The sequence below is a fragment of the Populus alba genome, chromosome 13, assembly GCF_005239225.2.
Source record: "Populus alba chromosome 13, ASM523922v2, whole genome shotgun sequence".
Lineage (NCBI taxonomy): Eukaryota > Viridiplantae > Streptophyta > Magnoliopsida > Malpighiales > Salicaceae > Populus > Populus alba.
In genome coordinates, this window is record NC_133296.1 from 10,195,710 (window position 1) to 10,267,798 (window position 72,089).

At 31.5% G+C, this 72,089-nt stretch overlaps 4 protein-coding genes across 5 annotated transcripts; 1 reads left to right on the forward strand and 3 right to left on the reverse strand.

Moving 5' to 3' along the window:
- The first annotated feature begins 7,579 nt into the window (after positions 1–7,579).
- Positions 7,580–10,693, forward strand: LOC118034451 (uncharacterized). 2 transcript variants are annotated; one of them, XM_035039745.2, is made up of 8 exons: positions 7,580–7,946; positions 8,566–8,614; positions 8,722–8,824; positions 8,929–9,024; positions 9,112–9,186; positions 9,563–9,632; positions 10,272–10,382; positions 10,418–10,693. In XM_035039745.2, the coding sequence occupies exons 1-7, from the start codon at positions 7,614–7,616 to the stop codon at positions 10,344–10,346; spliced, it is 801 nt and encodes a 266-aa protein (XP_034895636.1). In that variant the 5' UTR covers positions 7,580–7,613; the 3' UTR covers positions 10,347–10,382; positions 10,418–10,693. The 2 variants fall into 2 exon arrangements, with proteins under 2 accessions (XP_034895636.1, XP_034895635.1); XM_035039744.2 differs by having other exon boundaries at positions 10,272–10,693.
- A 3,611-nt stretch (positions 10,694–14,304) lies between these two features.
- LOC118034433 (uncharacterized) lies at positions 14,305–17,897 on the reverse strand. Its single transcript, XM_035039723.2, has 6 exons — positions 17,664–17,897; positions 17,026–17,518; positions 16,080–16,419; positions 15,401–15,499; positions 15,162–15,282; positions 14,305–14,729 (listed from the first exon to the last, which is right to left on the reverse strand). The coding sequence occupies exons 1-6, from the start codon at positions 17,866–17,868 to the stop codon at positions 14,509–14,511; spliced, it is 1,479 nt and encodes a 492-aa protein (XP_034895614.1). The 5' UTR covers positions 17,869–17,897; the 3' UTR covers positions 14,305–14,508.
- Positions 17,898–21,974: 4,077 nt separating this feature from the next.
- LOC140954404 (uncharacterized) lies at positions 21,975–28,525 on the reverse strand. Its single transcript, XM_073403825.1, has 4 exons — positions 27,242–28,525; positions 24,649–27,191; positions 23,855–24,562; positions 21,975–22,302 (listed from the first exon to the last, which is right to left on the reverse strand). The coding sequence occupies exons 1-4, from the start codon at positions 28,523–28,525 to the stop codon at positions 21,975–21,977; spliced, it is 4,863 nt and encodes a 1,620-aa protein (XP_073259926.1).
- Positions 28,526–29,133: 608 nt separating this feature from the next.
- On the reverse strand, positions 29,134–30,285 carry LOC118034446 (putative F-box protein At1g50870). The gene has a single exon (XM_035039739.2). It carries the CDS (start codon positions 30,283–30,285, stop codon positions 29,134–29,136), a length of 1,152 nt encoding a protein of 383 aa, XP_034895630.1.
- Between the last annotated feature and the right edge of the window lie 41,804 nt (positions 30,286–72,089).

Below are 72,089 nucleotides of genomic sequence, written 5' to 3' on the forward strand. Positions count from 1 at the left end.
GGTTTATGATGGGTTTATATATATATAAAAGGCTATAAATAAGTTTATCAAGTTTTTTATGATGTTTTCTAAGAGTTTTAAGTAAACAAATAGGTTAAAAATTCAATTTTTTGATTGAAAAAACCATGAATCTTAGTTTTTTGGCCACCATAACGATCACAAACTGAGCAATATAGATAAAATATTGTCTATTTTTTTTATATAAAAAAACACCTTAGGGATTGTCATTCATCCCATATGTGAAAAAAAGGGTCATCAACACAAGATTGTCCTAGTAGGCCCACATGCAAACCTTTATTTTCTTTTCCTTTAAAAATTATTATTTTTTATTTTTTAATTAATGTTTTTTTAATTATTTTTTTTATTTATATTTAGATTAATACTCTTTATCTCTTTTATTTTGTTTGGAGAGCCTTTTTTAAATGATAATTATTTTTTGGTTATTTTGTATATATTTAATTTTTTAAGATGTTTTCTTGATTCATTTATAAATTATTTTTATTTTTTATATAGATGAATTTTATTTTTAAAATAAAAAAAAATATTTTTAGATAATATTTCTAATATGTGTTGTTTTTTTATTCAATCAATTTAATATGTGTATCTGTTTCTATTATTATTATTTGATTGAATAAAAAAAATATTTTTATAAATAAATTTAGCATACACAATCAAGTAAATGTCTTGTCTTATGATATTAAATATCTTAATCGACACATTTCTCTTGATTTTTCTTGTTTTATTTCTAGTTATCATTTAAGGATTTTTTTTTTCATTTATTAACATACATAGTTCTCGATTTATTTTATTATATATATGCATAAACGTTTTTATTTCCATTTAGAATTTCTTTTCAATATAAAAACGTGTCAAAAAAGCCGCGTATAAATTTGTTTTTATTGGAAAAATTTTATCTTCAATTAGACCCTCAATTGACAAAAGTGGACTCTCAAACTTTGTAATATTGTTCATATTGGTCATCAAATTTTTAATGTGTAATCACGACTATTTTTTATTTTTTCTTAATGCTCCTTCAATAAGACTCTAAATTGTCTATCTAGATGGTGTCCTAACTAACTGAGAGTCAATTTATTGCCTGTTTATGACCAAAAAAATATTTTTTTTTTAATGAAAATCTTGATTTTTCTTGGATTTATTATTTTTTATGAAGGAAAATGTTTTTGGAAAATTAGAGAAAAAAAAAACTTTAGGGATTTAAAATTGGGTTATGAGAGGTTGTTTGCTTTGTTTTTCTGCTCTTATACATTGTTTGTATTTTATTACCATTGTTTAGAAATTGTTCTTGTTTTTTTATTAATTTTCTTTCTTTCACTCTTCACCTTGATGTTATTTTCTCTTTGTCTGTTTATAGGTTTTATTTTAATGTTTAGTTTCTTGGATATGCTATTGCATGTTCTGGTTATTTAGCTTATTTTCCCTTGTCAGATATGATTAACCCAAATCTCATCCATTAGTGTTTTTTATTATTATTATTATTATTATTATTATTTCTTTGTTTGCTTTTAGTGTTTGTTGTTTCTATTGTATAATCGCTACCTTTCTTTGCTTAAAATATTACTTTTTGGTGGTGCTCGATGTTGCTAATGGTTGTAATTGTTTTTTTTTTTTTTAGGGTTCTCCATTGTTTTTCTACCACATGTTTGTTTTTTATAAAAAAAAAAAGACCTAGAATTTTAGCAGGGTCATCTACATGTTGTTTGTTATGTTGGTAGTTATATTACTTTTTTTTTCTTATAAAATTTTTTTTCCCTTTATAATTGTTTTTTCTTTCTTGTTTGAAATTTGTTTCCCATTACAGCTTTTACTCTCTCTCTTTTGACCTTCTTTTTTTTTTTGTCTATTTAGCTTTTTTCATTTATCCTACTATATGTATTCATTATCTTAGTTTCTTCTAAACTATTAGTCCCACCCTTTTTTTATTTATGTTGCATTTATCATGGAATTTGATTATATGCTTAATTGTCTTTATGCATGCTAATGGTGGTCCCACTTGCACATTTGCATTATTGTTGCTCTCTGTTTTGATCTAGCCCATTCTTTGTTTTTTATTAGAGAAAACAAAAGATGTACATCATTGGTTATGTCATAAAGAAGGCTTAGCCTTTCAAATGCAATGACAACCTTAATTTCTAGAATTTGATTATGAATGAGCAATTTGATTTCGTTAAATTTTATATGTTCTAATAATGTTTGAATCTTACAATGCATGAATAACCATAAAAGTTAAACACCAAAAATTATGTTATATGTGATCTTAGATATTGTGGCCTTGATTGGTCCAACTTAGAATTTGTTTCCATAAAAGGAATGAATATCTTCTGCAATGCATACAGGAAAATGGAACCTTGTTAAATTTTGATATTAGAGACCAATTTTTTTTTCCTTTAAATAATTACACGTTGACATGTCGAGACTATAATTTACATTTTCTTTAATGTTGTAAAATAATCTTTCATTTTGTTTTTTCATTATGAAAATAATTGATATAGTGGAAAAATCTCAAATACCAAACCAATTGGTAAGTAGCAAGATATAAAAGATAAGCACAATCAATCACATAAAAGCACATATAAATTTTATATGATTTGGTAACTTAGACCTACTTCACGAGCGAGAAGATTAGTTAAATTCACTACGAGAAAGTAGAAGATTATAAGTTGTCACATAAACTTTCTCTCATCTAAATTCTTGAAGTAACCCAAAAATAATTTTCTCTCCCCTTTCTCTAGCCACTAAAGTGTAGAGAATGAAACACTTGCAAAAAAATCTTACCTTCAAATATGACAAGTTTTAGGTTTTTATATGAACTACATACATGAGTATTTATTCTCACATAAGCCTATAATTTAGAACAAACTCAACAAATCTCAACCTTCACTTAAATTGAGCCAACATAGAAAACTTGAACTCCTTTTTGATCACCTCCACCAAGCACCTTTAAAATAATACAAAAACCAATCAAGTTCAAGGAATACTTGAACTTGACTCTAGAGGTAGGCTTCATCAATATATATAAAAGGTTCTTAGCTATAATAATCTTTCTTATTAACACAACACCCTGTGATATGATATTTAAAATAAAGTGATATGATATCAATATGTTTGGTCCTTTCATGATACATTCAGTTCTTGGTTAGATGAATAGCCTTCTAGTTAGTGTAATGATAAAAATAAACTCATGTAACAAACAAAGATTACGAACCAAAACTCTTAGTTATAAGACTTTTGTCAATTCTATATACTTAATCTCTATTTTAGACAAGGCAATAATGGATTGCAAAATTGATTTTCAACTAATGACATACCCTAAGAGAGTGAAAACATAACCTCTTAATGACTTCTTCTTATCTTAATCACAAGTACAATATGAATCTATAAAGCCTTTAACAGTATCTATAGTGCTACTATCCTTGTGATATACCAAACGAACATCTATAGTACCTATAAGATAAAAAAGTATCAATTTCACGGCCTAGTATCTAACTTTACTAGAATTTCTTATAAACCTACCAATTATATTAATAACATATTAAATTTCTAAACGCGTGTAGTATATAACATACATCATTAGCATATAGAACACCTAACATATGTAGTTTTTCCTTCTTATTTTCTACTTATAAAGCTAAATATAACTTGAAATGGGTTGCAAGTGAAGTGCTCATTAACTTGTAATCTTGTATACCAAAACACTCGAGTACCTTCTTAAGATACTTTCTTTGTGAAAAGTATAACTTGTCAGTATTTTGATCTCTTTGTATTTTTAAATATATAATCTTTTTTACTATACCCGAATCCTTCATCTCTAACTCACCACTCAATTGATCCTTTAAACTATTAATCTTAGATATATTCTTATAGGTAATTAACATATCATCAAATTACAATAATAAGTACATAAATAAATCATTTAAAAGATTTCTAAAATAAACACAATTATCATAATCACTCCTAAAGCAACCATGTCTAAGCATAAAAGTTTTAAACCTTTTATACCATTGCCTTAATGACTACTTTAAGTCATACAATAACTTCTTCAATAAGCACACATGGTCTTCTTAATCTTGAGAAACAAAATCCTTTGACTGATACATATGAATCATCTTCTCTAAGTCATCATATAGACAAAATATTTTGATATCCATATACTCAAGCTTTAATTCGAACAAAGAAATCATAATAAGTAATACCTGGATGAAATTTTGTTTTTCACAACTATAAAGAACACTTTATTGAAGTCAACAACTTCTTTTTGTGTAAAGCTATTAGCAACTAAGTTTGCTTTAAATCTTGTATCTTTAATCTTTAGGACTCTATCTTTCTTTTTATAAACTTATTTGCAACCAATAATCTTCTAGCCATATGGTAGTTTAATAAGCTCTTATGTTTGGTTCTTATAAAGAGACTAAATATTTTTATTCATAATAAGTATCAATTGAGAAGATTATTTACAAGAAATTTTCTCTTTATAAGAACAAAGCTCAAGATCATTAAAATTCTCTATAATATTCAATGTAAATTTTACTAAATCAACATAAGCATAATTAACTTGTGCTTCTATCTGTCTTATTTGTCTTTCTTTTGCAATACTGTAATGTTGTTTTTTAGGTGCATTTTTATCATCTATATCTTACACAACTTCTTTAATAGGCTTAACTAAAGCATCTTTTTTTATTGTCTCTTAATTTCTAACCTCAAACTCCACCTTTTTACTGGTACCTTATTCCATCTCAAGATCAATAATGGTTGGCTTTTTTTCCTTACAAAACATAGCAGACCAATCAAAGGTCACATCCATACTAGTAATAAACTTAGGTCACTTGAGATCAACACACTACAATTGATATCTTTTCACCCTAAATGCATAGCATAAGAAAATATATTTCCTCGTTCTTTGCCAAGTTTATCTTTCTTAATATGATCATAAAAAGACAACTAAATACTCTTAGTTTAGAGTAATCAATAGGAAAACTAGACTATACTTCAGACGAAGTCTTCAACTCTAAAATTATTAATGAAGATCTATTCACAAGATAACAAGGTATTTTAACTGCTTCATCCTAAAACATTTTTGACAATCCATTTTGTGAAAGCATACAATGAACTCTTTCTAAAAGTGTTCTATTTCCTCACAATACAATGTTTAATAGTTCCTTCATTATTACATATCTTATTAAACTCAATTGAGAATAATTCCATACCATTATCCGTTCTTAAATGCTTGATCTTCTTATCATTCTACTTCTCAATTACGGCTTTTCACTACTTGAAGGTGACAAACATATCACTTTTTTTCTTTAGAAAATACACATGGACTTTTCTAAAATAGTCATAAATAAATATCAACACACACACACACACACACACACACACACACATATATCATGCTTTATCTTTTAACATAATAGAAGAAGGACCCTGAATGCCAGAATAAATATAATGCACAGTACCATCGGTACAATGAATAGTCATAAGAAATTTCACCCTTACACTATTTACCATAAACATAATGTTCAAATAAATCTAAATTACTTGTTTTCTAACCACATAATAAATCTTGTTTGCTTAATTTATCATTCCTATCTCATTTATATGTCATAGTTGCATACGCTTTAATTGAGTAGAAACACTATTTAAATAAATAAAAGATGATACACTAGTTCAATCAATAACTGTTGAATCTTGAAGGTGGTAGAAACCATTAACCAATTTTCTTTTCATCATAATAAGAGCACATTTACAAACCCTCAGAACTTTACGTTTAACATAATAATCATAACATTGGGAATCAAGAAAACTCAAAGAAATTAAGTCTTTTCTTTATCTTTAGAATATGTTGAACCTTTAATGTCCTAACAATGCCTTCGTACATCATAATTCAAATTGTACCCTTACCAACAACAACTCTTTTGTTGTCTATTAACAAATGAGTACCATTGACAAACTTATAAGTGTCAAACGAGCTTTTATTAAGAAAAATATGATATGTGTAAGTTGAATAAAGAATTCACCCATCACCTAAACTACTAACAAACACAATCAAAACAATTTCAACGTCATAAATTTTTTCCCCTTCACTAGCAATATTTATAGCATTAAAGGTTTTCTCCTTTTCTCCTTTATGTTTTTGTTTAGGACAGTTCTTTCTAAAATGCTCTATTTCATGACTTAGATTTTGATCTAGACTTGGTTTTACTACCTAGACCCTTATTATTTGTTTTACCCATCACAATCAAGCTCTTTGCATGATCATCATTATGATCTCTTTGACACATGGTTTTTTAACTCCTTGAAGTTTAAAGATGATTTGAAATCTTCTAAACTAATATTATCTCATCCATATAATAAAGTATCAACATAATAATCATAAAAAAGAGGTAACAAGCAAAATAAAATCAAAGCCTCACACTCATCTCCAACCTTAAAATCAACATTTTACAAATATGAAAGTACTCTATTGAATTCACCAAAATCATCTTTAATGGGCATACCTTATTTCATTTGGATAGTATACAACTAATGTTTCAAATACAATCGATTCATCAAGAATTTAGTCATGTAAAGAGTTTTCATCTTTGTCCATGATCCAATAGTTGTAGTCTCCTTAACAACCTCTCTCAAAACCTCATTAGACAAACAAAGTTGAATATAACTTCATGTCCATTTCATGACATTTTTTCCCCTCATTATCCATCCTTTTAGACAAATTGTCTATACCTTTTAGTACCTTAAATAGATGTTGTTAAACTTACAAGGCACACATATTAAGATGCCATAAATTGAAATCATTCCTATCATTAAATTTCTCCACATTTAATGTAAAGGATCAATGCAATCCATAGTGTTTTATCTCTAGGTAAACAATGTCCATGGTTTAATGAAAAACCCAAAAATTTTATTTCATAATATAATATAATAATAAATTCATCGATTAATTAATTCATTAGAGAAATTTCTCAAAGTTGTAACCAAGTGGGTACAGAATATTGCTTGCGAACAAAAAAGCCCTTATAGGAACAATTCTTGTTTTTTCCACCACCAACACAATTAGTAATAACATCTCCCTAACAATATTAGTCATAGCATCTCGATTGGAAGATATTTTTTAAAAAAAATCAAATTGGTAATATAATTTTTTAAATATTATAAATATGATTTTTTTTGTTTTTGCATATTTCAATGGTAAAATTTTTTTAAAAAGGTCAATCATATTTTAATATATTTGATATATAATTATTTTAATAACTTAATACAACCAGATTGATTTAACGGGTTTAAAAACAACCTAAAAGATTTACAACTAAAACAGTATTAAAAAACAAAATTAAAAAAAAATCAATCTAAATGAATATACCAAACTCATAATAAAGATTATGATACTAAAATAATTTCATATAAAATAAAAACAATTATAGAGTTAAAAAAAATCAAATTTAAAAAAACAAGTGAAATAAAAATGCTATTGTGATAAATAATATTTTATAAGGTTTTGATATTTTTAAAAGATATATAAAAATAATATTTTAATATTTTATTTACTCAAATCCCCTCAAAAGCTCAAGAAGAAGACGAAAATAGAAAAAAGCACCAGAATGATTGGGGCGGCCAGAGCACCCATACTAGGAGGACTTAGAGGAAGTCTAGCAACATCCCTCGTTTCTAACTACTCTCCACTACCTCGTATTAACAGGACTCTCTCCTACCCTAATAACAAGAACAAAAAACATTTCCTCTTCGAACCTCCCTTGACATCATCATCTCTGATGGACACTTTAGGTGGTGCTTTCGTTTCTGCAGCTGGGGTTTCCACCTTGCCATGTGATAATGGAGGAAACACCAATGTTTTTGCCTTGTCTCCTTGTCTTGTCAAAATTAACAAAGGAGACATCACCAAGTGGTCTGTTGATGGCTCCTCTGATGCTATTGTAAGCTGTAAACCCTTCATTTTTATTTCCTGGGTTTTGTTCTTTCTTGATTCGTTTTAGCTTGATGCTACGAGTGTTGTTATCTTAATATTTTCATGCTACGAAAATTCATGATTGTTTGTTTTACATGTGAAAATGGGGTTTCCTAAAATTTTATAATTATTTGTCTTCCCCAATCCCCACTAGCCAATTAGCGTAACTGCACCAGTTGATAAGTACTTCTTGCAAGTCAATTTGATTTGATTTTATTCTCTCTTTTTTTTTTTGTTATATTTTTGTGCTGAAAACAGGCCAGAGTCAATTTAGAACCATTACCATGCCTTCTGAGTTCTAATTTCACTAGCTATGAGAAAAATGTAATGCATAATGTTTCCATAGATTCCTAGACCCGAGTCAGTTTGGTGATGGGTTTAATTTTTCCTTCATGGGTTTATTGAAGTGACATGTAATGCATAATGTGCTAATCCATGTCAATGGGTGCATCATGCAAGTTCTTATATATTGTATAAACACACACACACACACACACACACACACACACACACACACACACACACACACACTCTTCTTATTTTTTATTGCATGCATTTATATTAAATTCAATTATCATCTTCTGCAGGTTAATCCAGCAAATGAAAGAATGCTTGGAGGTGGGGGTGCAGATGGAGGTATTCTTATTTAATCTTTGTTTCCTTTTCAATCTACTCAAAAAATCATTTGTAATAGTTTTCTGACAAAGCTTGTAACAATTTGGAATTCCAATTCATTCTGTCAGCCATTCATAGAGCTGCTGGACCGCAACTACGAGATGCATGCTATACTGTCCCTGAAGTCCGACCTGGAGTTCGATGCCCCACCGGAGAAGCAAGAATTACTCCGTATAATCTTCTTGCTTGACTTTTTTTTTTTGTCATCATGGAGTTTATTTTTCCATCCTTGAACATATTTATCATTATATTAATGACATGTTGAATATATGCAGAGGTTTCAATCTGCCTGCATTTCGCGTGATTCACACTGTTGGCCCCATCTATGATGTTGATGGTAACCCTGAAGCCTCACTTAGGAATGCATACAGGTATATCATAACCTTAATAGCATAATTTCTCATTAGTTTAATTTATCATTCTAAACAACATCTCTTGTTTGCCTACAATGGTTTCAGGAACAGCTTGATTTTGGCTAAAGACAACAACATTAAGTACATTGCATTTCCTGCCATATCTTGTGGTGTTTATGGGTAAGTAGCTGTTGACCAAAGGGAACCACCTGGGCTTTTTACTGCCTGAAATTTTATATACATAGATTTGCATGGTCAAGGGTAAAACCCTAATAGCAATTGTACAATTTCCTTGTCAATAGATGGAAAACTTTACTTTTTAATGGTTTTAGCTCTTGATTTTTATGCCTGAGTTAGGATGATTTGATTGGGAAACGAATTTTCATATTGATTGCTTGTTTTGTGACAATGGCCTTCCATAAGGGTCGAATCTCAAGCTTTCGAGTACTGGATTGAATACCAGATTTTGAAATTTTCATGGTTTGGTGTTTGTGAAAACCGTGTGACAGTATCATCAATCTCTCACAATTTTTCTTTTCTTAATTTTTCTTTTCAGTTATCCTTATGAGGATGCTGCCAAAGTTGCTATATCAACAGTTAAAGAATTTGCTTATGACTTGAAAGAGGTATGTATTATGTTATTCTCATCAAACATCATCATATGGGAATCCAATATCACTCCAACTTGCAAATTGGATCTGGCTTTTTTACATTGTTTGATTATCTGACCATTGCAGAATTTCCTTAAGCAAATTGTTACTGTTATGATCTGGAATAAACACTATATAGAATCCTAGGATAGAACAAAACTATAGATTGTCATTATATCTCTATGGAACTCTTCTGCTAATGTTGTTGGTTCCTCGCATGTATTCTGTGCATAGAATCACTTTTAATATTCTTGTTGGGATATTCTAGAAAAAAAACAAAAACATTTGAGGTGGGATTATTCATATCAATCACTCCAAGTAACTAAAGAAGATTAAGCTTTTATGGAATTTGTTGTGCTTATAACTGGACTTGTTAATTCAACATTTTAACACCATCATATAGCAATGAAAACCTCCATCTCCATCAACACTTGTGCAGTGGATGCAGTAGCTTGCAAGTATCAAGCAAAAAACCTGAGTTTTGATACCAGGCTAATTTATCATGTCTTCCCTAGATGTTTCTGTGATTTGATAGCAGAAACGTACCAATAATATATGGACCAATTATTGTAGCCTTGAAATCTTATTGGTTCTGTTTTAAATTGCTCTTTGTAGGTGCATTTTGTTCTGTTCTCGGATGAAATTTACAATGTTTGGTTGGAGAAGGCAAAAGAGCTGCTCCAGGCTTAGTTTGTACTGAAGCTGGATTTAAGGAGGATGCAGAAGGTAATGGTTTGCGTTGATGTTATAAGCCAATGAAGGTAATGGTTTGCGTTGATGTTATAAGCCAATGCATGTATAAATTTTGTGGATTGTCTTATATACGGTGACCTTGTATGAGATTAGATGAATACTGGCCGCCATAGTGAAGTTATATGCAAGCTATACAGTGTGGACACTCTTGAAGCTGTTTTGGAATTTTAGATCTGGAACCCCTCTGCTAGATCTTATGCGAATGTATTCGACTCTTGTCAGCTAATTAAGCTCTGGCTCAGCCTTGTCAGCTAATTAAGCTCTGGCTCAGCCTTTGTTCTAAAGTTCCTCTGTACATTTTATCAAGGTTAACAAATCAAGTGGCATGCACTTTACCGCCATAGATGTCTTAGAATTGACGACAGAAGATAACCTGACTAACTGAGCTTCAAAACTTCATCTATTCATTACATTACAACGATAACTAAATCTCGAGGTTTTACTGTTCACCTTTTTATTGTTTACCTAGTCACGGTGAAAGGATTGGAGCGGTGTAATGATGAAATTGTTATTGCTAAAAAAACTTGCTAAGCATGCAGTTGGGGGCTTCTCTGTCTCTTCGTTTTCTTTGAAATAGTTCAAATACTTGCTGAAGTAGTTGTGGTTGAAGCGTGCTAGGCACATGCCAACAGTGGTGCATGTGGCCCCAAAACAAAACCGAGAGTTGCCTTATAAGGCGTCTTTTGATGCTCCTTCCACCCAGGCATAGTGGCAAGCGCCAGTGCCAAACAGGTCCATAGAAGAGCTCCGAGAGGGGTTTTTTCCTCTCTTCCTAAAAAATCGTGTTGCTAATTAAAAAAAAAACATGGGCCATGCATGATTTCAATGTTAAAAAAAGCAGGCCAAGCATTGGGTCTTGCATATTCACTAGATCCAATGCTTGTGGATTTGGTTTGGCCGCCAGATTTAAAATCCTATAAAAAAATAAATAAAAAAAAATAATTAGAATTTTTGTTTAAGATATTTAAATAATTTTAATAAAAAATAAAGAATTTAATTAAGATTTTTGTTTAGAATATTTTAATGGTAGTTTAAATAGTTTTTTTTAAAAACTAAAATTAAATTTATAAAAAAATATTAATTAAGCATGACCGATAGGTCCAATACTATCTTGACAATACAAGTTTTAGGATTTACTTCTTTTAAATCTGGTATAGGCCATTAAATTTTTGAGATTTATGTTATTCTATATTAAAGCACTTAAAAAATTTTCCGTATTTTTAATATTTTTAAATAGTTTTTTTAAAAATTGATATTAACGATGCATCGGCCATTATACTAGTGCAAGCTAATGTGCTTGCTCTGTTAACAGCAGCGAGGACAGAAGAGTGGCAGCTCAATTTCAGCGACAAGAAATGGTCTCAGTAATTGAAGCAGTGAAGGAGATGATTTCAAAAGAATCTTATGCTCAGCAGCCTGTCATTCTGTGAAATTATATGCCAGAATGAAGAAAGAGTAGTAGCTGGGTGCCAGATACAGACCACCACCCGTCAATTAAATCAATTAAATTTTAGATTATAGTTTAATTGATTAAATTTTATATTTATTTTTTAAAAAAATTACTAATTCAACTTTCATAGACTAAAAATTACTAGAAATTTACAATGGTTGTTTAAAAATATAATTCCAAGTCCCGACTGGTCTGTTTTTTTGCTCAGAAAATAAACAGTACATTAATTAGAAATGGTTTCAGAAATGAAACAAAAGGGAGAAGAAATTAAAGCATACTTGTTTATCGTCACAGCTAGGTTGGCTGGAACAAACAACCTAACAATCAAGATCAGCAAGACAGCAGAACAATTATTATGAATGGTACGTAATCCAATCCAGATCGCTCAAATATGAACCATGATATTGTTGCAACAATAATGACACCAAAAGAAACATGCTGCCACTTCCACGGTAGTGCATCAGCAGCTATAAAAGAAAGAACAAGAAATTTAGTAAAACAACATCGGCAAACACAAAAAAAGATGGAATGAAGTCAAATGCAGGAGTTCTTGGGTTCCTGATTATTATACACACAATAAAAATAATAAAACAAAAATTTTCAAGACTCTAGAATCCTAGTAGACCAATCTAGAATTGTTTAGGGATTTATTACTTGAATCTTCGTCTTTGAATAATTCTTTAAATGTTGAGTTGTTGCAAACAACAAGCCGTCTAATTATTCGACCTCCAACAGCAATCTACGTGAACAACTAGTGATAAATCTTCTAAATCACTATTTAGAAGAGATGGATTGCTATGCCTCAAGTGCTAGCTCTCTATTATGTGACTTACGTAGTTTTTTTGTTTGATAAATAATCATACAAAAGTAAGAGGCATACCTTACTATTTATAGAAAAATTTAAAACACATTATAAATTGGTAAAATATTAACTTGCCTCTTCAATAATATTCATATATTAATTTAGGACAATTTTATAAATTAACTTAATCAAGTCTTTACTTGATTTTTCTAGATTTAGAAATATAATCTTTGCATTAATTATATTTTAGAGCTTAATTTTTAAAATATATTTTAATCAAGTCATACTTAATTAAATCATCATAGTTTAATTGTTGAGGGCGAGTGTACTATGCTTGTTGTTAGCTTATCATAACTTAAAAAAACACAACCAAATTTTAAATGACCCTAAAATTTGTTATATTAACACCTCACTTGGATTAAACGATACCCAAATCAGAGAAAACAATGAGAGGTGGTGGGATTAGGCTCAAAACAACAATATTTAGTGAGGTTAAAATTCATAATCATTCTTAAATTTTAACGTCTTTTCATTGTTATTCCTCTTGAACTTTCAATTATGTAATTAGAGATAAAATTAAGAACAAACCAATAAATTCTCTCAATTAGATCCTTAGTCAAAATTAAATTGACCTCTTAAGCTCTTTGTTTTTTAATATGGTCTCTTTATCTTCAAGTCTCTTCAATTATAATTAAAATTAGTTATAAAATTGAAAATTTATTCAATTAGGCCCTTGATTGAATTAATAGGACCTTCAAAGGCATGCTAATTTGACAATTCAATCCTTGGTCCTTTAATTCTTTTAATTATAACAAATACTTCTTAAATTGTAGCCTTTAGACTACTCAAATAATTTTAAAAAATTTTTCTTGACCAATTTAAAACTGAGAAATTTTGAAGAGCTTGAAAATATATATTTTTCTTTTTGTGGAAAATATTTTTGAAATGGATAGGTTAAAAATTGGATTATAGCAAGATCCACGCAAATGAAAATGAAAAAGTCAACTTATGATCCACACAAATAAAAATGAAAAGAACAACTTGAGATCCACAAGTAAAAATAAAAGGATCAACATAAGATCCATTTATATGAAAATAAAAGGATCAACTTGGAACCATCAAAATAAAATAATCAACTTAAGATCCGTCTAATGTAAAAAAAAATGAATTTAAAGGATCAACTTGGAATCTACATAAATAAAAATAAAATGATCAATTTGGGATGCATATAACAAAAAAAAAAAAAAAAATAGTCCTTTCTATCCATTAAAATAAAAGGAAAGGATCAACTTGGGATGCATATAACAAAAAAATCCTCCTTTCTAATAGAAGGGGATCCTGTAATCTCGTGTGCAATGCTACAAGAATTTGATCCTGGAGAAGAAAACAAGAAAGTTTTCATTCATTTCTAGAACTAACGATGATAGCCTGCTGTAGCCATGCACATAACTGGAAGCTTCTGGTAAACCCCCACTTGATTAGATGTGCCTCAAGAGACAATAACAGCAGCTGTCCTTTTATAAACAACATACATCTGAATATCATTGAAACGAAACCCAGCAGCAGTACATGTAATATGAGAAAGAATTTCAAGCCACCAGGAGGGAGAAGGGGCGAAAGAACAAAAGCAAGGAATCACCATGTAGTAGTAAGAATATCACTCCTCGTCATTGTTTCTCTGAGTTGAGCAATTGAATACTTTTTCCAAGTCCAATACTATTTCATCAAATCAACAGAAAATCATAGTTCAGACATATCAGAAAGCTACTTTTACACAATTCACAAGGTGTTCTCATCTGATCTACTAACACCTGCTCCAGAGAAGGATGCAAGTCGGGGGTCATAATTTAAACTACTGCTCCTGCTTGCATAGATAATTCCTTCTGATCACCAAAAGCTCCGTGCAGAAACTTGTAAACAATTGAAACAAATTCTTCAACTTTTTCTTCGTGTGGCAAATGGCCACAGTTCTTAATTACCTCCAGACAAGAACCAGGTATAGCTTGTGAAAGTCCCTTGGCATTCCAAGATGGAACAATTTTATCATTATCTCCCGTGATGATCAAAACTGGTAGTCCATTATCCATCAACAAAAACACAAGAATCAGCATTTCATTTAACCAGTTAATTACAATAATTAAGGTGGCATAGCAGATGGTATTTTCATGACTCCAAAGAATGATGCTAAACCAAGAATTTCTATCTATGTAGAGAAATTCTCATAGAGAAAAGGTCCTTCGTTGAACCATATATTAAAACTCCATGCCCCCTCCTCATCCCACTCGTCCTAAAACATTCAGATTAGAGACGGGGTGGGGGCCACATTAGTTTGACTATTACAATTACTATGAACCAAAAAATAGCACCAATCCACCCAAATGCCTTTCATCTCACTGTCTTCATTTCTAAATCTTTACTTCCTAATAGATATTTTTCAAGATAAGCAGTTTTCCCGAGTGAAACATCTTTGGAAGACTGGATGTAAAGTTAGTGCAAGTACCAGGACATGAGATTTCATTAAGTCTTTTTGACATTGATGGCTTTGATTCAGACTCGGCATTTGTGAGTGTTGCTGCAGTGAACTCTGCAAGAGCCTTGTCCCAACCCTTGGCCCTTAAAGGCTGCATTTATAAATAACTTCAAGGTAAGAAGTACGCAGTTAACAAAAAATGAAGAACATCAAATATTTCATTCTAATATTTTCAAAGCTAATAAGACACAAGGACAGAGCTAAGTTACCTTTGTATAGCCATTTAGAACATGTTCAGTCACTTGATTTGGATCATGCCAAGCAATCCTCACTGCTGCTCTACCAAACTTATCGATTATCATCCTTATCTGAGAATCAAGTAGTGAAATCATTGTTATGGCACTTACATATTGCAGATAGAGCTCATTGTTAAACACGCCCGCCAAACACACACACACCCCCCCCCCCCAAAAAAAAAAAAGAACAAAGAGAGAAGAAAAGGCACTTTCTAAAAAAAAAAAAAAAAAAGAACAAAGAGAGAAGAAAAGGCACTTTCTAAAATCTGCATTAATAATATGGGCTATATCATGTAAATGAGTTTGCAGCTCAATTAGCACCCATGTTCCTCTTCCCCGAGAGGTCTTGGGTTCGAAAATCTCCTTTGTAATAAAAAATGTTGGCTATATACTGTTCATAAAAACAAGCATTGGGCATGTGTGAGAAGAACGCTATTTCTAAGGAAATCAATTTTTTTGTTATAATTGCTACACATATAAAACAATTTACTCTGCTGGTGTCTGCTGAAATTGGTATGATAACACCAGAAACATTTCTGCATGCAAGTAGTCTTTAATATTTTAGTTTTAACAGTTCTCAACAATCAATCGAATCAGCAAGATCTAGAAACATTGCAAAGAAAATATTTAGATCATCCACAAAGAAAAATACCAGCATTACACCAAAGGCAGAGCGCAAAATAGTAGTCAATGCTTTCTTATATATTGAGTTAAGCATATCTGTCATCCCCTTTGCCATCTGCACTATTGCTTGAGTAATGCCTGTAATAAACTTAAATAAAATATCAAAAATCTTGATAAATGGCTTTGCTAACATATTTGAATTTGATATGTCCCCTTCAGTCTGGTTTTCTCTTCCAACTTTATCTTGTCCCGCAAGCTTTTGAACTGCACGTGGAGCAAGTATTGCTGGGGCAATGAGAATTAGAGCTGCAATGCATTCGGGAGCCTCGAAATATGAATCAATTGCTACAAGAGAGCCAGCTGAGTGCCTAGCATGTAAAATTTTTAAACAAGTTCAGAGAGTCGCAAGATTTCACAAAAGTGACATGGAAGAAGAGAAGGCAATTTGCAGCAAGATATTGATGATGAGGGTAAAAGTATAGACCATTTTTAATGATTTATCCAAAACTTAAAACCAAAAACAAGAGACTTTCCACAAGAATAGTTTAGTCTATTTTTCTATGGTGCACTTATGCCCCTATTTTCTAGTCCTGGTACCACTTATCCTACCCCATTTACTGGCAAACATTAAACAAACTTCTGGCGAATAGATATACCAAACTAATTAAAAGGATTATCAAAGCCATAAGAATGAACGATATAATTTCTCCTTGAGCACACAAACAGGATTATCGAAGCAATAATTCACATAACAACAGTAGATGCTGGCCACGCACACACACACAATTAGTATCATTAATGCTCTCTAATCATCATTAGGCAAAATGTCTCTGATGCATGTGTTTTTCATGAGACCAGAAGATCGCTATCCTCTCCCATCCTCACAAGCCCAGAAATTAAATGTGACAACAAATCATTGAATCATGAAAAAGCCTGCAGTGAACACACCAATATAACATGAGAAATGAGCATACCCCACAAGAACTATCTTCTCAGCTGCCAGGAAATCAACGAAGTACAAGGTAGCAAGCACTGAAAATGACAAGGAGTATGGATTCAATGGTTTTGCATCGTTGGTACCAGTTGATAAATGCGTGGAAGCATCCACCCTGGATGTCAATCCAAAAGCTGGTCTGTCAAAGGCAAGAACTTTGGAGCCAGTGAGCTCAGCCAAAGGCTTCATAGCTCGACTCCATGAGTAGACAGAAGCTCCAAAACCATGTAACAAGATCATAGGAAGACCAAGCTTCCAAGAATTATTACGAGCAACTTGAGAAAGAGTGTGGCTTTGAGATGAATTATTTGCCTGTGATTCTGCATCATATACCTTATGGTGTATCTGTACCCCTCTAAACTCACAAAAACAACTATCTGGATCAGCTAAAAGTGAAGGGTCTAATAATTCATCTTGATCTATACCAGCAATTTTCTCTCTTTTCTGCTTTGTTCTAGCATCCAGCCACTGCTCTGGAGATCGAAAACCAAAAACAATAAAAATTAATAAAACCCTCACAAGTCACAAACTAGCAGAACAAGATCTCAAAAACAAGCGTGAAGTGATGATGTCTACAAAAGTAAGAAACAGAAATTACATGGTGTTAGAACTGGTTACCAGAATATTGGGCACCACCAGAGCCACTGACTGTAGCATGTGGAGATAACTTGACAAATTTTGGACAAGAAGCGGCATATCCATGTTGCAAATTAGGAAAGCTCACTCTTTGCCCCTTAATTCTTGGAACTGAACAGCATTTCCCATCATTGTAATGATGGGAAAGAAACACCAACTGCTGCTGGTGAAACACTATCCCACTCATGACTAACCCTTCACCACAGACTAAAGACTTAAACTTTATTGTATCGATAAAAAGTAGTCATTTAATATAATTGTTTTTTTTTTAAAAAAAATTATGAGGTATGCAGAATGGTTTAATATATTTTTTTATATAAAAAAATTTCAAATATAAATTAAAAATAAAAAATAAAGACCTGATTGTATTTATTAAATGTATTTATTTAAATAAATAAAAGATAAATTTACATCTTTTAAAAAACTCATGATGAAACTGATTGAATAAACATAATATTATGCAAGGCTAAACATATCAATAATATAATTTAAAAATAAATATTTTTATTTTAAAAAATAAACTTTATTTGTGTGTGTAGATGAATTAAAATAATACCTTGAATGAAATAGAAATAGAAAAACTAAAAAAAACTTATATTTAAAAAAAGACATGCAAAAATTATGATTTACGTCATGAGACCGGGATAAATATAGAAAAATTTTGAAGATAATCAAAAAATCAATATTAAAAAAAAAACAAATGCAGAAATAATAAGATCGTAAAAATTGAATTCCCAACAAATTAAATGTTGAAAAATGAAACTAGAAAAAACATTAATTACACAAAAGAATCCAAAAAATAAGGGTGAGAATAAACATTAATTAGAGGGATGAAAAATTTCAATTAGAGGGTTTAATTCAATTGAAAAATAACTTTAATAAAAAAAAAATTGAAAGAATGAAGGTTAAATTAAAAAATAAAATAAAACAACAAAAGTTTTTATTGAATTGTGAAATTGAAAGAAAAAACTTCTATAAATGAAAAGGGAACAAAATAAAAAAAAAGTAATAGAATTGGAACTGAAATTGAAAAGTAAGAAAAAAAAGGGGAAAAAATCAAATGACTACTAGCAACAATCCAACCACCGTTAGCTGCCACATGCCACTTCAAATGGAAAGGATACAACGACACATTTAGAGAGATAACAAAATGTCAGTTACGTCCACCAGGTGATGTCACATGCATTGCCTAAATAACATGAACACCGTCCATGTGCTAGGGTGTGTCAAGCACGCTCTAGCATCTTTAAGTATTAAAAAGATTCAGTTAAAATATGAAAATACCAAAATGCCCCCTCGACCATGACACTTACACAAAATATTCATATGAAAGTATAAAAATACTCTTAAATGCTAAGCTTATGTTTTGTCTCTTACAATATTAAAGATGTAATTGCACTATACATTATCTAGTAGCACAATAATTTTTTGATTATAGGGAAAATAAATAATTTTTACTATTAAGAAGCTCATGCAAAGTCAAGAAAAGCCGTTTGATCAACAGTTTTATATCTTGTTGACTTTGGGGCGAAAAAGCATGTATAATGTGTAAATTGTTTTTGAAAAAGATATCAACACCCCTACATAAAAAGCTTAATTATTTTAGACCCAAAGGCACAAAGATAATTTTACTATAGTCCAACACATTTTATGGTGAATTGGGCTACAATAAAACACTCATGCTTTTTAATTTTTTAGATAACTAGTTATTTGACTTGCGAATACAAAAAAATAATTTTTTCCAGGAAAAAAAAAATTATAATGGCTTGGTATTTGTAATTTTAGCAAATGAAAATGATTTTGTTAGGCTTATGTTTTTTTTTTTTTTTTTTTTTTTTATAGCGAACACAAACAAATTGATGGGTAAACTAAAAATAAAAAATTTCATTTAAAAAAAATAAAAAATGAGTGTTAAATTAATCGGGGTTAACCAATCAAATTAGTGATCCAGGTCTTGAATTCCATTTTATATAACAATTGTTTTTATATAAAAAAATCATTTTTCATCTAAACACATGGCTACTAGATGCATGAAATTTGTTTTATATCCAAATAACAATTTACTTATTTGGAAAAAAAAATAGAGATGATTCACGATCCTTAAACAAAACAAAAGCTATAATTTTTTTTGAAAGTATCATAAAAAAAAAGAGAGGATTTTTTGCCCAATTAAAAAAAACCTTTAAAAACAAAAATACGATGACATAATTAATTGATTTTTTTTAATTTTTAAAGGGATGAAAAAGAATCAAATTAAGAAAATAAAAAAAAAATATGCTATGCACACTAAATTAAATAATACTTCTAATATAGAAACACTATAAACAAAGCTAACAAAAATATTCAATAAAAAAAATTAAAAGATAAAAAAAAGAAGGCACAATTTTTTTTTTTACTTTTTCCCTCAACATTTAAGTTCATTTGATTTTTTGTTTTAATTTTGGTCCTCGTTCTTTCGATTACTAATTTTTCCTTTTCGTAGTTTTGTTTTCAATTTAACCCCTAATTATTTTCTTTCATTTTGTTTTTATACCACATGTACATGTAGTCTGCATTGTTTGGATTTTAAATTGTCTTACGGTTGAATATTTTAGTTTGTTATTTTTTGTTATAATTGCCTTCCACTAAGGTAATCCTAGCCTCAAGCCCAATTTAAAGTTCATCTTTTTTTTAGGGTCCTTTATTGAAAATTGATTTTTTTTCAAAGTCATCATTTGAAATTTGGTTATTAGGATTCCAATAGGGCAATCCTAGCCTTGTAACCGAGCCCAATTTAAGTTCATCCTTTTTTTAGGGTCCTTTATTGAAAATTGATTTTTTTTTTCAAAGTCATCATTTGAAATTCAGTTATTAGGATATTAGCTTCATTGTTTGTTCCATTTTTGTTTTTTTCTTGAGTTATCCTGATTTTATATTCTAGGTAATAGATTAGTTAAGTTAACCATGGTTGACTCGAATTTAATTTTCTCAATGTTTTTTTTATGAAATTCATTTTTTATATAATTTCATCATTTGGCGTTAAATTATTGATCATTGAGCTATTTTATTTTTTCAGTTTTATTTCTGTTAGGTTATCCTGAGTGCGAGTTAGTCAAGTTAACTCGAGTTATCTTGCATTTTCTTTCTCAATGTTTTTTTATTAGATCTTTTTTATAGTAGGCCTTAAGGTAAGCCATCTCTTTGTTTTCCATCCGTTTACGAAGCTAGTATTGTAGACTTTAACAAAGGACCTATATTTTGAATAACCGCCAAGCACATTCCATAATTCAAAAATATAAATGCATATGGATGTATGATTATGCATGATGATGTATGTTGGATATGAATTAGCTATACTCCGGGTTGATATATTGTCATCATTCCTTTATAAATGAGTAGGGTTCCAATCATTTTGTAAGTTGTTAAAAGAATTTAATTTGAGCCAATAGTTAATAAGAATACATTAATCATAAAGAAATATTGCTCAAAAGGTTGGGTCTAAGCCCTTTTCATTAATACTTGATGAAATCTTTTATATTTGAAAGCTATTTTGCTCATCATTATCATTTACAAGGAGAAAGGCAAAGCCTTTATTTTCAATGTTTTTAAGAAAAACATTAGTCTTAGTAATATTTTGTTGATATCGGTAGACATCCTTTCTATTTTGCTAAGAATTATAGTGGATTCTTTGGGCATAAACAAAGGCTCAGTCAATGTTCATCCATTTTTATTATCTTCTCCAAGAGGAACATGTTGTTCCTATTCAATTAATTGTTGTTGGTGCTAAACATCTGGTCGTGGCGCTTAAGCAGTCTGTTTTTTTTTTCCTTCCAAATGCTTTGCCTTGGCATTTTATTTGTCGAGCTTCTCTTCAAACAAGTTGATTACATCTCTTATTTTATCTAAATCAGTTTTGAAGGCCCAAGCTACCTTTCCTTTGGCTTTTGCTTCAACCAGCTCACTTTCCAGCATCACATACTTCTTGTATAGCCTTTCATACTACTGATCTGACTTTCTAATTATACTTGGGTCTTTGAAGACATATCAACCCTTTCTTGACAATCGTTGAAATTGGTTATCAAAGCCTTTAGCTCAATATTGGTTTGCATCCAATGTATTCCAAATTATTCTCGCTCCTCCTCAGCTAGGTTTTTAATTTCCTTTTCTTCTTCTAGTTACTTTTCTGAAGACATGATTTTCTCGTCCTTTTTCTTCAATTGTTGCTCTATAAACTTTCTCAATTTCTTTTCATTGAGGAGTTGCTCTTTGAGGAATATCTTAGGGGCTTTGTGCCTACCTCCATTTGGAGCTTTTCTAGTTGTTCTCTAACTCTTCCTTGTTGCCAATCCTCTTTGTTTTAGTCGATTCAACAGCTTGTGAAGTCCTGACTTTAAATCCAAGAGTCATGGGGATGGTGACTAGTGATAAATTTCTTAACCGTAGATACTTTTCACTAGTAATTAAATCTATTAAACCATTTGATTCTTTCTTGATCAATACTAGAAGCTTCCAGTCTTGTTTGATGCTCTCCATAACTTCCAAAGCAGATTGGTCCTTGAACACCCAAAGAATTGGGATACCCCAGCCATCCTTGGCACATACTATGCCTCCAAGTTTCCTCACAACCAAAGTGGGTGCATAACTGACATATCCAGTCACTCCCATCAGAGGCATCCATTGTGTTTGCCCATAATTTATCAAGAAATATGTTACTCTTATCTTTGAGGCTTTCCACTTCACTTCTTTTTGCTAGATTCCTTGCAATTTTACTTTCTATTTTTCCTTGCTCAAGTCCTTCCATTCATCTTTTTTAACCATCTCCAATGATCTTTAACTAAACTACCATAATTTGTTAAATATCGGCTTCTTGATTTCTATATGGCTAATCAGCCATATGTACAACAATTATTCATAACATCTTATTGATCCCTTTCTAACCCTTCTATAATGGTTGAGTGTTAAGATAGTTTTTGCTAGTAATATCGTAGTGATATTTATTGAGTGTTTTCATATGAAACAAAAGTTGTTGCCGCCTCTAAACTGATTAGTTTAGTGAGGTTTGGAAATAACACAAACCTGAAAATTCCTAAAGCAAGTATTCTTTCATTTTCTTTAAAATCTAGAGTCATTCTTCCTCTTTTCAAATACCTCTTCAATCATGTTCCACTTTAGGCCAATAACACTTTTCTTCAATATCTAATGGAGATGTGAAACTTTGATCAATTTAGCCAATTCAATTAGCATTTTGTCGCATCTTTAATGGAAGTAGACTTTGTATAAAATTCAAGGGAATTCTGTCAGTAAACCATATTCTTTCAAAGTAGGACACATGTCTACATTTCTAAAAGTAAAGCACTAGTAGTAGACATCCCAAAAATGCATCAAGGCATCAATTGCTAAATATTACACGAACACCTTCATGGTTCCCACGATTCTCCTATATTGCTTTAAAAACCCATCCTCGTAGATTTGAACTTCCAATGAATATTTGATTAATTGTTTTTAGTGCTCTCCTGATGAACTTTCTGTGAATATTTCTGTAATAATAGCGATGTTGGCAGCAATTACATAAATCAAAACTGTCAAGTCTGGATCTTAGAATGCAGGTTTTGAAGCTTGACGATTGTGAAGTAAAGATACATGCTGTTGCAAGCTGAATTCTGAGGGAACCAATGGGAAGGGAGCAAAAGGGCGTTGCTAGGATAGTTGGTGTATTTCCAGTTAGCATGAAGGCATTTTCCAGTAACCAGAGGATAGAAGAATTTGAGAGAGAAAGAGAGAAGGCCGAGAGGAGAATAGAACACGTTGATTGTATATTATTTTTCTTGTTGTGTTCGTTACATGCACGTTTACAGATATAGGAATTGATTTGTAATCTAGAATGCCACATGAGGCTTGTTATGAATTAACAACTAACAAACTTACTAACAGAAGAATAACCGAATGAAATAACAGAATGAAATACTGAATGAAAGCCGTTGTTGATATTTGTCCTTCGTGCCACCTCAGCCTGAGTTTCTGGTTTATTTAAACGGTGCGTATAAGCTGGGAAGTTGTTCAAGAAACGACACCGTAGCTTCAACCATCTTTTAATTTGAAAGTCTTCATATTCTTCACGCCACTGTTCTTCCCGCTTCATAACAATATTGCCCCCTTAAAAATGTTCCTTGTCCTCAAGGAAAAATTGTGGATACCTCAGACGAAGATCCTCAGCAAATTTCCAGGTGGCCTCAGATGGGGAGAGGGTCTTCCAGTGAATCAAAACCTGAGTGGCTGCTTGCCTATGATGTCGAACCATTCTTCTGTCGAGGATGGCTTGGGGTTGCAGTGCAGGTTCTTTGGGTAAGGTAGGTAACTGGTCATGGACGATTTTGTGTCCCACATGTTGCTTTAATTGGGACACATGAAAAACGGGGTGTATTGCACTGGAACTGGGAAGTTGTAACCGATATGCTACGGTTCCTATGCATGCTGTAACTTGATAAGGGCCATAATATTTAGCTGCCAATTTATGTGAGGCTCGCCTACTCACGGTGTGCTGTCTGTAGGGCTGCAACTTGAGATAAACCCAATCTCCCATGGTGAAGGTGTGTTCACTACATTTTTTGTTAGCCAGTTGGACCATGCGGTGTTGAGCTAGCTGTAGGTTAGCTTTAATAGTGTTGAACATGTCTTCACGAAGAGTCAACTGTTGATCTACAGCTTCGATACTGGAGTCCTTAGGGAAGTAAGGTATGTGGACTGGAGGAATGTGGCCATATAAAACTTCATACGGCGTGGCCTTGAGGGAGGAATGGAAGTTGGTATTGTACCACCATTCAGCCAAAGGAAGCCATTTGGACCATTGATCCGGTGTCTTGTTATCATGCATCTTAGATATTGCTCTAAGCAACGATTCACCACTTCAGTTTGGCCGTCAGTCTGAGGATGGTATGCAGTAGAATGTAATAGTTGAACTCCTTGATAGGTGAAGAGATCCTTCTAGAACCTGCTTAGGAACACAGGATCTCGGTCACTGACTATAGAAGCTAGTAACCCGTGAAGCTTGTAAACATTGTTCATGAAAGCATCTGCAACTGAGGTTGCAGTATAAGGGTGTGATAGGCCAATGAAATATGCGTATTTGCTGAATCTATCGACTACGACCAGCACCACATTTTTCCCTTTTGAATTTGGCAGCCCTTCGATGAAGTCCATACTGATGTCTACAAATGGTGCCAGGGGTATAGGGAGAGGTTGAAGTAAGCCAGGAGTGAGGACATTTTCAGTTTTGTTTTTCTGGCAAACGTGACACTCCCTTACATATGCCCGCACATGCCTCTGTTGTTTTCTCCAATAGAATAGTGATCCTACTCTTTTAGACGTGGTAGTGATGCCAGAGTGCCCTCCCAATGCAGAATCATGATAGAGTGAAATGAGTTGTCTTTGTAAGTCTAGATTATTGCCCACCACTAGTTTCCCTTTTCTGTATAGATGTGCATTCGTCCATGCAAAGAATGGATGTGAATTAGGATTGTGTTGCAGCTGAGTGATGATCCTTGCTAGATTGATATCTGTCGTCCAAGAGGCCTGAACAACTTCTAGTAAATTGGTCGAGATGGTGGAGAGGGTGAGTGAGAAGACTTCACTACTGGAGCATCTAGATAAAGCATCAGCATCAATATTTTCCTTCCCCTTTCGGTACTCTATATCATAATCAAAGCCTAAGAGTTTGGTGAGCCATAAGTGTTGAGATGGATAGGATACCTTTTGAGCCAACATATATTTGAGACTGACATGATCAGTCCTGATCGTGAAATGCCTGCCCCAAAGGTAATGTCTCCATTTGGTGACTGCTTGCAAGATAGCTAGCATTTCGCGTTCATAGGTGGATAAAGCTTGTTGTCGGGGTCCCAGAGCCTTGCTGATGAACGCAATAGGATGCCCTGCCTGCATAAGAACAGCCCCTAGACCTGAGCCTGATGCATCTGTTTCAACTACAAAAGGTTGGTTAAGATCGGGCAGGGAAAGAACTGGAGGTTGAATCATAGCCTGTTTTAAAGTGTGGAAAGCTGTCAGCGCCTCTTCCTGCCAGATGAAGGCATCTTTCTTGAGTAATTGAGTGAGGGGCTTGCTGATAGAGCCGTAATTCTTGACAAACCTGCGATAGTACCCTGTAAGACCCAAAAAACCCCTTAGTTGCTTGACATTTTGTGGTTCTGGCCAATCTCTCACAGCCTGAATTTTTCTGGGATCCGTGGCTACTCCTTCTTTAGAAATGACATGCCTCAAATACTCAACTTGAGGGATTCCAAAGGCACACTTGCTGCGTTTGGCTACCAGCTGGTGTTCTTGAAGTAACTTGAATACAATTTGTAAATGTTGTAGGTGATCTGCCATGGATTGACTGTAGACGAGAATATCGTCAAAGAAGACCAGCACAAATTTCCTGAGATGCTTGCGGAAGACATCATTCATCAAGCTTTGGAAGGTGGCAGGGGCGTTGGTGAGGCCAAACGGCATGACTAAGAACTCATAGTGACCACTATGCGTCCGAAAAGATGTCTTGAAGATATCCCCAGAAGCCATGCGAATCTGGTGATAACCAGAACGTAAGTCCACCTTGGAGAACACTGTTGCTCCCACTAGTTCTTCTAACAATTCATCTACTATAGGAATTGGAAATTTATCCTTGATGGTGAGTTGATTGAGAGCCCTGTAGTCAACACAAAACCGCCAGGATCCATCCTTCTTTTTCACTAACACCATAGGAGATGCATATGGACTGTTACTTTGCTGGATAATTCTAGAGGCAAGCATCTCCTCCACCATTTTCTCAAGTATATCTTTTTGTATTCCAGAATATTTGTAGGGTCTGAGGTTGATTGCTTGAGCTCCCTCCTTCATAGGGATAGAGTGATCGTGGTATCTGATTGGAGGTAGGCCTTCAGGTGCGTTGAATAACTCCTTGAAAGATTCTAGCAATGTGTTCAAGCCATACTGTTCCTGTTGTTCCTGTGTGGTTGCGGGTAGCATAGAATGTAGCTTGTCGTTGTTGTCCTCCTCAAGATTGATTATATTGCATAGATTCATACCTGTTAGCTGCATAGGATTAAGCATTAAACTGTTAAGTTGTGCCAGCTCAATAGCCTGTACTTTGCTGCAGTCAGTGCCCCTAAGCACTACATTCTGATTCTGCCAAATGAAGGACATCCAGAGATCCTTATAGTTGGAAACGATATTTCCAAGGGTTGCAAGCCATTGAATACCCAGAACCATGTCACAGTTGATTAAATCAACAATGAAGACATCTGTCTCGAAGTTAACCCCTTGCATTCTCCACCTGAAATTCCTGCACATAGCTGAGCAGTGCATAGTACCTCCATTTGCTGTTTCGACCACCAGAGTCCTGATGGGTGTAGTTAGGCATTGTAGTTTGTTGGCAGTTGCACTGTTGAGGAAGTTATGGGTGCTGCCTGAGTCGATCAATATATACACAGAATGGTGATCAGCCTTGCCAGTTACTCTTAAGGTGTGACAACCTCTTGTTCCCTCCAGAAAAAAAGAGAAATGTGAGGAATAAGTGACTCCGGTTCCTCAACATTGATTTCCCCTTCTCGGTCCAGATTGTCTTCATCATCTTCAACTATGCATAAGGAGTATAACCTTTTGTTTTTGCATCTGTGTCCTGGGGTAAAATGCTCATCACACCAGAAACATAACCCCTTGGCTCTTCGTTCTTCCAAATCTCTGGGTCTTATGGCTCTGGTAGGTTTTTGTGAGAAGTGTGAAGAGTGACTAGTTGGGGTAGGTAGTATGCCACCTTGCTGTGGTTTAAATGTGTTGTGGTTTGGTGTTGCCGGTGGCCTTGAATAGGGCAGGGGTGGGCTTGGTTTAAAAGGGGTAGCATTAGATAAAACTGGGGAGGTGTATTGATGTTGTGTAGGTAGTGATCTTCTATAGGCAAGGGTGTTCTCTTGCAACCTTGCAAGGTTATAGGCTTGTTTTAGTGCCTTGGGATCAAACATTTTCACTGGATTTTTGATCTCTATCTCCAACCCTCCAATGAAGAATACCATTACTTGCTTTTCACTGATGTCTGCCTTGTTCCATAGGATATCGAAGTCTTGAATATAGGCGTCCAAGTTACCTGTCTGCCTTAATTCCATCAGTTCTTCAAACGGGTTTTGTTGACATCCAAATCGTCCACACAATGCTTTAGTGTATTCCTCCCATGTAGCCTCCTGACCTCCTAGGCTTCTAGTAAAATTTTGATGCCAGTATAGAGCCATGCCATCCAAGTAAAACGAAGCAAGCTTAACCTTCTCTGCTCCTTTGATTTCTTCCATATCAAAATACTGATTGCATTTATACAGCCATTTGTGAACATCTTCTCCTTCAAAACATGGAAAATCTCTGCGAGGCTTGTGTGTCTTATAAGATGAATGTCCTTCTGCACCAAAACTGGCTGGTTTAAAAGAAAAACCTCCCATACGTGAGTCTGGATGGCCTTTTGCAGGACCCTGCTCCATGGTAGTTGTCTGCACTTTTTGTAGAAGAGTAGTCTGTTGATAGGCTAATCCGCTGATGAGCTCTTTAAGTTCCTCAATCTTAGTATCTTGAGTCAATTTGGTTGTCTGTGCTTGTTGGCCATAGGTTTCCAACAGAGTCAAAACCTGCTCATGACGCATCATTTGTTCCTTGTTTGCAACTTCAAAGGATTCCTCCAACTTCTTAAGATCTTGAGACCTCGTGTCTGGTGGCATTCTAGAGGTCTGAAGATCAGAGGCTCTGATACCACTTGTTGCAAGCTGAATTCTGAGGGAACCAATAGGAAGGGAGCAAAAGGGCGTTGCTAGGATAGTTGGTGTATTTCCAGTTAGCATGAAGGCATTTTCCAGTAACCAGAGGATAGAAGAATTTGAGAGAGAAAGAGAGAAGGCCGAGAGGAGAATAGAACACGTTGATTGTATATTATTTTTCTTGTTGTGTTCGTTACATGCACGTTTACAGATATAGGAATTGATTTGTAATCTAGAATGCCACATGAGGCTTGTTATGAATTAACAACTAACAAACTTACTAACAGAAGAATAACCGAATGAAATAACAGAATGAAATACTGAATGAAAGCCGTTGTTGATATTTGTCCTTCGTGCACCTCAGCTTAAGTTTCTGGTTTATTTAAACGGTGCGTATAAGCTGGGAAGTTGTTCAAGAAACGACACAGTAGCTTCAACCATCTTTTAATTTGAAAGTCTTCATATTCTTCGCGCCACTGTTCTTCCCGCTTCATAACACATGCCATGAAAAGAATCGAGTTACACATGAGTGCTCCTATTGTAATTCTTTTTTGAAGAATGAAGAAAGAGCCTTCTCCTACAAAACTTCAAAGACCCAAAAAGAAAATTTTGCCAAAACTCAGGGGGTTATCAACTGAAAGAAGTTCAAAGTGATGAAAAAAAATAAAAAGTTCCTGTAAATCAATCTATCATCATCTTGTTAGGGAAGTAAGACTTTCGCAATAACTGGTAAGATTTTCTGCAGAGTGCGGTAGCATCTTCTTTCTAAATGTTTTCTTTCTCACATCATAGTAGAGCAGATGATTACTAGCTGAGTTGAATATGATTTCTCCATCCTTGATGCACTGGACTTCTCCAACAAAATTCGGATGAATTCTGCTTGTGTCGATCATGCATATTTTTACCCGCATGCTATTCTTGTGATCCGCCAGTTTCCATACTGCCACATGAGAGGATGCTAATGTCTGTATCATGCACAAAGTCCCTCGTAGTTCCACCAGTTGCGTTGAATTTCGAATTGGTGATCTCCAGTCAAGATTAGAAGTAGGAATCCAGTCTGCAGGATGAGTAATGGTCATAAACTTCTCGTTTCTAATATTGAACGATACAATGAAATCGTTATGCCTGTTGAGAGCTTGCTGACGGTCGATTTTCCAGTAGATTGTTTCGTTTGCGAAAGCTGGAAGACTGAACTGATCCACCAAATACGGGCACTGATCATTCAGCACCCTCCATGAAAATCCTTCTTGCCCTGGAGCAAGAGTGAAAACTGAGCACTCTAAATGAAGGCTTGATGGTCGTCGAGGAATTAACCGCACGATCTTGAGTCTTCTTATTGAGCTCAGATACCCGACCCCAAATCCTGCTATTTTACTTTTATAATCCGGCAGTGCTAGAATTCGACGAGTGCTAGGGTTACACACATGAATGCGTGTGTCTGTAGAAAAGACAAGCAAACCAAAGCAACCTGGCAATATGAGTTTAACAGGTTCATGCACCTTAATTTGCATCAGACAGATGTTTTTCCCCTCAGTATCTGTCGAAACAAAGTTATAAGCGTATCGGTGTCCGAGGTGTTCAAGAGGGTTAAAATCAAAGTCAGACAATCGAAAAAGGAGCCGAGGATTCCTCCACGACCGGCTGTGGTGCAAGGCTTGGAAACCAGGATCTGAATTAATCATGCAGTACCATAACTTGCATACACAGTTGAACCTTGAGAGAGTCTTCACAGGAAGTCTTGATAAAATGTCTGCTATGATAACATGGTTATTTGTGAGGTGAGAAGCCATCCCCTTTTGTACTCTCACTTGATTTTGAGCCCTTACAATATTTGGGAAATCCATCTTCTATAATTCTTTTCTGATAGTAGGGACGTAGTATTAGAAAAATAGGAGTTCAAGAAAGCAACCCCTTATAAAACAAAAGAAAGATCTTAGAGCTCCATGGCTGATAAAACTGTAATGAAATCCAACCACCGCCCATAGTTTTATAATTTTGGAAAGTTGTTGGTTTCCCTTTCTTAGTTTCACTGTGTTATTGTCACCTCTCGGATGTGTGGATTGAATTCCATCCCCCAGCTTTCTTTATTGACAAAAAAATCCATCCCCTCTACTTTACTAGTATTCTATGATTTATGTGATTCGCTTGTGAGATCTACTCATTCAATGCGTAATACTTTTTTTGGTAATTGAAAACTTGGAAAGAAAGTTTGGTGAAAGACTTGCATTACTATCAAGATTTTCATACCTAGCAATTAATCGAATCTTATATAATTAAATGGTTTTGGTAAATATGTTAGATTCCTAAAAGACCATTATTCTCTGTATTATACATTTCCTATTTAGCAGCAAAGACTTTTCCTGGCTTAATTTTTCCTGCCTAATTCTGAGGAGAATTTAATTAGGTTTACATAGATACATTGTACTTGCCTCTGTCATTTCTTTCTCTTAAACGTTAAGATTTACTCAAGGCTACCTGTTTATTTCTTTTCTTCTTTCCTTCTAGGATAAACTTGAGGTCCCCTTTTTCACCGTAAGATCTTTGGGGTCTCGTGATCTGTTTAGTTTTGCTATGTTACAAATTTATGCAAATGCATGATCTTTTTCATATTCTTGATTATGGGATATATTGTTTTGCTGATTTCAATCAAAGAAAATATATAAATGGGCTAGATGTTGTGTTCTTACAAGTGTTTTTCTCTGTTTGAAATATTTAGGTTTGAGTCTGTTTCTTGATCTTCATATTGTTCCTGGATTTGGCAGTTGACACATTTTGGACCCACTTTGTCATTTGTCTGAATCTCTTACCAGTGATTCTGATATGAGCATTCATTTGTTTCGTGCATGAACAATGGACTTCCATTGTTATTATTGTTGATACTCGTGATGTTACAATATTTTCATGATACCTTGGTGTTCCATCTCTCCTTTCCATCTTTGAAATGCGAACAACAGGCAGTGCTCAAAGATGTGCTTGAACTCTGGTTTTGTCATTCTGTGAAGCCTGTGAAACTCAATTGCCATTGAGGTTGCCCTTATCCATCCCTTGTGAAGTTGGGTAAACAACACATGACAGGTTCGCATTTGGGGCCCGAATGCACCAGGAGATTAGTAACATAATTTATGTTTTGTTCCCTTTGCGCAAGCTGCCGAGCTTTCAAGTTCAAAAGATCCCTGTGCAGTATATCAGTCTATTAGGATTTCTTATTGAAAAAGGAAAACAGGGGTAATGTGTCGATGGAAAAGAATGGTTTTGGGAGATTGCTGGGTCAAGAAAACCTTTCTGAAGTTTACTATGGGAGAAACCTTAAAACTGGCCAGACAAATTTTGAAAGAACAGATGATGGATCAGATTGATTGATAGATTCAAATGTGCTGCATCTGTATGAGGTTATGACCGCCAAAGAAAAATGTACCATGTTATAGAATATGAAAAAGGTGGCAAACTCTTCAATAAGGCAGCGAAAGGAAGTATTTTTCAAGAATTAATTCATGCAGTTAATTTTTTCCGTAGCAGAGGTGTTTATTACCGATATCTGAAACTAGAAAACTTCTGGATGAGAATGCTCGGAGATTTGAAAGTTTTAGAGATTGGTTTGAATGCTGCTGCCGAGTCTAAGCCTCGAGATTGTATGCTCCAAACAACTTGTGGAACTCCTCCTCTTGTAGCTCCTGAAGCTATTCCCAGAAAAGGCCACGTCTGGGCGTCAGGGCCAAAGCTGACATCTTGCCTTACCGGGTGATCTTGTTTGTTTTGCTGGCATTTTATCTACCATTTTACCTATAAAATGGTTATCTTATAATTAAGATAGTTTTTTAAGTCATTTTAAGATGATATAATTTTTTAAATAATTGCAGCCTCTTGAAAGGATTCACTCAAAATTATTCCTTTAACATGAATAATTTGCAAGATAAGCTAAAACTCTTGAGCTTAGCTTACCACGGTCTTTGAATTAAATATCTTGAAATCTAAAATTTTTTACTATGATTTTTTCATACTAACATCTTCAACCTTGTACCTTTAGTCTTAAACATCTCATAATACCTTTGCACTTTTGATTGAACTATAAATTTCATATAATGTGTTGTTCAATCATTTCAAGACGTGTTTCTTGCACATAAAATTTCTATGATTCCATGTATCCACAACTGCCATAATATTTGTATCATATTCATTATCTAATAGCTTTAACACATTTTTAGACAAGAACTTTACAAAGTTTAACATTATCATATAGAACAATGTCTTTTAAAGTTTAGTCCATTAAAATTTTGAAGTTTCTCACTGTCATTTATGTGTAGTGTCGCGACGATCATCCTTTTAGATCAGTGTTATTGGGGTTGGTTATGGATGGAAAGTACAAGGATTTCTTGTCTTATATTAGTAAAAAAGAAGAAGAAAAAAGAATCGTTACCTAGTATTATAGTCACTAATAAATCTAATTGTTTTCGAGAGTCTAGGTAAGGAGATTAATTGTGAAAAGAAAAGATGTGTCACCCCTAGTGCACTCTACCTATGGTAAACTGCTTTGTTATTTGTTCTAAGTCATGTTTTTATTCGTTAGTCTATCTAAAGTTTGAGAAAAATCCTCCTCGATAAAGAGATTTTTATCTCATCAAGTTAAAACCTAGTCATTCTAAAAACCAAAAAAAAAAAAATTCTATCTAAAGTTTAAGAAAAATCCTTTTTAGTAAGAAGATTCTTATCTTATCAGATTAAAACAAACTATCCTAACAACCAAGAAATTAAAAAAATGGTTTTTTTTATTTGAAATTTTGTCCAAATCCTAGTGGATAATCATAAGTTGGTTATGATATCTATTTTGATTTTTTTTGTAATTTTTAAAGTATGATGAAAATGTAATTTTTATTTTTTCATATAAAATATGCATGCAAATTTTAGAATATGGTCGTATGCATGAAGAAAAAATATATTTTAGTATTTTTGAATTTGTTTTGGATTTTTTAAAAAATTTTTAGAAAACCGGGAATTTTTTAATACCGGGTCTGTATTTTATAGTATCCATCTGTGATCTAACATTAAGCAAAATTATTGGAAAAACATATGGGAGCCCATAAGTAAATTCAAAATGGCCCCTGGATTATTTTTTAGATTTTTAAAAAAAAAAATTTAAAGGTTTGTTTGCCTAATACACCTTTAGTGTAGGAGCTAGGCTGATTAGGCATGAAGCTCGAGCTTAACCCAGTTGGTTGGGTCGACTGAAGGCCCAACAATTTTTTTTTTTTTTTAAGATAAGGCTGGACCCAACCTAATGGTGTGGGCTGGGCTGAGGGTTCAGCCTGAAAATTACATGGTTACTGAGCTGGACCAAATGACCATATTAATTATTTACTTGCTGCAGCACATGAATAATTCATGTTCTGCATGCAAGTAAAAACAAATCCTAAAGGTTTAGGGAAGGGAGAAAAAGATTGCTTGGAATGGGGAATTATTGGTCATTAGTGTCGGCATTAACTCACGGTGGTGTTGCTTGCTGTGGTGGCTAGGAGGAACAACGGTGGTCCAAGGTAGAGTATTGTTGTTCTAAGCTAAGAGAGACAGATGAAACTGGTGAGGACGGAGGTCAAGTTGTTGGTATCAAAAGTTGTTGATGGGTCTCTGGTATAGCTAAAACAAAAGGGGCTGTTGGCTAAGATTTGGGAGAGAGGCTAGTTTTATAATTGTCTAGAAGGTGGTTTTAGGGTTTGCAAGGTCTAGGATATGAGGTTGACCGTGGGTTTTCTAGGGGAGAGTTAAAAATCTTCCTGGCAAGAGGAAAACAGGTGAAAAAAAGGTTATGTTTTTCTTTTGTTTTCCTCCCCCTTGATGTTTTTCATAAGGGTGGTATTTATAGGGGATAAAGAGAATGTAGGACCACCATAGTCATGTCCAAACACATGAAAAAAAAAAAAAAAAGATTGGTTTAGTAGTGTTATTTGGGGTCACTTTGCAAGGGGTTTAAGGCTGCTAAAAGATCTATTTTCTGCATTTTTTAAGATACAATGGCAGGCCACAAGAGGAGTGTGTTTTGTATTATGATGTGGGGGACGTGGAGGAGAGACAGAGACATAAAACAAATGATAAAAAAGAGGAAAAAAAATCCATCTCTCCATATGTAAACTTAGTGCGGAGGAAGAAGATGGTGCTCAGAAACATAAAAATGATGTCATTTCCTTCTTTTTATATCAAGTTAATTACCAAAATGACATCATTTCCTACAAAACGTGCTATTTTATTTAAATAAAATAACACAATTTTGGCACTTAAAAACCAAACTAGGTTTAGAAACTCCTCTCTCAAAATCAATTCTTAATTTTTGATTTATTCAATTAGATCCTTAATTAAGATTTTGATTTTAAGAATCAATTTAATTTCACTCCTACCAAGTTTTAAAAAATCCACTGATTTTAATGCCTTTTTCATCTTAGTCCTTGGTTTTGGGTTTATGCAAATTGATCCTTAATTGAGCATTCAACTTTCAATTTTCTTCAATTTGGCTCTTTATTTCACCGATTTCAGCCCCTAAAGTCTCGTGCCTTATACAAATTAGTCCTTAGTCTTTACTTTCTTCAATTTTGCCTTCGGTCAACCCCTAAACCTTTTTTTTCTTGCAATTTACTCTCTATTTTCAACCAATTGACTTTTTAGAAGTTAAATTTGATCCTCTAAAATTCTAATCTTCTCAATTAAACATGAATTAAGCTTCCAAACTTAAAATTCACCAATTAAGTCCCTAGTAAATTTACTTTCACCCATTAAAAGTCTAATTAAGTCCTTGAACTTAATTAATCTTTTAATTTGGCCCACATTTATTCTTAAACTTAACTAATGCTTTAATTGGGCCCACGTTAAATCATATTGACCTAATATAAGTTTAATTAAGGCCCTAGACTTAATATTTTGTGCAAACTCCTCCAATATTCACCTAGTTTGACCTTGAATCTGTATTATCCTTCATCTTAGGTATGATAGGGTACAATTGGGCTTCTAATTTTGTCAAAAAGTCTAACTTGGTTCTTCCATGCATTTGAAACCTTTCATAGTCTACTCTTGCCAATTTATCAGTCTTTTCTCATTTTCATTTTATTGTTGCTTTTCATTTTTTTCATTTTTTGTTCTTAATTTTAATTGAAAATGATAATTTTTGTGAAAATTTAAAATTGGGTTATAACACTCACTATGCTCCATAAAATATGATGGTGGAATCCCTTTTATCAGAAAAGTACTTGCCAAAGTAACATTGGTATAAGCAATCAAATCATGCAAAGATGACATCGATATTTATAAAACAACAGCCAAATATATATAATTAAAATTTGGCTTTTAAAAATACTAAACACAAAAAAAATAAAAATTATAGTAGACAATTTCTAATTATAAGTTATTTAGCATGAGATAAGTTTATAATTTAGCATTTATAAACTATATTACCATAAATTGAACTAAACAACAAACAATTAAGGCATTAAGATGTTATTGAAAAGCTAATGAAATAAAGAATAAAATCTAAAGTCAATTCAAATTAGTTCTTTGTTTAGTTTAACTACAAGGTAATTTTATATAAATACTAAAATCATAAAATCAATCTAAAACCTTTAAACACAACAAGCACGCTTGAAAATAATTACATAAATGAAATTTAAAAAAACTAAATTGTTACGAACATTTACTTGTTGAAGCACTTAGAATCTAGTTTAGATAAATATCTATTGTCATATAGAATCAATCATTTGTTTTTAAGGCTTTATTGCTTGTTTCTTGGTGCAAACAAAATGTTTATAATCAGCCTCCTAGGATTCCAACACCACCTTGATTAGTTGTACTACTAAACAAAGGCCATGAAATGTAAGAAATATAAATCAAAATCTCTTCATTTTTTTTAAATCTAAGATTTAGAACAAAAGGAAAAAAGAAGAAGAAGGAAAGTGTTCTAGAAAAATAAGTGAAGAAGAGTTTAAAAATTTATTGAAAAAGTTCTTCCTTGAACCCTTATTTATAATGAATTTTGGAACCAAGCTGAAGTAGAATTTATTATCATAACCTCCACAATTTATCATCCTTAATTACTGACCATAAGAAAAAAATTAACTTGATAGTTTTAAACTTTAAATTTTGATTTGTTTGCTTAAACAAAAAATTATTGAAATTAAAGAAAAAGATTATTCAGACTGTTTATTCATGGGCTAGATAATAAATAATATTTATGGACCTAAGAACTATTTATGGGTTATACAAAAAGTATTTTTTTATAGGCTTAAAAATTATTTGATAGCAAATCTAAATCCAAGCCTAAGACCTAGGATCTGAGGTCGGAGTCTATTCCATGATGAGCTAAGTAAGCACACGTGTATAGCTTAAACCCAAAGTTTGTTTAGCTTGGGTTAGCATACGCATATAGCTTAAGTCCAAAGTCCATTTAGCATAGGGCTTCTCCTCTATAAAAGTTTTAGTGCTCTATGACATGACCAAATGATTGATGTCTTCTCCCAAGTATAGGAGTGTCGAAGTAATAAATAACCCGGCAAGACCGGGGTCGAACCACAAGGAGGTTAATTGTATAAATTATAAATAACAAGACAACAACAACAACAACAACAACAACAATAATAGTAACAATAATAGTAACAATAATAGTAATAGTAATAGTAATAGTAATAATAATAATAATAATAATAATAATAATAATAATAATACTCAGTACATGGCGTTGTTATACCTGAGAATGATCTAAAAGATCAGGTCACAAGTTTCCAGCCTATATACTGAGTTTATAAAAAGATCAACGAGATATATTATATAATATAAATATAATGTAAATAATAATAATAATAGTAGTAGTAGTAGTAGTAGTAGTAGTAGTAGTAGTAGTAGTAGTAGTAGTAATAAAAAGAAGAGGAGGAAAAAATTAATGAGAACTTTGAGATTGAAGATTAAAGTAAGGATTAAACAATGATAAAAAAAAATGTCAAGGTTAGAGGATCCACCAATGGTATTTCAAACAAGTATAGTATAAACTCTTATTACTCAATTTGGAAACTACACATGAAGAAGGTTCCAATCAGATGATTTGTCATTAATAGTTCATTATAAATTATTAACATGATCATATTAATTATCTTATTTACATAACACCAAACTTTTAAATATTGTCAGGAATTCATGATGTTAACTGATGTTAACAATAAATCAAGTTCCTTTCATAGCCTAGGTGTAGGTAATACCATACGGTTGGGTTATGAGAGTGCCAAGTATTTGTTGTACCAAGTGTTATACAACACAAATCTAGATTAACCATTTAACAAGCAAGGTATTAAGAATTAGTAAGATAAAAAAGATAAGACATGTTAATATTAAACATTAAGGTCCATGTTGAGTTTACACTATACTTATTCTTACACCATTAGTGTAACCTTTTCACCTTGACATAATAAACTTAGTTAAACATAATGAAGAAGAAAAACATAAATAAACAAAACAAGAACATAAAGAAAATACAAGTTAACTAAGTAAAGGAAAGGAAATGAAAAGCATAAACAAGATATTAATGAAAGCAAAACTTAAAAATTACAAAAAAAAAAAAAATATAAAGAGAGAAATAAAGAGCATGAACTTGATCTGAACAACCAAGCCCCCAAATGCATGGCAAATGCCTCCTTTTATAGGCCAAAATTCAGAATTATTGATTTGATGACTAATTGTTAAGTGGGTGGCCAACTTTTGACTTGGTGAAAATCCTTATCTTCTTGTCTGAATAAAACAAAAATGCTACCATCCAAACTGGGTCCTTTAAAAAACATAAAAGTTGTAGGAAATTGACTCAGCTTTCTAGGAAAAAAAATGGAGGTGATTTGGACTTCTAGAACTTCAGATATGGGCCAAACACTAAACAGTGTTTGGACTGCAGAACAGATTCAGACTTCTCCGTTATTGCTATAATTTGGACTTGCAAACGGCCTTCTTAGATCTTGATGAAAACATGAAAGTTGTAAGCCTATGTCTTACTGAATTTGTGTAAACATTTGAGATCATTTTGACATCTAGAACTCGAGATATGACCCAATTACCAAACAATGTTCCAGTTTGGACTGCACCAACGTCTCTTTTCTAAGCTTCACCCTCTCTTTGTCCTTTCAATTTCCATACTTGAACTCATCAATCAATCCTTTGATTTATATGATAGGCCTGCATTTAAGATGAAAACTTATCATATATTAGGGTATTTTATAGTATTAGACTTGTTATTATAAAACATGTTTTAGTTAAGGAGTTATTGATACTTTAAGTGTAAAATGATGATATAAAACCTTGATAAATATGCACTTTTAAGTATTAATCACTCTACGACCTAATTTTTTAACTCTTCACTTTTCACTATATAAGCTACAAGAAAATATAACTACATTAGATAGATTATAATCATCATCATTGATAACAACCATTATCAACAATCTTAACTATGACCTCTACCCCTTTTCATCCCTCACCTAACCCTAGCCCTAACCTTTATCACTAACAACTATCATCATCGCCATTCTTCATAAACTTTGACCTTTATTGTCCCTCTTATAATCCTAACCTGAAACCTAGTCAACAATAATCATCATCATTGCCATGTCCCACACACATACACCATAAACAAATCATTGATGACCATAAACTTAGCCATCATTTATCACCATTATTAACTTGCCTTGCAAAATCATACCCTATACAAACCACTAGCAAGGTTTATTATTTTGAATGATCCCTGGATTGATTACATGCCAATATATATATATAAAAGCTTTTGTTTTTTAGAGATATTATAAAGCCATTTCATTCTTAGAAGCAAAAAAAGAAAAGAAAAGATGGAGATTTAGTTTTTTAAGGATCACATCAAAGTTCAACACGAATACAGACAAAGAACATAATGGGAAGGCTAAAGTAAAAAGCCAAATAGAGATTACTTTTAAGGAATTATCTTCAACATTTATTCCTATGATATTCAAAGACAAACATAATTATGTAAAGGTTTTGGAAGAGAATTTTCATTCTGATAAAAGATCTATTAATGTAATCTTAGATTATGCAAACAATTGCCTATTGTGTAGTATGGTTGATAATATTTTGGAGGGAGTGAATTATGTAAAACTAATTAAATATTTAACCAATAATGATTTATCTTCTCACAAACTAGGTTTTTAGGGGGCATTTAATGTTATTTTGACTTTTAATAGTATTGGAGCTATGATATACTTTTTAGACCATATAAACCATATATTGTCAATGTTTTTATAATGGTGTTGGGCCTTAGAGTGCATTGGAAAAGGCTATTGATTATTTTTGTTGGGTTGAAATAATTGGTTTACCTTTATCAGCTTGGAAAATAAAGAATTTTCAAGCTATTATATTTGAGCATGCTCAAGTGATTAGAGTGGATACATATACAAGTATTTGACAAAGGTGATTGTGCTAATTAGCATTGAACAAAATGTTTATTTTATAGAAGATATTATTTTCATTGCTAATAGGAATAATTATACAATATATCTATCTAGGAAGCCAACGAAGAGATTTTTAAAATTAGATGATGCTCTGCATACAATGATGGCTATTATCCTTAGAAAGGTTAACGATGATGACATATCTTTCATATTAGATATAACAAATATAAATTAAGGTAATTGTAGCTATTGCATGAAAACATCAACAACTAGCTTATATTATTCTTCAATAAGTTTGTAGCGAGATTAGAGTCTTTCAAAATAATGGGATACATTTTGATTTTCAAAATAATTTAATTTATTGCTTGTTCATAGAGATTCAAGATGTTACAATAAAATGTGATTTAGTTGTTAATTCAAATAATAATGAACTTTTGTGTGGATTATCAAGAAATGTAAGAGAGATGGGTTTTGAAATTGGGCACATTGCTTTTAACTTGGGAACATTGATCCCTATAATGTCACTATACAAAAGAAAATGCAGAGAGGTCTAGTAAAGAAAAAATATAGGAAAATAAATATGTTGAATCTAAAAGGCTATTTTGATGTGTTTGATGATCATTTAAGTGTCTCCTTCATGGAATATAAAGTCATTGCCTCAAGTTTTTGCAATGTACAAAATGTAAGAACATAAAGTATAAAAATAATGAGTTCTTGTTAGAAGCTAGTCAAGAGATTAGTGAATGCTAATGATACTTTGGGTATTATAGTAGCTTAGGGAGATGATGCATTAAAGAATCAATTTCATGATATGGCAAATAAAAAGGAAATGGAATGGGAAAAAATGTATAATTCCTTTACTGTTTTCTTAATGTGAAGGTATTTATTTTAAATTATAAAGATTTTTTTATTGGAATATTAGAGATTTGTTAAGAAGGGATAGAAGACAAGTAATTAAGAATGTCATTGCTAGTTATCATCTTAATGTTTGTTGTATTGATGAAACTATTTTGTAGAGGATTATAGACACTTTTATGTTATAGATTGTGGAACAATTCCTATGTTAAATGGCATGGTATTAACTTTAAAGGTAGATTTAAAGGTTTATTAGTCATTTGGAATAATTATTCATTTTAGGTTTCAAACATGATTGAGACTCATATTGAAAAGGGTTTCAGATGTGTAATACATTGTTTATATGTTGGGAGTAGTTTGGAAGAAAAAAAAAAAAAAAAAGCTTGTGGGAGGAGCTCATTATTCTTAAATTTTCATTTGGATGAACTTGGTATGTTGTAAGTGATTTCAATGAGGCTTTGAGTTAGAATAAGAAGAGTGGTTGGTTTTCAAATCATGTGTGAGCAAGAATCCTTCAATGGTTTTTGAATACTTGTGAACTTATTAGGCCTTCAATGTTCATCAATATAGTTGGTTTAGAGGTTCTTCTATGATTCATATTGATAAGTGTTTTGCACACCTAATTGCTATATTGGCTTTTCCTCATAATAAGCTCATTAGCTTGGATAAAAGCCGTTTAGATGAGTGTTCCATTTTTTTTTTTTTATGGTAGAGAACTCAAAGATTGGGTTACAAGGTCTTTTTAATTTTTAAATTATTGGTTAATGCACCATTCATTTTATTTTGATTTAAAGTCAATATGGGCATCTTTTTGCTATGATATGGTCTTATTAAAAAGTTTAGTCTATTAAGGAAAAAATTTGCATGAATAGAATTTTACCATTTATGGTAGAATCTAGATTTAAAACAATTGAGAAAGAGAATGAGAGTAGGAGTTTAACATATATTGAGTCTAATGAGTTGAGGTGTCTAAACTTTGAGTTGTGAAATTTGAGCAAACATTATGAAGGAATAATTAGGTGTATGTTGGGTGATGGGAATACAAAATTCTTTCATCTCTCTGCTTCTCTTTCTAACGGGAAGAACTTCAATGACCCAATTATTGTTTATAAGAATGTTATTTCTAGTGCTTCAGAGATTAAATCTTGGGCTTTAAATTTCTTATACAATTTGTTTAGTATTGGTATTCTTATTAGGCTGTATATGAGGGATATGTTTTAATTTTTTAAGTTTTAGTTCTTTAGTTGCTAAGCTATAAATGAGAGGTACATGTTTTAATAAGTTTTTATTGTTTAGTTTTGTTGGAGAGAGAGGTCATCTTGAAGGAGGTCAATCAGGACGTGTGGAGTTGTGAAAGGTCTACAACTCCCAAGACCTCTTGGTTTTAATTTTGACTTCATTAAAAAGCATAGCCACTTATTGAAAAGGAGATGTTTTTGTTGATTTCAGAATTTTTCTATACCATCAAGATGCTAAAAAGGATTAATAATGCTTATGTTACATTAATTATAAAGATTAAATAGGATAAAAAATTCATGAAATTTAGACCTATCAATCTTTTGAATAGGACATATAAGATCATTTCCAAGATCATGTCCTTGAGGATTAGATAAATTATTGATAAGAAGATAAGTGAACCTCTATCTGCTTTCATTTTATGAGGGGAGATCCTTGGTTATTTTTTATTAGCCATTGAGATTGTAGATAGTTTATGAAGGCAACACATTCAAGGTTTTCTCTTTAAAGTTTATTTCCAAAAGGCTTTTGATTTGGTATCTTGAGATTTCATTTGTGAGATCATAGCCATATGATTTTTGGAGATAGATGGATCTCCTGAATTTGAGAATGTATCCTGATGACTCATCTTTTTCTACTTATATATGACTTGCCATCTAATGAGTTTCCCATGAACAAAGGTCCTTTGTCACCCTTTTTATTTAAAGTAGTTATAGAAGGGTTAATAATTTTTTTGTTTGAGCAAGAAAGAATAGGTTATTAAATATTTAACCAATAATGATTTTGTTTGACACATCTCTCAATCAACAACTCTGCTTCAATATGCTGCTTATATAATGATATTTAATATGAATGACATGGAAGCTCTTAAGAATATTAAAATCATTCTTTATTGGTTTTAGCTATGCTTAGATTTAAAGTTAACTTTCATAAGAGTCTTTTAATTAGCATCAATGTTGATTTGAAATTTACTAAAGGAGTGATTGACTCTATAAGATGTAAATCAAGTTGTTTATATGTTAAATAATTAGGGCTTCCTCCAAGAGCAAATCTGAGAGCATGTTCCACTTGGAAACAATTTTGGAAAAGATTAAGTCTAGTCTTAAAAATCGAAAATTCAGGTATCTTTCGGTATATGGAAGAATTTGTTTATTAAATTTAGTGTTGTTTAATCTTTCTCTTTGCTATATGTCTTTGTTTAAAATTCCATTTAGTGTAGCTAAAAATATTTTTTACATGCAAAGATGATTCTTATGAAGTGAGATATGAATGAACAAACTATCTGTAAGGTGGCTTTGAATTTCCTAGTTAGGCCGAAAGCTAGAGAGGGATTAAGGGTGTGGTCTATTATGAAAAAAAAATAAAGCAATGTCATTTAAATGGTTATGAAAGTACAATAATGATATTTTCATTAGCGTTAGAGGAATTTTTTGGATTTGAAATATCAGCTGACAATAATAAGGTGGTTCTAAAATTTTTAGAAACTCTTTTAATGGCATGAAAGACTATTATATAGCTTACAAAATGCAATTTCCATGGTTGAGGGAATGGGACTCATACTTTATTTTGGATTTTAAAATGGTTAAGAGATTCCATTCTCAAAAGCAGATTTTCTAGTCATGTTGTGTTTGAAAATTTGAATGCTTTGATCTTAGAGATTAGAACTTGGAATAGCATTATTGAGGTTGGTTTTTATTATAAAGGAAAAGATAATAGGATTGGAAAAAAAAAAAAGGGGAATGTTTGCAATTACTATCTAGAATTTCTTTAACTCGAGATGTTGTGGACATAAAGATTTGGAGACTAGATCCAAAAGATATATTTTAGGTGAAAAGTTATTCCTCTTTTCTTAAAACAATTCTTTTAGTAAAAGATAAACTACTTATGGTCCTTTTCTGCTCCTTCTAAGGTTAAGTTTAATCTTTGGCTTGCCATCTTGAATAAAACTACTTACAAAAACTTTTGTCCACTAATGAGGTTTATTATAAGAGTGTTATTTCAATTGCCTTTTCTGAAAAAAAAAAAAAAAAAAAAAAAGAAGAAGAAGAAGAAGAAGAAGGATTGAAACTACAAGCCATGTTTTTCTTTATTATAAGATGGTATGAAAGTTATGGTCACAATTGGTGGCATGGTTAGGGCAAAATGAATCTTACCAAAGCCTTTAAATGATTTTTTTTTTATAGCGGCATTGAATGATCTTAGAAACTATACAAAGAAATGCGTGTTGTTTGTTTTTTATTGGAGTTATATGGTCCATTTGGAATGCTTGTAATAATTCAATTTTTAATGAAGTGGAAACAAACTAGGATGATATATTATTAACTTTTTTTTTATAGAGTTGTAACGTGGACAAAATATTTTGTTGTGATAGGTGTTTTTGCTATACTAGGATATATTTACTAAGATCACAAAATGATATTCTTATGTGGACCACTAAGGAAATAACATGTAGTGAATCATCATGGATTCCTCCTCTTCAAGGTATGCTTAAGTAGAGTGTAGATGCATATGCAAATGGCAAGCCAAGACCTAGGATTGGGGGTATATTAAGAGATCGTGAAGAAAAGTTTATTTGTATCTTTTCTTGTTCTGTAGGTATTAAGGAATTCAATGAAGCTGAGGTTTTGACAGTTCAAAAGGCTTACATTTTGAGTACTAATTGTTATTATGTTTCTTTCAAGGACTAGATTGCGAAGTTTTATTCTCATAATGCAATCACTTAAATAAAAGGAAACAGTGTCATGAGGTTGTGGCAATTAAAAGATGATTTCAACGATATCTCTAATGCCTGTCTTATGTTTTTTTATGTGAATTTAACACCTATTCATAGAGAAAGGAATTATATAGAGAATCATTTATTCTAATATTGTTTGTTATGAACACTTGGATATATTTTTTGAACTAGAAAGGATGGCATAAATGATTAGTACTTAAAAGTGTATTTTTATCAAGGTTTTATATCATCATTTTGCACTTGAAGTATCAATAACTCCTTAACTAGAACATGTTTTATAATAACAAGTCTAATAATATAAGATATCTTTAATTTATGGTAAATATTCATTTTAAATGTAGGCCTATCACATAAATCAAATGATTGATTGATGAGTTTAACTATTGAAATTGAGAAGACAAAGAGAGAGCTAAGCTTAGAAAAAAAGATGTTAATTCAATTCAAATTGGAACATTGTTCAGTCATTGGGTCATATCTAGAGTTGTAGATCTTGGATTTCAGTTTGGTTTATATGGCTAAAAAGCTAAGACAGAGACCTCAAACATTCATGAGAGTCCAAGACTCAATTCTGCTGTTTGAAAGTCCAAATCTTAGCATCAAAAGAGAAGTCTGAATCTGTCTTGTAGCCCGACATTGTTTAGTGTTCAGCCCATATATCGAGTTCTAGAAGTCTAAATGACCTCATTCTTGTTTTGTTGGAAAGTTGAGACAATTTCCTATAACTTTCATGTACTATCTATTTAAATTATGATGTTAGCAATGATGTTTTCTGTAGATAAGAAGATAAGGATTGTTACCAAGTCAAGAGATGGCCACCTACTCAACAAATAGTCATCAAATCAATAGTTCCGAATTTTGGCCTATAAAAGGAGGCATTTTCCATACATTTAGGCATCTTGGTTCTCAGATCAAGATCATTTCCTTACTTGCTTTGTTTCTTTATAGTTTTAATGTTCTAGTTTTATTTCATGTTATAGTTTCATTAATATCTTGTTTATGTATTTCATTTCCTTTACTATACTTATATAATCATGTTCTCATCTTGTTTATTTATGTTTCTCTTCTTCATAATGTTTAGCTAAGTTTATTATGTCAATGTGAAAAGATTTCACTAATAGTGTTAAAATAGATATAATATAAACTCAACATGGACTTCAATGTTTATACCCAAGAAAGTTTGTTATTAACATGTCTTGTCTTTTTATCTTATTAATTCTTAATACCTTGCTTATTAAATGGTTAATCTAGATTTGTGTTATATAACACTTGGTACAACAAATGCTTGACACTTTTATAGCCAACCGTATAGTATAACCTACATTTGTGCTATGAAAGGAACTTGATTTGTTGTTAACATAAGTTAACATCATGAATTCTTGACAATATTTAAAAGTATGGTGTTACTAAAATAAGATAATAAATATGATCATGTTAAAAATTTATAATGAATTATTAAGGATAAATCATCCGATTGGAACCTCGTTTGTGTGTAGTTTCCAGTTGATTAATAAAAAGAGTTTATATATACTTATTTTTAATACTATTAGTGGATCCTCTAACCTTGACAATTGTTTTTATCTTTGATTAATACTCACATCAATAACACATCTCAAAAGTTCTCTTCAACTCATTTTCATTTGTTGTTTATAGTTTTATATAGTTCACCTCCTTGTGGTTCGACTCCGGTCTTGCTGGGTTATTTATTACTTCGACACTTCTGCACTTGGGATAAAACATCAATTTTTTGGTCATGTCAATAAACTTATAAGCATGGATGCTTTTTTTTTTTTTTTTTTTAATTCCTAACATGGGAAGAGTGCCTGTAAAGGGTGATTAAATCACATATGAATTGTCAAGGTCTAGTTAGAATTATGGGGCCAATTGGTCTAAAGAGACTCTTGCTCCTGCTCCCTCTCATTTTAAAAAAGTATTATGGAGGGTTGAGGGAATAAGTTGCATCTTTAAAGAATCTTCAAGAGTATTATAATTACGAGAGAATGTTTGAGAGTGTAATAAATATAACTTTTTAAAGTGTTTTTTTGCTTGAAAATATATTAAAATAATATTTTTTTTAATTTATTTTTGATATCAACACATCAAAATAATTTAAAAACACTTAAAAAAAATTAAATTTTGATGAAAAGCTGTTGCACCACCAGCCAAAAGGGATCTAAGTATTGAAAAAAAAAAAAAAAAAACAAGATCACATGTTGCTGTTTGTTATTGAATGATTTCATTGGCTGTCGATATATATCAAGGCCATCTCCAATATTGCACAATCCTCCAAAGCAACATATGGACCCCTGCAATGAATTAGATAGCTATCTCTTTGCATATCGGATCCTTGCAATGACAATTACTAGAATCTTGAAATATCTGCCTTGTTACTGTTAGTTGAGCCAATTTTCTTTCCTTTGTCCTTTTTCATCATTTCGATGCTTGAATTGTCGGCTTGGATTTCAATCCTCAGCATCATTTATAGCCATGCTTCTTTTTATTTTTCTTTTCTTCTATCCCTTAAAAAAGGGTTGGTTATAATATATAAAGATCCAGGCCCTGTGTTTTTGGCATCACTATCCTCGAATAGTTGTCAAATGTTCCCATGCAGATGAAACCTAGATGGTTGGATTTGGATCCTAAGGCTGGTTAGATTGGGTTTGGTTGTCAACAAAAAAGCTGATGCGACCTTTTACACCTTATCTCAAGCCATAGTGTCTTGATATATATATGTATATATGAGATTTACAGCAGTCACTGATGGAGGAAAAACAGTGGGACAAACGAGCTAAAAGACCCAATAACGTTCAAAGATGGATTTCAGTCACCACCAACGTGATAAAACATGCACACTACATATTCTGATGACTTTACATTGCATCACAACTGTGCAATCTATGACTTTCTGTGCGAATCGGGGGGATAGGGAATCCTGCTCGGTGAAGCATTTTAAACCATCGTTAAAGCTGTGTATACATGTAAAAAGGTGGGCTTAGCGCAAACAGTACTGCTGCTATGACGATGGCAATAAGACTTGAAAGGATGGCATCGACACCAATCCGTTAAAGGACTAGTGGGACTGACTGGTCTGCACAAAGGCACTCTCTAAGAGGCGGAGGGGCTGGTAATTAAAAGCCTTTTGAATTCTGTGGCTTTTCTCAGACTCAGAGTTTCTGAGATACAAAATAATGTCCATGTTACGACTGTAATGCACTCACTCTGTTCATTTTATCAGTCCTTGTGTCCATTTGGACCCCAAAAGGCTGCATCTTTTTATCCATTTCGTATTTTTGGTTTCCCAACCATGATGCAATGGTGCAGCAATACAATGGTGGCCTGCGGACAGCTGATTTTTTTTTGTAGTGTCAAAAAAGATACTCGACCACTGTCTGTATTTTAAATAATAATAAAAATTCACGATTTGTTATTATAGAAAAAAAATTAAAAAAAAATAAAGATTGTCCATCTTTAAAATTCAAAACATAGAAAGATAAAATCCAAAAAAAAAAAAACAACGAAAAAAAAGTCTCAAAAAACAAAGTACCAATAAAACTGGGTAAGGCCATCAAAACTTTCAAGTAGGATCACGCGAATGAGATAACCTAATAAAAGATAAAATAGAAAGAGAGACAAAAAACAAAGTTTGATTTTAAAAAGAATCGAATTATCAAGGACAATAAAAAAAGGATAAAAAAGTGACCTAAAAAACTTAGGCCACCTAGTCAAACCTCCTACTTAGATCATGAGTTAGGGATAACCTGATTGAAAGAAAATTGAAGAAAATAACAAAGTCTAATTAATAAAATTTTGAATAGAAGGGAAATTGTTTTTTAAAATGATCAAATTAACAAATGAGTCCAAAATAAAAAGAAAAAAAATCAAGAGAATGAGGATGAAATAAAAAATTCAAGATTATAGATCTAAGAATGAAATTAAAAACAAATGAAAATTTGATAAAATAGCTAAGAATCAAAATTATAAAACAAAACATTAAGGGCTACACCTAAAATATCATCAAATTTTGAATTGAATGGCAAAATAAAAAAAAAAATCACAAAAGAATCCAAATCAAAATACAGAGCTAATATGAAAAAAATAAAAAAAAAATTAAGATCATGGATCAAAGGATAAAATTAAAAGCAAATTAAAATTTGTTAAAAGGGATAAGAATCATAACATTGAGGGCCAAACCTGAAATATCATAAAGTAAAAGGACAAATTTGATATAAAACAAAATGCTATGAAATTGAAAAAAAAATATTAAATTTGATACAATTAAAAAATAAGAACCAAATATGATAAAACTCATAAAAAACACACTCTTCTAATTTTTTTGCAAAGGTAGCATGTTTTTCAAGGTTTTAGAGAGAGAAAACAAGGGGAAAGAAAAAACATTATCAAAGCTCCACCATGTATAGGGTGAATGCACACGCCTCACCACCATGAAGGGGGTGGCGAGATGTATCGAACACAACCATGAAATGTGGTGTCTAGCCCTCGGGAGGCGCCGCCGTAAAGGCACTGGTATCTCTTATACACTAGCATGTGTGATGCAAGCACCAAAAACTTTTTTTTTTAATTTATTTATTTAAATACTTAAGTGCCCTAAACCCCACACATTATTAAAATATATATATATATATATATATATATATAACAAAAAGATCAAAAAACCCCTCAAATTTTCTTAGCTATAGATTATTTGACTCAAATGGTATTTTAATAATTACAATGTGTCAAGAGGGAGAAAAAATTGAATACACCCCGACCCTAATAGTTAAAGAAATTCAATTTTTAAGGGTATTCTAGACATTACGTTGTGCAAATAAAAAATTAAAAGACTTTTCTACCCCATTCAACCTTGTAATAGCAAATTAATATGTCTCCTGAAAAAATACCTTATTGTCTTTGAAAACATGCTATAAGGCTTAAATTGTTAAGAATAAAATGATAATTTAACTATGAAAATCCATAATAAAATATGAGTGTGTGCATAGTAAAAGACTGAGTTCTTTTAACTTTTTGTTTTAATAAGAGTATATGGTCATGTATGAAAATGCAAGTTTTTTCTAAAAAAAAATAAGAAATTTAAAGTAGGAATTTGTTTTTGAAAATAACACAATTTAAAATTTATTTGAGAACATAGTGTAATTTTAAGAGTTGCATGTCTTGTTTATGTTTTAGAGTTTCATATGTAACTTGTGACTTTTAAAAAAAAAATTGCACAATTTTATTGAAAAAAAAATTAAAAAGTATTTTAAGTTTAAAAAATGAATAAATATTATCTTGATCACAGTATTTTAAATTTTGAACTATAATATACACACATGAGATCCTTTGTTATTTTTTACAATAATTCTATTAATTAGACTAAAAAAATTCATAATTATTCCTTTTACCATTGCTACTAATACTAAAAGAAGATTGCTTTAAATAACATTTCATAAAATTTATATGCATGCCTATATTTTTAATTTCTTTTTATTTAGAATATAATTAAAATCCAAATATAAGAAATTTACATTAAAATCCAATAAACTTATTAAATTGAACCTTTGTTAATTTTTTATAGAAACCTTTGATAATTTTTTATGTTATATTTGACTTCTTAAGAGAAAAGGACTTTATACCTTTCGACATGCTCTACAAATACTAAAATGGAATTTTTGGTCAGAAGATAGAATAAGATTTCTATTGGTGTCTATATACTTAATATAATAATATTAAAATGGATTTTTTTTTTTTTTGTGTTTTAAAGGTTGTCTTCCACTTATCTCTCATTTTGATTCTTATCTGTTATAACCATTTTAGAGATCAATCTTCAAAAACAACTTGGACCCTACCAATTAATATAACATGTTATCTAGCTATGATATCAGGAAACTATACTTTCTTAGGACTATAAACAATATCATCCTCTTCCCAAACTATTCTACCACTATTAACTAGGGCATACACTACTTGTTCGCCTTTGATCTCTTTAATAAACTATGATAAAGACAACAACTCTTTCTCTATTTGGTTTGCATCTCCACCTTCTTCTTTATAAGTGCCAACACTATGCATTTTCCTCTAATACTTAAGGTAAATATAGTTTTTTTTTTTTATCATTATGCACCACATGTCTATCTATCATGGCCTCCACAACAAAACACGGCACGCATCCATAGACATTACATCACATCAAGTACTATCAAAATATTTGTCTCTTGAAAGAGGAAACGAGACATCTTTTGTCAATAATTACCTTAGTATCTCTATCCAACCATGTTAGTTTATAGGGCTTAGAATGATTTTTATTTGTCAGTTGGAACTTATTTGCCACCATTGTAGATATTGCGTTCTCATAGTTACCACTATCTATAATCAAGTTGGAGACCTTATCTTTAGAATAAAAAGATATTATTGTGTTGTCAATTCTCTTTTGAATCATTTTTAGGTGTCAACAAACTCTTTCTGATAATAAGGATGTTACCACTATCACTATGTGAGATCTCCTCGTCATTGCCCGAGTCATCATGATACTTGGAAACAGTCACATCCATAAGCTTCTCTATTAGAAGATTCTTTCTTAGATGACTCTTCGCTTCGCTTCACTCATTAGCCTAATGCCCTAGTTTACCATATACAATGCAATAACTTCTATTCTACCCATAAATTTTTACTAACAGCCTTAGCAGCCTGCTACTACTTTATTGTGAAAACCCTCTAATATGCCTAAAATATTATCCATAGATACTAGAGACACAATACATTTTGGATGGACTACCATAAACCACTCATATGCCTTACCACCAACTGCTCTTTCATTTATGCCAAATCATTCTAAGCTACTAATTGATAGAATTAATCAGTGTATTCATTGGTAGGTTCACCTACTTGTTTCTTCAACATGTGAAAACTTTAGTATAGGATTTAAAAATAGCTAAAAAAAGGAAATGCTCCCTCATCTTTTTTAATGGCAAAATATTTTTTGGTTTTTTTATATTCTACAAGGAAACTAAAGGGCAAAAGCTATTTCAAAGATTTCCATACTTATTTAGGAGAGTTAAAGTCAATTTTCGATTGATTTTTTTTTTATTACATAGTTTTATGTAAACAAACATGATTTTCAATTCAATTGTGGGATCAAGTTGAAATTTACTAGGAGTTTATAAATATATTGTTCATATTGGATTAAAACTTTAGTTCCATCGAAACATTGGGAAGGCCTTGAGATAAGGTCTAAAATGTTATGCGAGATTTGTATTAGTTTCCAAGTTAATTTAGAGTTATTTTTTTTTATTTTATTTAGAACTCTTATATTAGTTTTTTAGAATTGTTTAGGATATTATTTTTTTACCTAGTATAAATAGGTTTACTTAGCTTATACTTAAAATTTTATTTTGGGGCCATGAATTATTGAATAAAATTGGTGTTTTGCTTGGAGTAACATAATTTTCTCTTTATTTAAAAAACAAATAATCAAGCTTTATCAAAGTATAATTGACTTTGTGGTGTTTTTCCTGATACATCTTGTTCATGTTTCGCTAATCATTGGATAGGGGTTCATTCCAATAGTATTAGTGTCTTAGTTCAGGTAAATATTGTATTAAACTTGATTTTTTGGGTTTCTAGAATTGTGTTTTAAAAAATTTTATATTTACGAGGTTCACATTACAAAGTGTGGTAAGGCAACTAATCCTACGAGGGTGTGTTGGATGGACATTATTTTGAGTGACCTTACTTCGTGGTTTTTTTAGCCTTGTTGAAACAAATGATACAAGAGTTCATCATTTTATTTTATTGAAAAAAAGAAGAAGAAAAACTTTTGAATTCTTTTAACTATAAACCATGCTAACTAAATATGACATTTATCAAAAAGAATCAAAATGATGAATTTAGGGTTTTTGTTAAAGGGAAGGAATCCATATTCAGTTAAAACATGTCAAATTTAGTATCATATTTACGTGAATTTTTTAAAATTTATAATGTTTTAAATATTGAAAAAAGTAAGTCTTAGAATAGAATGCATCTCTAGGTTCACAGTTTAATAACTCAATCTAAAGCAAATGTTCTCTAGCTAGCACTCACATTACTTTACAAATAAAGCACAAATCCAATGAAGGTAAAATACATGAAATATATAATAACAATTTAAATATTACTCTAAAGCATGAACATATTGAAACATTAAAAAAAAAAAAAAAGGGTAGATCTGAATCTGTGACAGGTTACCTACGTATCTTCATCCAAAGAAACACTTAAAAAATGAGGGATTGGAATTCGTAATAAGTTACCTACATACCTTTGACAAATGAGAGATCAATACCTTTAGCATAGTTCTCTTGAATAGATAGTGTGATGTTCTAGCATTTAACCTACCTATTTTCTACATATTTTAAACATCTCGATTTCACAGAATTTTATAAAAATCGTTATGGTTTTTTCATTAAAACCCTAATATTGATTCTCATGTTTTGTTTTCACATCAAAACCATTAATCAATTTTCTAATAAATATCATCATATATTTCATTCCATTAAAATTAATCCAAATGATTAAAAAATATTCCCATTAATAGACCAGATTTTCCTTTAACGAGAATTAAATCTCAATTCTTAAAAAAAGAAATCTCGTTTTTGGTAGACAGCTTGCTAAAGAAAAAATTTCATATATAAAGAAAGAGAAAAAAAAAAATACAGTTGTCGATGGTGAGGTGGGAGGAGGGCCAACATATGAGGGTCAAAGTAAGAAACTGTTTCCCTTCCAAAAATATTTACAGTCACTGTTGTTATACCTTGTGTGAAAAGAACACTAGTAGCTCTTTCACTTTGGTTAAGTGCCTGACACTCTTATGTCTGCTACAGAATCCCCTGCTGGCAGTAAAGAAAATCCTCTCTCACTGTAGCTCTCTCTCTCTTTCTTTCGTTAGATTTATTAAGATCTGGAGTCAATTTCCTGCTTGACTCTCGTAACGAAAATGACCCTTCATTTTTCCTCTGAATAAAAAGCAACTTCTCTCTTTCTTTTTTCTTTTTTTTTTGTAGTGTGCGACTCTCCATTTACTTCCCTTTTATCCTCCTTCAAATACACTGCAACTTCTCTCAAGTTCTCTCACGCCTACTGTTCTTTCTTTTGCACAGTGAACTGAGATTTAGAGTGGTTATATATGTATATATATATATAGACACAATTAGAGAGAAATGAGTTTTTGCTAAAGCATCAGATTTAGGGTTTCGATTCTTTATGGAGTACAGTACCGAGTGAAGTCACTTTTTCAGAATATATATATATATATATATATATATATATATATATATATATATATATATACATGTACGCTCTCCATGATAATTAGATCACATATTTATCATCTCTTAACTTTTTCTGCCGAACATAAGCTATTCAGTGATTGTTTTTCCATGATTCCATGGTAAGTTCCTGGTTTCTTTACTTTGTCTTGATATCAATAATATATTATAACGGATATATAGTATTCGATCTATTCTCTTCTATATGTTTAGTTTATTTCTTGCTAAGTGTTTAATGTTTCTGAGATGATGAACAAAGTAGATTTACTTCTGTATGGTGATTCATTTATCTATTTTAAGAACCAAAATGTTTGATTTTCTTTTTTTCTTCCTTTTTCAGAATAGATTTACTCTTCTACTACAATTTCTATGTGGTTAATATGTTTTTTTTTTTTTTTCCTATTTCGGTTCTTTTATGTAATGATGGGATGATTTGAGACCAGGGTTTTGTTCTTAAAATAGTTTTTCTCGGGACCTTCCATTTTATGGTAGATTTCAGATGCTTGAAATCTCTTTGTATTAACTCACTTCTTAAACAAAAATGGGAAAACAAGAAAGAAGGCTGTGAGGGTGTTTTTTTTTCGCTCTTTACATTTGTTGGTAAGATGTGGGGTTTGGAATGCAGCCAGATGGGGGGAATGTCCATAGCTACTCTCTACTTTTAGCTTTGTAAGTTGATGCTTTCCATTTTAGCTTCGCACTACTGTTGACAATGATTTGGGCCCTAATCCAGGTATATAAAACCATTAATTCTTGCTTTGTATTCATTATGAAGGATTGTTTTCTCTCATGTTAATAGGTCACATTCTTTGATAAGACTGATTTAATGGCTAACTTGTCTTGACCTTGATATCAAATTTGCAAGTAGTTAAACTTCTTCTTGCCTTCTTCATTAACAAGTCACCCGCCACGCCCAGCCAAATATACACAACCCATGTATATATATATCTCGATCATCAACCGCGTTCACTTCCTAAAAGCACAAACTGTACCATATATATATATATATATATGTAATGAGTGTAGTTGAAGTGGGGTGTGTGTGTTCCAGGTAGAAATCCATACTGCTGTGCATATTTACTTTGGTTATGAGAGAGAATTAATTAATGGTGGGAGAGAGCTTCCTTCAGCCCACTCATGGATAGGAGAAAGGGATTGAATTAGCTGCCGACTCATTCATTCAAGCACTAGTAGAAAAAAGGGGAATGGATATTCTTTTCCTACTGTGATTGTGTGAATGATGCGGGAGATAGTCTTACATCCCCTCTTTTTCTGTGCTTGGACTGAAGGGAGCTCCTTCCTTCTATTGCTTTCATTTACTGAAGAAAGAATTTGGTTAATTAATATACACTTCTTGTTAATGTTCTACTTTCTTACCTTAACACCGTCTTCAACTCCTGATACTTGTCTCTTGTTTTGTCATAACATGATCAACGAATTAGTATCCTTAATTTTGTTTTAATAATTAATCTCCTCCATAATGACAGCCATTGTGCCAATATGTAGAGAATTGTACATTTCTTACGCTTTGGTATTTAATGCCGGTTACCCACCGGCAGCATACCTGTTTTTCTTTGCAGGGAAACAACAGACATGTTGAACAGGTGACCATTCAACATTATACCAATCGCCTCGTCAGTAGTACTGCTATACTATTCAGTTTCTCGTCGAGGAGAAAATATTCTTTTACATGTAAATACTATTTACAGCATGCTTACCTCTCTCGGTAGCATCTGTTCCTCCTCTTTTGGGCAGACAAAGAGAGATTTCTGATCTGATTCGTGTCTTCTTTGGGATTTTTTCTTGTAACGTCAATTGAGACATGATTTCTTTGGATAATTTAAACCATGGCTGGCTAGCTAGAAACATCTGATATTGTCTCCCAGATGTCTAAACTTGGAACTGTTAATACTCTCTGAATTAATTCTCATTTGTGCTAGCTCCCTCGTTCATTTCTTGCTTACAAAGTATTGTTTAATTCATGACTTTGTGTCTGTCCAAATCTCTTCTTTCTCAAAGGGATTCTGGTTATAATTAGAAGTAAATAAAACTGGCCTGAAGCTCATCCCTTTTGCTTAATAAGTTAAAGGTACTGGATGTTTTTTTTTTTTTTTTTTTTTTCAGATCTCGTTCCTCAAGCTTTTCAAAGGGCACCATTAGGGCAGAAGCTCATCCCTTTTGCTAAATAATGTAGGACTAGCTAGTGGGTGGGTTAAGGACAGATATTCATCATATGTATGGAGGAAATTAAAAGATGCCTTGAATATTTTATTTTGTTGTTCTTCGAGGGAGGGAACTAACACTTGCTTCCATTCATCTTTTTCATTTGAAACTGTGCAATTAGGTCCATCTGCCATTACTAGTATTTCTTTCTTGGAAATAGACATGTTGGGTATTCACAATTTACTAATATTTTATGTTGGTGGCTGGTTTCCAATGTTCGAGAAATTGGGCGGTGAGGATTGAAACTGTGGCATATTTTGCCAAATATGGACGAGGCTACCTCCCTAGCCTTCTCCCTCTTTTGGAAATTGAACTTGTTCTTCTGGTACAGAGAGTTATGCCATTGACGTCGCATGCAATGTGGTCCTCATCCCTCTGCATATATTGTCATGGATAGGATCATCGTCAGAGGACATTTGGTATCAAATTCGAGCACGCTGTATAGGATAACTTAGAGACAGATACAATATTATGCACATAAATTTTAGATATCATTTAGTTATTATCCCCAAACAGAAAAATAAAAAAGATAAAATAAAAATATGTATGATTGAGGAAATAAAACAAAATACAAAAATAAATATTTTTCTTTTTGATGATTTTGAAGTGGTTTTCTATAATTTCAAAACTAGATACATAAAGAAGATATTTTTTTATTCCTAAAATATTATTCTAAAAAACATTCAATTCTAAAATTATTTAACTAATTAACACATATAAAAATAAAATTATTTATTATTATAGTTTTAAAACCCGATCAAGGATATGAGTCAAGAGAATCAACTCAAGTTGATCTTGATTAACTAAGTTTAACCCAAAAAAAATTATTATAAGAGATCAAAAGGACATCATTTTGATCATATTTAAAAAAAAAAAACAGTCAATGGATTTTTTATTAAGTCAAATCGGGTCAATCCCTATTTTATTTTTTAAAACCCAGATCGGTTTAGGTCTTAGGATGGCACGTTAGGTGGTTCGGGTTTTATAACTAGGGTTATTATACCACTATTAATTGTAACACTTAATATAAACCATATTTAAAAATATAATCTAAGATAAAATAGATTTTTTCATATTTTATCAAGTCTTGTTCATCATCAACTAAACAAAATATAAAGACTTGAACACCATTATTAATCACAATTATATATTTGTCTCTTGTTTTGTTTTCTCTATTTCTACCATCTTTGTATCTTGTATCTTGAAATAGTAACTAAATGCTCAATAATATATACACACATGCACTATTTTTGGATAAATTAAAATGAAAAATGGAACATAGGATTTAAAGATTTTACTTTTACTTTCTTTATGGGAATTACCTTTACATGTCCTTTTTTAGATAAGTTATTTATAAACAAATTTCTTCATACTATATTCTCATAGAAAATGATGTGTCAATAAAAGGTAAAATATGTATACTATGAATTATAAATGACTGGACTCTTATAAAAATAATTAGTAATTGTCACTCTGCCACATGTCTCAAATTAAATTTTGTTTTTGTGGCATTACTCTCTTTGTAAACCGTTTTGATTCATGATATGCTTTGCTAAAATGTTCCTGTTATTTCATGTTCTCAACTGCATACATGTTTCTTTTTCTTCTTCTTCTTTTATTAAAGTAGGTATTCGGGTCAGTTTACATGCATCTCGACTAATCTCACGGGCTCTGAAGTTAACGATCATATAAACCTTCAGTGACCATGTGGTTTGTGGGACTCAAATTGGTGATCTCTAGAAAATAAACTTAAAACCTGACTAGTTAAACTACACCAATCTAGGAGCATACACCATTCATTTTGGTTTTACTATTGCTTCTCTCTATATAAATACAAATTATTAATTAATTGCAATTTGTTTTACAAGCAATTAAGTTAACTTAAAAAATATTTATTTGATTAATCATCATAGTTAATCCTCCATTACTCGAAATTGGGGGCGTATTGTATCAAGCCATGCCAGTTATACATGGAACCCGGACATATTATTATTATTAACATAACTTAATTGATGAAATTCAATTTTATAGAGCACTGTTTATTTTAAAAGAGTTTTTTATTTTTTTATTTTTCTTTAAAATTTACTTTTTAAAAAAAAAATTATCCTTTAATATTGAGTTTGTTTATCCTAGTCTTAAGACCTGGATCTTGGATTATAAAAGTCAACTCGGTTTTTTATTTTCTTTTTTTAGTTGATTTTTTTTATTTAATTTCATCATTTAATATTTGATTGATTTGGAATTAAAATTTATAATTTTCTTTTATTTGTTTTCTATAATATTATCTCGCACTCATTACCAGGGTTGCGGTTTTGGGAGATTAAGTTAGGTTAACTTGAGTTGTTTGTTTTTTGGTTATTTTTTTAATTAATTCTTTTTTCAATTTCATTCTTCAACATTGGATTAATTAAGAATTTGATTTTATAATTTCTTTTGATTTGTTTTATATGAGTTATCTTGGTCTTATGATTCAAATCACAGATTTGGTAGGTTAACCTTGATTGATTTAAGTCAATCTAATATTTTTTATCTCGATATTTTTTAAAAAGGATCTAGATTTTCTTTGAACCCATCAAGTTGAACGGGTTATATCGGATCCACCTCCACATGGTTAAATTATTTTTTTTTACTATGAAACACATTAGCAACAACAAAATATTTTTTTACGTTAAAAAAATGATCAAACTCATAGAGTAGCAAGAGAGAATCATCAAGTCATTATATAAAGTCATGCCAGCCTTTTGATTGATGAAGACCTAAAGTTATTCAAGAATTTGAATCCAAGATCTCCCTTTGTTCAAGTTTAAACAAGTGAAATTTGCATGCATTTTATAAAGAGCAATTGTTAAATTATAAATTAATAAAAAAATAGATACAAATATTTGGCCAATGTTTGCATGATTTAGGATTCAATTTGAGATTGAGAAGTGATAATTGTTTCAGTCATTGTTTGAAATACCCTAAAGCATCTATAGCATAGAGATATCTATGAAACTTGTGTAATCTTTAAGGGTTTTATGGTACTCGGTGAATTTTGACAAGTTCAGAATTTTCATAGAGATGTATGAAGTTTGCTTGTTGGAATATTTTATTGATGTTCAAGAGAGATTAGTGATTAAATTAGTAAAACTTGATTATCAATAATAAGAATAAATAATTCAATTGAGAAAATTCACATAGTAATAGTTACAGTAAATCAGAAATCCTATGATCCATTAAAATTGAATTCAACACTACTTAATTAATTGATTTTTTGTTTTTAAATTTTTTTTTGGTTTAGTAAGCTATCTTGTTCAATTTTTCAAATTTATCACAATTTAAGAGATTTTGGTAATTATTAGTAATTTTTGCAAATCCTCGAGTGACAATATTCTACTTATCACTTTATTACTTGTTACTATTCATGTATTTACGATTTTGTCCATCAAAAACCCTTTGGTATATGATGGGAACTAAATTGAAGTTTTCTAATGCCTACCACCTCCAAACTGATGGTCAAACTGAGATGGTTAACATGAGTTTAGGCAATCTTTTGAGATGTATAGTGAGTTATCGTAATAGGAATTGAGATTTGGTTATTCCTACGACCCAGTTTGCCTGTAATAGCTTTGTCAATAGTGTAACGGCCCGACCCAACTTGTCATATATTATCCGCTTTGAGCCTTACCGCCCTCACGGTTTTGTTCCTGGTGACGCGAGCCCACTTCTAAGCCTGACGCCCTAAAACGCGTATAACAAGTTGGCAACCAGCACCACTTATAAGGCCAGCAACACACCCTCACCCGCCAATGTGGAATCTTACAATCCACCCCTCTTAAGGAGCTCGACGACCCCGTCGGCACAACCGGACAGCCAATGATGTTGGCTTTGATACCAAATGTAACGGCCAGGCCCAACTTTCCATATATTGTCTGCTTTGAGCATTACCGCCCTCACGGTTTTGTTCCTGGTGACGCGAGCCCACTTCTGAGCCTAACGTCCCAAAACACGTATAACAAGTTAGCAATCAGCACCACTTATAAGGCCAGCAACACACCCTTACCCGCTGATGTGGGATCTTACAAATAGAATAATAGGTATGAGTCCCTTTGAAGTCATATATAGTTATAAGCCTAGGAAACCTTTAGAATTTCTTTCCATGTCTCTTTATGCTAGGGTGTCTGAGTCACCCGGGTCTTTTACATATAGAATTCAGGATTTATATGTTGAGATCACTAAACATATTCAAGCAAGTAATGCGCAACATAAACTTCGAACTGATTTATATAGATGGCATAATGAATTTAATGTAGGAGACTATGTTATAATATGGATTAAACCCGAGCGGTTTTCTATGGGAACTAATCGAAAATTGCATCCATTTAGTGTAGGCTATTCAAAGTGCTACAATGAGTTAGTCTAAATGCTTGTATTCTAGATTTACCATGTGATTTTGGCATTAGCTCTACATTTAACATTGAGGTTCTAGTTGTATACTAGAAACCACATCCTATTTAAAATGATCCCTTTAAGATGCCACATTATTCCCCTCTTAATGATCCTATTGAATCTTGTACCCCTTTCACCTTGACCTCAGTACAAAAGGATAATATTGATGTTTTTCTGGATGAACAAGTTGTTTTTACCAGGAATGGTGACGTTCAATAGTTTCTAATTCATTGGGCAGGCCAACCTGATTCAGATTGCACTTGGATAACTAGAGATATTTTGCACTAGATTGATCCAAATCTTAGGGAGTACTATTAGAGTTTCCCGGAGCTACACTTGAAGGGGTCGAGTTTTCCCAAACCCTGGAGAGTTTGTTAGGACACCAGACCCAAACCACATATTACACGAGTAAATGAATAGAGATAATATAGTATGCCCCAAACTATCACTTTTTGGTTGGGAGATTGTGCTTATTTGGGCCTATTTCATTATTTTATTTTACTTATTTGAGTTAGTTATGTTAAATAATTTTAATTGATGGGTTGAGTCCAATAGTTAAATATTTTAGGGTTATACTATTTATATGTTTCCTTTTCAGTGTCAGTTTGTGAAACGGTTTTTAATAATTAAATAAAAAATAACAGATTTTTCACTTCCTTAATTCTCTTTTCTTCCTAACCTTTTCCTTTCTTTACTTTGACTTCTTAGCTTCTTTCTTTTCTACTTTAATGTGCCATCTCCAATCAGTATAAGTAAAGGGTCTACAATCTGCAGGATGAGTAATGATTTCAAACTTCTCGGTTCTAATACTAATCGAGACAGCAAAATAGTTTTGGCCGCGGAGTACTCGACAGCGCCCTCGGTCGATCTTCAAGTGAATAGTTTCGTTTGCAAAAACCTGAAGACTAAACTGTTCCACCAAATATGGAGAATCTCGTTCAATACTGTCCATGCATGTCCTCCTCCTCTCTTGTTGGTGGAAGAGTGAAAACCGGGCATTTTAGGTTTCTTTCCGCTATTCTCCGGGGAACTATCTGCACAATCTTGTGTTCACTTCCCGAATCCTGCTATCGTACTTCCATATGCTGGCAATGCAAGACGCTTATGTGTGCTAGGATTACACGCATGAATTCATGTTTCTGTAGCTAGGCAAAGCAAATCGAAGCATCGCCGCAACATGAGTCTTAATAGGGTCAAGCATCTTAAGACTAACTCCCCTGTGTATCTAGTGAAACAAATTTATAAACATATGATCTGTCTCTCTGGGATTTAAGTGGAACTGAAAATCGAAGTCATTAATTCGAACAATGAACCGAGGCTTTCTACCCGATCTAGTGTGGTGCAAGGCTTGGAAAACAGGGCTGGAAACCACTCAGTACCGTAACCTGCATACTGACTTGAACCTCCTCGACACTTGGTCTTGATAGAATGTCTGCTATGATATTATTTTGGAAGGCAGAAACCATCCCTTGTTGTATCCTTGTTCGATTTTGAGCCCGTCCCAAGTGAAGAAGACACAAGATAGGATGCTTGCTACAAAATATAACAGCAAGAAGAAACTGGAACTAAATGGAAACGAGGATCAACGAGAGTCGACACCGAAGCATAGGTTTTTATATAAGAAAAACAATATAAAGAGTGCTATGGGAGCATAATTATATACGACCTCTAAAAGATGTGTGAGTATCATGAATCAACCCTACTAGGATCTCCTTCAAGGCTGAGGAAATTGTAATTCAAATCAAATATATAATTGAAAGTTACATAAATCTAAAATAAATCTAAATTCAACACTTGAAAGATTTTACAAACATTTCACTAGGGAAATAGATCTTAAATAGTTGTAATATCATCTAATTTCTGGAACATTTCAAGATCTCCACATCTAATAATTGTCATCACAAGCAAATAATGATACTTAATTGTATTTATTAGAATGCATTAGTAAATTTGCTAGATTCCTAAAGTAACAAAACTTTAGTTGTATCGGTAGTAATTACTTCAATTTTGAGTTAATTAGGTTTTACATATTTTTGGTCATTGCATTCTTTATTGTGTTTATCAGACAAAAAACCATTACTTTTTTAATAATTATAATTCCTGATAGTAATTATTAACCGATGATCACATGGTTTTCATGGAACAGCATGAGTTTATATCCTCTAAACTTTTCTAAAAGTATTCAACTATTTTTATAAAATTCAAGAAATAATTAGATAATTAACCCATGCAATGGTGCGAGAGTCTGGTCAATTTTTTTGTTTAACTTTAAAAAATTATGTCTAAACATTACTAATATATTTTCAAATAGCAAAACAAATCTTTAACTCAAAATTTGATGCATATGTTATTATTAAAAACCTTTTAGAAGTGTCATTAAATCCGGATCAATTGGTCCTCTTTGAACCTTCACATGCATGAATAATTGCGTAGCTTGGATTTTAAATTACACCATGGATTGATTTTATACGACCTGAAAGATTGGAAAAAACATGCCTAGACTTAAAAAAATTAATGATATTTTTTAATTTTAAAACGACGATATATTTATTTAATCTGTATTAACCGCTAAACCTACAACTCAGGTCATAAATCCGATTAGGTTTAATAAATTTATTTTTATAAAAATATTTTTTATTTAATTTTATAATAACAAAAATTAGTGACTATGATGGGTTGTGTTAAAGGAACATGTTTTTAGGATAAAGTAAAAATGAAATTGAATTTAATAAAAATAAAATTTAAAAAACATTCTAATTAATCTAAGAATTTTAGAAAATACCAGACACATGAGCTTGTGTAGCCTAGTAGTGCACTGTGCCTTTAAAAATAAGCCAAGTCCATAGGCTTGCAAGCCTGGCCCCAAGTTCCTAGGACATTAATTCTTTTACATTACAAAATAGACAAATGGCAAGTCATCAATCCTATTGTTTGAAAAACAAATAGCAGGCGAAGCTTTAGATGCCGCTTATAATCCACCTACCATAAAGGTGACAGGAAAATAGGGTTATGTAAATTTTTTTTATCCAAAACCCAATTTTTAACATATTTTCATCTAAAAATACTTATAATCTCAAGAAATTAATTTTTAAAAAACAAAAAACACAATCAAACGTAAAAAAAAAAAAAAAAAAAAAAAAAAAAAAAAAAAAAACCATCTCTCAACCATGATTTATTTCTTAGACAATATGCAAGCCTAAAACACCTCAATAGCACTCTAATGAAGAGGAACATTTTCACACCAAATTTGATATTTTTTATGCATAAAATTGAAACAACCAATTATTTATCTCTTCTTTACCCTAATATAATGACTTAATAAATATAAAATAGTATTTAAAAAATTAAAGTGATTGTCATGTACATTACATGCGCTAGCATATGAGACTTGCATATGCTCTTCATGCGGCATATGACGAGGTGACATCCAAACAATGGTTTTGGGATAGTGTTTAAATTGTCATGATTACCCCTCCATTCCTAGACAATGTAGTGGCCAATGGATCTCTAGTTTGCATTGATGATCTTTTTTCTATTCTTTTTTTTTTTATTATTGATTTTCTCGATTAACCTTTTAAATTTTCAAAGCAACCTTCCAATTTGTTTTTTCTTTTAGATTTGATCCATTTTCTTTTGATTATTATTTGTTTTATCCAAAATAATTTTTAAAATTAGATTTTTTTCAATTTCATCCTCCTTTATTTTTTTTTTTCATCTGTTAAATTTGGTGTCCATTCTTTTTATTATTATTTGAGATAATTTTTTAATTTTTTTTTTTATGATTTCATCATTTTTTTATTTAATCTCTCAAACTCACCAACTTGTTAAATCTTAGAATCAAAATCAATTTAATAATATTTTTCCTATTAAATTTAATTGTCATTCTTTTAATTGTTATGTTTTTTACTTTGATAAATTTTTTTATTTATATTTTTTTATTTCATATTTTATTATTAAATTAGTTGAGAATTGAGCTTCTTGATTAAGTTTGATTCTAAGATTTAACAAGTTGGTGAGTTTGAGAGATTAACCCAAGTTTAGGAGATTTGTTTGAGATTACTAGGCAAATTTTAAAATTTAAATTTTTTCTGATTTAATCCTTCAATATTAAATTGTTTGGAAATTGAACTTCTTGATTGAGCTTAGGTCTAGGATTTTATGGGATGCGAGTTTAAAAGATTAATCCATGTTTAAAATATATGCCCAAGTTTTGCTTCTTCTTTTTTTGGCTTTTTTAAGTTCATGATTTTTTAATTTTATCATTCAAAATTTATTTAATTAGAGATTAGGTTGTAATTTTTTTTCTTTAGGATTTTTCACTAATTTTAAAATAATTTAGGTTATTTCGGGTCTTTTTATTTGTCGTTCATTATTAAATTTAACCTTTTAAAAAAAGAAATTCTATTTTTGAATTAAATTAAATTAAATTAATTAATTAAATAAGTATGAAATGTTCACATCATGATATTTTATTTAGTTTACTTTTCAGGTTGTTGCTCTAATGAAATGTGCAACCTCTTTTTAAGTCATCATGCAACTTTTCGAGGGTGTTTGGGAGTGTGGTAGCGGTTGCTTTTTAAATAGCTTTTCATGCGGAAAAGCATGCCAATAATGTTTTTTTATTTTTTAAAAATCATTTTTTATATCAGCACATCAAAACGATCCAAAAAGTACAAACCGCAATTTTAGCAAAAAAAACAAAAAATTTGAAATTTTTTGAAAAGCAGGTTTGACCGCAATGCCAAACGGGCTATTCATTGTGATGTTAGAATTGTCACAATAAACTCTTTTTGGTAGTGGGGCGATGTCCACAATGGAGCAACAATGAGTTTTCAATAGGCTTTTTTGTTAGTATGATATTAGTAGTTTAACTTTTTATCGTAAATTATTATTAATTTTTTTGTTTTCTCTATTTACATTCAATTTCTTTTAATTATATTATTAAATTAATAAAGTTTATTGAATTCATTCAAATCAATGAATCGGGTCTTAAATTTTTTTTACTTATTTAAAAACACTATAATTACATGTATTTTATTTTTTTTTGCTAGGAAAAATTTAGTTCAACATGATGAGTTATGCACACTAATTATAATATATCACATATGGAACACCCTCTATACAACAATTTAAGCTTATTATTATTATTATTATTATTCTAGCTACTGAAAATTCAGCAAAGTCTCCTCTATAAATTGATCTTTTCAAGTGTCAACATCAACCAAAAACACAATTTATCTTGTATATTTATAATTCAACCATCCTAGACCTTCTTCAACATAATCTGATATCTCATCACTTCATCCACTTCGACATATACCTTCCCCATTTTTCATTTTAATAATAATATCATATATCTTTTCTTTTCATACATGATGTCATTAAAACAAAGCATAATATAAAGTTATTTACATGCATACTAAAATTCTTTAATACCTACACAAAAGAGATTTAATTATCTAAATAGTGGTATATGACTTAACATTAATTGCAAGCTCAAAAGATAACTTCAAATCCTAGTGAACTAGAATATTACATAAACTAAATACGAAAATATACCTAGTAATTAACTACTCACAAAAGAAGAGAATCAAGGTTGTCATACAATATGAGAAGCACCTGCAACAATGCAATGTAATTTATTTAGTAATACCAATTTAATTTATTTACACATATATATAATTAACACATTTTATTTTTATTTTTTTAACACTATAATCTCTAATAAATTTTCTCTAGACATATCATACAACTTTAGTTACTTTTAGATGACTTCTTTATTACCAAGCTTCATAGTTTGCCTGTAAAGTTTACTCCTCTTGCCACCTTGATCCCCATCTTAATGGAAGCCAAGTAATCAAATAAATAATCCAGGTCTTCCTTAATTTTTGATCAAATTTATTATCATAGCCATTTCATACATAGATGACTAGGTTCTATAACCAGACCTTCGTTTTTGTTCTTACAGATGACTAAGTCATTTGTCCGTCCCACCTTAGCCACGCCTCTATGGATGACTAAGTCAAATACTATTCACCTTAGCTTTCCACCACTATGGAAACTAAGTTAAAATCAAATATTTATATCTTTTTAATTTCTGACCATTTAAACAACTAAATCATACACATAATCTTTTATATTAATTAATTTTATTCATCGAATAATATTCATTCTTCACCATATGTTCTCTTAATTCTTTTATATCCATGACACAATTTGGTTCTAATAATTATCAAGCATACATAACAAAGACAACCCAATCACATATAAAAAAACAAAAGAACAACTACAATAACTTTTCATAGTTAAAGAGTGAAACACCTATCTGCACTTCCAGGTGTTCGAGCTCACTCCACTAAAGTTTCAGCCACGAATGCTCCTTCTATAATTGATTTGTTGTTTTACACCTTTTAGATCCTTGATTCTACATAATTTCTACTCTTTCTCTCAAGTTAATTTTTTGTTTTAAGTGTTTTTCCCTCCTTCTTTTATCTCCCTTTTTTATTTCTATGTTACCTTTGTTTCTAGCATCAAAAGAAGGGAGAATAAATTGTTGGACTTAAAATTGCTCACCTCAAATGTTTGTTTTATTTTTTAAAGCAACGTAGATAATAAAAAAAAATTATATTATTTCTCCACCTAGAATGTTTGTTTTATTTTTTAAGCAACTTTATAAAAAGTTACACAACAATAAAATAACTCAATGATATCACTATATTATAAACAAATAACAACACATCCACACTTAGAGTAAGAAACATAACCAAAAAATTAAATAAGCAAAAAGAAAACTAAAAATGTCAATATATGCTTTCCCGACATTATATGGCAACCAGTGTATATATACAAACATCGTAATCAAGCTGAAGAACAATAGATCCTAAAGATGCAAAGAAAAAGTCTTTGAAAAATCTAACTAATTGAGGGAACTTTAATATATAGCAACTTGAAACAACCATAACATAAATTTTATAGATGTGATTGAAAGAATATAATTGTTAAACCCATATGATAAAAGCATTAAAACAAAATCGGTGGCTCTACCCACAGTAATCAACAATGTAAACCTAACACTTTGTTTTCACAACCCAATCAAAATTTGAATTTCTTACTTATAGGCATACGATAGCAAATACAAAGTTAATTAATCTAACAACTTAAAAAGGTTGGCCAAAAATGCTCATTGACTTCTAAATTATTATTTTATAAGAGGAAATGTGTGCAGTTAAACATCAATTCAAATGAAACTTATATGGCCAATAAAGTACTTTTTAACATAACCTGGAATATTTACTTTTCTTGGTGGACCTGTAGCAATTTTTTTTTCTTTTTTTTGAAAGGGAAGCAAAACAAAGTTTATCAGACTTAGTTAAGAAATAAAAAAATGAAATAGTTACCTGAGTCACCTCTATCATTACATTTCGACGATGATAAAAACCAAGTTAATTAATTTACCAACTTAAAAAGGTTGTCTTGATATGCTCATTGACTTCTAAATCATTTATTATAAGAGGAAACATGTGCAGGTAAGCATCCAAGTGACGGTAACAATAAACTCTAAAAGGATTGGTCGAGGTAAAGAGATTTTAAGGTACCTAAAATGCAATCTTGGTGAGCAAGGGTATAACAAAATGTTTAACATAACCAATGATTAGTACTTAAAAGTACATTTTTATCAAGGTTTTATATCATTATTTTGCACTTGAAGTATCAATAACTCCTTAACTAAAGCATGTTTTATAATAACATATATAATAATATAAGATTCCTTTAATTTATGGTAAATGTTCATCTTAAATGCAAGCCTATCACATAAATAAAAGGATTAATTGATGATTTTAAGTACTGAAATTGAAAAAACAAAGAGAGGGCCAAACTTAGAAAAGAGATGCTGGTTCAGTCCAAACTGGAACACTGTTCGGTAATTTAGTCATATTTGGAGCCGTAAATCTTGGATTTAGGTTTGTTTTATATGGATGGAAAGATAAGACATGGACCTAAACATTTCATGTGGAGTCCAAGATTTAAAAAAGTTGTTTTCAAATTCAAATTATAGCAACAACAGAAAAGTTTGAATCTATCCTTCAGCCCAGACATTGTTCACTGTTCAGCCCATATCTCAAGTTCTAGAAGTTCAAATAACCTTAATTTTTTTCCTGGAAAGATGAGACACTTTCCTAATAATTTAGACGTTATCAATGATATTTTGTTCAGACAAGAAGATAAGGATTGTCACCAAGTCAAGATGTGGCCACCTATTAAACAATTAGTCATTAAATCAATAGTTCCAAATTTTAGCCTATAAAAGGAGGCATTTGCCATGTATTTAGGCATTTTGGTTGTTCAGATCAAGACCTTGCTTTTGCTTTCTCTCTTTATATTTTTTGTAATTCTTAAGTTTTGCTTTCATTAATATCTTGTTTATGTTTTTCATTTCCTTTCCTTTACTTAGTTAACTTGTATCTTATTTATGTTTTTATTTTGTTTATTTATGTTTCTCTTTTTTATTATGTTTAGTTAAGTTTATTATGTCAAGGTGAAAAGGTTACGCTAATGGTGTAAGAATAAGTATATTATAAACTCAACATGGACCTTAATATTTAATATTAATATGTCTTATCTTTTTATCTTACTAATTCTTAATACCTTGCTTGTTAAAGGGTTAATCTAGATTTGTGTTGTATAACACTTGGTGCAATAAATGTTTGGCACTTTTATAGCCCAACCGTATGGTATTACCTATACTTGTGCTATGAAAGAAACTTCATTTGTTGTTAACATAAGTTAGCATCATGAATTCCTGACAATATTTAAAAGTTTGGTGTTACTTAAATAAGATAATTAATATGATCATGTTAACAATTTATAATGAGCTATTAATGACAAATCATCTTATTGGAACCTCCTTTGTGTGTGGTTTCCAGTTGAATAATAAGAATTTATACTATACTTGTTTGAATTACCATTAGTGGATCCTTTAACCTTGATACTTGTTTTTATCATTGTTTAATTCTTACATTAATCTTCCATCTTAAAGTTCTCATCAACTTCTCCTTCAGCATCATCATCATCATCATCACCATTATTTATAATCTATACAATTAACCTTCCTATGGTTCGACCTCGGTCTTGCCAGGTTATTTATTACTTCGACATTCTTACACTTGGGAGAAGACATCAATCTTTTGGTCATGTCAACCAATCAATTATTCAAAGCAATGCGCCAAACTTAAAAAACATTTCATGCTGCATTAAATGAATGACTGGAATAAAAAAGGGTCAACCATAAAAAAGAACAAACATGAATTGCAACATGAATTGGCCAAATAAATAAAGATAGGAATTTAAAGCATAAATTTGATGGCCATCAAAGGGGAAGAAAACAAAGGACAAACATTTTTCAAAACAAACTCTTAGTAAGCAATGCCTTCACTGGTTGGTTAAAAAGCATATGGAAAAATAGAGAAGCTGGTAACAGAGTCCAACAAAGTAAGAAAGAGACAACCATTAATCTTCCGAACCATAAATACTTACACATATTAGCAGAGTAAGGCAAACAAGTCTTAATCTCAACAAAACAGCAACCTAAAAAAAATAGGGCTAGAAAAGCTCAACAAATCTGCTAATAACAAATGCACCACACAAATTAATTATGGTGAAAATAAAATGTAAATGGGAAAAAAATAACAAACCAAAGCAAAAAAAGCAACCTATATAGTTACAAGTACAATGAAACACAAGGAAAGGTAAAAATATTGGTGTAGTTTATAAATGAATAAAGAAGAAAAAAGATGTATATCCCACAATGGAAAGAAACACCCCTTCTTAATCTCAAAAGTATGGGTTTCTATTATGTAGTAAATTAAGCCATGGTGGACAAACTCTCTTATTTGGCTTCCTAATGCTATTATATGGATATTTATAATATCAAAAGATAGCATTTAGAACTTGGAACTTAATATGAACAGTTATATTGTTTGATGAACAGTCATAGTATTTCATCAATAGTCATATTGTTTGATGAACAATCATATTATTTGATGAATAGTCATAGTGTTTCATCAATAGTCATATTGTTTGATGAACAATCATACTACTTCATTGTTATGTTTCAAAGTTTATAAAAGCATGTTACTACACAAAAAAGAAAAAAAACATATATTATTTTCTTAGTCTTATCTTCTCATTCTTTTATAGGTTTAGATGGCTTAGTTGTATCTTGGAGGTGTTTTCTCTGTATGGGACAAATAAATACCTTAAAGATAGTGTTTTCACGTCTCTAAGTCAACTCCATATTTGTTTTCATACTAATATTTCTAACAATATTCTCTAACAATATTTGGATATTAAATCAAGCTATGACTTCTAAGGATGTTGCTTTTTGGAAAGAAGTGGTAAATGATGAAATGAATTCAATATTATCTAACAATATTTGGGTCCTAGTATATTTACCTCTAGGCTTTAAGCCAATAGGATGTAAGTGGGTGTTTTAAAAAAAAACAATACTGATAGTTCTATACAAACCTTCAAGGTAAGATTAGTTGCCAAAGGTTTTACTCAAAAAAATGGTGTTGCTTATTTTGACACTTATTCTCCAGTGGCAAGAATTACATCAATTAGAATTTTATTTGCATTAGCATCAATTTATAAATTGTATGTTCATCAAATGGATGTAAAGACGGCTTTCGTAAATGGAGATTTAAAGGAGGAAGTATATATGGAGCAACCTGAGAGTTTTATACTTCCTGAAAATAAAGAAAAAGTCTGTAAATTGGTAAAGCCTTTATATGATTTAAAACAAGCTCTAAAACAATGGTATGAAAAGTTTGACAAGATAATTTTATTGAATGGTTTTCATCACAATGGTACTGATAAGTGTATGTATTCCAAATTTACAAAAGATTTTGGTGTGATTATTTGTTTCTATGTAGATAACATGTTAATATTTAGCACCAATATAATTGGAATAGTTGAAACCATAAGGTATCTCACTTTTATCTTTAAAATGAAAGATTTTTGTGAAGTAGATACAATTTTAGGTATCAGAGTTAAGAAACATAGTAGTGGCTTTGCACTTAATCAGTCACATTATATTAAGAAAATGCTTTATAAGATTAAGCATCTAAATATAAAAGAGGCTAATACCCCATTTGACTCTAGTATGAAGTTAAATAATTATTGTGATAAAACGGTAGCACAACTAGAATATATTAGTGACATTGGAAGTCTTATGTATGTTATGCATTGTACAAGATCAAATATAGCTTTTTCTATATGCAAGTTATCAAGATATATAAGCAAACTAAATATAGATCATTAGAAGATTATTGCAAGAGTCTTTGGTTACCTAAAAAGAACAATCGATTTGAGCTTGTTTTATTCTAATTTTCCAGCTGTAATAGAAGGATATAGTGATGCAAGTTGGATGACTAGTTCAAGTGCTAATAAGTCCACATCAG

Bases quoted from the DNA above. Each gene is read 5' to 3' on its own strand.
- LOC118034433 (XM_035039723.2), bottom strand. From the start codon at position 17,868: ATGAGTGGGATAGTGTTTCACCAGCAGCAGTTGGTGTTTCTTTCCCAT. The intron at 16,420-17,025 runs GTATGCTCATTT...TTTACATGCTAG, and splicing joins GAGAAGATAGTTCTTGTGGG to GCACTCAGCTGGCTCTCTTG. The intron at 15,283-15,400 runs GTAACTTAGCTC...TTATAAATGCAG, and splicing joins TTCTAAATGGCTATACAAAG to CCTTTAAGGGCCAAGGGTTG.
- LOC118034446 (XM_035039739.2), bottom strand. From the start codon at position 30,285: ATGGATTTCCCAAATATTGTAAGGGCTCAAAATCAAGTGAGAGTACAA.
- LOC118034451 (XM_035039744.2), top strand. From the start codon at position 7,614: ATGATTGGGGCGGCCAGAGCACCCATACTAGGAGGACTTAGAGGAAGT. The intron at 7,947-8,565 runs GTAAGCTGTAAA...CATCTTCTGCAG, and splicing joins ATGGCTCCTCTGATGCTATT to GTTAATCCAGCAAATGAAAG. The intron at 9,025-9,111 runs GTATATCATAAC...CAATGGTTTCAG, and splicing joins TCACTTAGGAATGCATACAG to GAACAGCTTGATTTTGGCTA.
- LOC140954404 (XM_073403825.1), bottom strand. From the start codon at position 28,525: ATGCTAACTGGAAATACACCAACTATCCTAGCAACGCCCTTTTGCTCC. The intron at 27,192-27,241 runs GTTGAGGAACCG...TTTTTTCTGGAG, and splicing joins ACCGAGAAGGGGAAATCAAT to GGAACAAGAGGTTGTCACAC. The intron at 24,563-24,648 runs GTTCTAGAAGGA...GCCAAACTGAAG, and splicing joins GATCCTGTGTTCCTAAGCAG to TGGTGAATCGTTGCTTAGAG.